Source organism: Sciurus carolinensis, chromosome 9 (genome assembly GCF_902686445.1).
Source record: "Sciurus carolinensis chromosome 9, mSciCar1.2, whole genome shotgun sequence".
Taxonomy (NCBI): domain Eukaryota; kingdom Metazoa; phylum Chordata; class Mammalia; order Rodentia; family Sciuridae; genus Sciurus; species Sciurus carolinensis.
In genome coordinates, this window is record NC_062221.1 from 37,551,842 (window position 1) to 37,623,930 (window position 72,089).

General features: G+C 38.5%; 1 protein-coding gene and 1 pseudogene across 1 annotated transcript; one reads left to right on the forward strand and one right to left on the reverse strand.

Moving 5' to 3' along the window:
* Positions 1 to 19,744: 19,744 nt before the first annotated feature.
* Positions 19,745 to 37,895, reverse strand: LOC124993578 (hsp90 co-chaperone Cdc37-like 1; annotated as a pseudogene).
* Positions 37,896 to 44,423: 6,528 nt separating this feature from the next.
* On the forward strand, positions 44,424 to 53,005 carry LOC124993579 (palmitoyltransferase ZDHHC19-like). The gene is made up of 9 exons (XM_047565453.1): positions 44,424 to 44,536; positions 44,845 to 44,966; positions 45,491 to 45,630; positions 46,286 to 46,458; positions 46,875 to 46,980; positions 47,047 to 47,061; positions 51,731 to 51,801; positions 52,135 to 52,315; positions 52,859 to 53,005. Exons 1-8 carry the CDS (start codon positions 44,424 to 44,426, stop codon positions 52,313 to 52,315), a joined length of 921 nt encoding a protein of 306 aa, XP_047421409.1. The 3' UTR covers positions 52,859 to 53,005.
* Positions 53,006 to 72,089: the final 19,084 nt, after the last annotated feature.

Genomic DNA, 72,089 nt, shown 5'->3' on the forward strand with positions numbered 1-72,089 from the left:
CTGTAAATCAACTCACATGTTTTCCTATTGCATGATGCAAGTTGAATGCTCTTGTAATTATTTTACTTATAATTCTGTGATTAAAAACAGTTGTTTTATGTTTTAACATACTTATGAATTTTTATGATGTACCACATGTTGTTCTGATACATCTATACATATATATTCCATGTCATGGTAAAAATAATCTTTAAAATAATCTGGTTAGTGAAGAACTAAGGTTGATCCCATGAATTTCCACTTCAGAAAACTTACTCTTCCAAATTACCATATAAATGATTGATTATTCATAGAAACTCTATGATAGTTATGCTGGTGATTTTTATATTATTGCCTGACTATATAATTAAATCAAGTTCTTATTCAAAATAAATAAATATGTTAAATAAATGTAAATAAATATTTTAATTAATGTATACCTGAGCTCAATTTTTGTTTACCTTCCTTTCTCACTGTAAAAAAATATTAGGATCTTATATCTTGAAGGATAAAATGTTAAAATTGAATGTTTGAAATGGGTAATATGTCTTTCCCATGTCTCAATTGTGTAATAAATATTTGCTGTTTGTGAGTATTCTATATTTTTATCATTTAATGAAATGAGCATAGATATGAAATATTTTAAATTGTGAGACACTTTCAGATTATATTTCAATTAAAATAAAAAATAATACACTATTTCAAAATTTCATGTAGTTTCATGCTTTCAAATTCTTCATTACAGATTTGTTAAGATGTTGGAGTAGAAGATGTGGTTTTCCAAGTTGCTCCATGGCATGAGACTGGGAAAGGGGATAAGTAGCTCCTCAGTAAGGTTGGTAAAAATATTTAATATTGGACTCTCAGAACAGCTTGGGGACTCAGAATATTGGATATAGAAAAATAAAAGAAAAAACCCACCACAGGTTCCCATTGGATCTGATACAATGTGGGCAAGGTGGAGAGTGGGAAAAAACACATGCATTCAGGTAGCACACTGTATGTCTTGAGTTGAAAGAGAAGATGCTGTGTGTCCCCCATTATCCATGGAAAGAAAAGCAGATGGCATATTCACATCATGCTATAGTGGCCAGTGGCTATGGGAACAAGCTCAGGGACACAGACTTATGTAATCTGAGCTGGGTCCAAAAACTACAGGAGGCAAGGGGCTGTCACATGACAACAAGTGTGGCTAGAAAAGCAAGAGAAATTCAAGCACAGAAAATGTTTTACCCAGGGGAATAAGGGTCACTGAGATCTGAGAGATTTCCAAGTCCCTCTCACACTTTTAAGTGGGGCAGCTTGCAGGACGAGCTGGGGTGGGCCAAGAATTCTATTGGATGGGTGGGAGTGACTATGTGCTCAGGGATTGATCCCAGGAGACCAAGAAGGACATGATCTGTGGGTGGCAGTGGGGGAGAAAAATTGGATCCTTTCTGCCTGACAGGAACCCAGGGGAGATCCTGAGGTCCAGACTCCCAATGTTGATTGTCAGCTGCTGGACTCTAGAGACACACTAACTAAAAATCATTAGAACAATCACCCTTCAACAAAAGACCAGGGCCTAACTAGACCTGAACCCTGCCTTTGGGAGCTCCACCTATGGGAACTCATCTCACAGAACTCTACAGCAAACTCACCCTGAGAATGGAAGAGAAAACTCTCCAAGCATCCCCACCTCATAGCACAGGAAGGGAAGTGGAGAATTTTTGAACTTCAACCAGCAACTTGAGGAGTGACACAAAAAGAGGAAGGTCTTGGCAGCATATGCTACTACTCCAGTGCATAATACAGACCTAAAGAGAAAAAGGAAAGAATGACATTTGGCAAAACATAACAAACATATATTCTCATTCACAATTTTGACAACTGCAATGGAAACAATTTAATTTTTCATCAAGAAACATTCTTTTAAAATTTAAATCAGTTATTCTTTCTTTTGTTCTGTATTTTTTTTTCTTTTTTTTTATATTGTGCTTAATGGTACATGGGTATGACTTCATATACATATTTCACAACTTTTTCATTTCTAGCAATTTTTGAAAGTAGTTATTTTTTATGACTGTGTCTTTCGAGGCCTAGTGTTTTAGATTAGTATATTGTGAATTGTCTATTTTTCTTTATTGCATTTTTCTCTTCTTCTAACATACAAATTACATTTTTCTATTTTTCCCCTCTTCCCTTAAATTTTGCTTTTACTTTCTCTCCTCTTCCCTTATAATCATCATTTTCTACATCTCTTCTGATTCCTCCTACACACCTTTTGAAATAGCAAAACCTTTTACAAACTTATTGTTTTACAATACTCAATTTCTTATCATATAACTTCTCTTTATTGTGTGAATTAACATTATAGATGTCATAATAGAAACTCAGAATTTAGGTGAATGGTATAAATTGTTTGCATTGGATGTTGTGATTATGTGTCTCCCACTAAACTGTGAGGGACTAGAAACCTTCAGGGATGCTATCAGTTCATAGAGGAAAGGCTCTGTCATCTAAACTCCAATATGGAATATATAGACACACAAAACACTATGACAAAATAAGGGTAAAAACTATTCCAAACAAATCAAAATACCTCAATAACAAAATCCATGAACACCATAGTGAAGGAAATGTCAAATAAAAATTTTGGAAAATCCATACTTAAAATGATCTACAGGGTAAAAGATGATGTAAGGAGCTACATCAGAGAGAAAATAAAGAAAGTGAAAGATCACTTCCAAAGGAGATAGATTCTGAAAAAGATTCAAATGGAAATCCTCAAAATGAAGGAATCAATAAACCAAATTAAAACCTTTTTTTTCTTTTTTTTTTTAATTTTGTTTATTTATTTATTTTTAACGTTTACATAGGGTAATGATGTTTATTTTTTTTCCCTTCCCCCCACCCCTCCCACCCCTCTTTTCCCTCTATACAGTCCTTCTTTCCTTCATTCTTACCGCTCTCCTTAGCCTAACTCTAAACCTAACCCTAAACCTAATGCTAACCCCTCCCAACCCCCATTATATGTCCTCATCCGCTTATCAGCGAGATCATTCGTCCTTTAGTTTTTTGAGATTGGCTTATCTCACTTAGCATTCTCCAATTTCATCCATTTGCCTACAAATGCCATAATTTTATCATTCTTCATGGTGGAGTAATATTCCATTGTATATATCTATGCCACAGTTTCTTTATCCATTCATCAACTGAAGGGCATCTAGGTTGGTTCCACAATCTGGCTATGGTGAATTGAGCAGCAATGAACATTGATGTGGCTGTATCTCTGTAGTATGCTGATTTTAAGTCCTTTGGGTATAGGCCAAGGAGTGGGATAGCTGGTTCAAATGGTGGTTCCATTTCAAGCTTTCTGAGGAATCTCCATACTGCTTTCCAGAGTGGCTGCACTAATTTGCAACCCCACCAGCAATGTATGAGTGTACCTTTTTCCCCACATCCTCACCAACACCTATTGTTGCTTGTGTTCTTGATAATCGCCATTCTAATTGGGGTGAGATTTGAAATCTTAGGGTAGTTTTGATTTGCATTTCTCTTATTACTAGAGATGTTGAACATTTTTTCATATATCTGTTGATTGCTTGTACATCTTCTTCTGTGAAGTGTCTGTTCATTTCCTTAGCCCAATTGTTGATTGGATTATTTGTATTCTTCATGTAGAGTTTTTTGAGTTCTTTATAGATTCTGGAAATTAGCGCTCTATCTGAGGTATGGTTGGCAAAAAATATTCTCCCACTCTGTAGGCTCTCTCTTCACATTTCTGATAGTTTCCTTTGCTGAGAGAAAGCTTTTTAGTTTGAATCTATCCCAGTTGTTGATTCTTGCTTTATTTCTTGTGCTATGGGAGTCCTGTTAAGGAAGTCTGATCCTAAGCCAACAAGTTGAAGATTTGGACCTACTTTTTCTTCTATAAGATGCAGGGTCTCTGGTCTGATTCCGAGGTCCTTGATCCATTTTGAGTTGAGTTTTGTGTAGGGTGAGAGATAGGGGTTTAATTTCATTCTATTGCATATGGTTTTCCAGTTTTCCCAGCACCATTTGTTGAAGAGGCTATCTTTTCTCCATTGCATATTTTTGGAACCTTTGTCTAGTATGAGAAAATTGTATTTATTTGGGTTTGTGTCCATGTCCTCTATTCTGTACCATTGATCTACCTGTCTATTTTGGTACCAATACCATGCCGTTTTTGTTACTATTGCTTTGTAGTAGAGTTGAAGATCTAGTATTGCAATACCCCCTGCTTCGCTCTTTCTACTGAGGATTGCTTTAGCTATTCTAGGTTTTTTATTCTTCCAGATGAATTTCATAATTGCTTGCTCTATTTCTGCAAGGTACATCATTGGGATTTTAATTGGAATTGCATTGAATCTGTATAGCACTTTAGTTAGTATAGCCATTTTGACTATATTAATTCTGCCTATCCAGGAACATGGGAGATCTTTCCATCTTCTAAGGTTTTCTTTAATTTCTTTCTTTAGTGTTCTGTAGTTCTCATTGTAGAGGTCTTTCACCTCTTTTGTGAGATTGATTCCCAAGTATTTTATTTTTTTTCGATGCTATTGTGAATGGGGTAGTTTTCCTAATTTCTCTTTCTGAAGATTCATCACTTATGTATAAAAATGCATTGGATTTATGAGCATTGATCTTGTAACCTGCTACTTTACTGAATTCACTTATGAGTTCTAAAAGTTTTCTGGTGGAATTTCCAGGTTCCTCTAAATATATAATCATGTCATCAGTAAACAGGGATAGTTTGAGTTCTTCTTTTCCTATTCGTATCCCTTTAATTTCTTTGGTTTGTCTGATTGCTCTGGCTAGAGTCTCAAGGATGATGTTGAATAGAAGTGGTGAAAGAGGGCATCCCTGCCTTGTTCCAGTTTTTAGGGGGAACGCTTTCAGTTTTTCACCATTTAGAATGATATTAGCCATGGGCTTAGCGTAGATTGCCTTTATAATGTTTAGGAATGTTCCCACTACCCCAATTTTTTCTAGTGTTTTGAGCATGAAGGGATGCTGTATTTTATCAAATGCTTTTTCTGCAAATATTGAAATAATCATGTGATTCTTAACTTTAAGTCTGTTGATATGGTGAATGACATTTATTGATTTCCGAATGTTGAACCAACCTTGCATCCCTGGGATAAAACCCACTTGATCGTGGTGCACTATCTTTTTAATGTAGTTTTATATGCGATTTGCTAAAATTTTGTTGTGAATTTTTGCGTCGATGTTCATTAAGGATATTGGTCTGAAATTTTCTTTCCTCGATGTGTCTCTGTCTGGTTTAGGTATCAGGGTGATATTGGCTTCATAGAACGAGTTTGGGAGGGTTCCCTCCTCTTCTATTTCATGGAATAATTTGAGGAGTATTGGAATGAGCTCTTCTTTAAAGGTTTTGTAGAACTCGGCTGAGAACCCATCTGGTCCTGAACTTTTCTTTGTTGGTAGGCTTTTGATGACCTCTTCTATTTCATTGCTTGAAATTGGTTTATATAAATTGTGTATGTCCTCTTCCTTCAGTTTAGGTAATTCATATGTCTCTAGAAATTTGTTGATGTCTTTGAGGTTTTCTGTTTTGTTGGAGTATAGATTTTGAAAATAGCTTCTAATTATGTTTTGTATTTCACTCGTGTCTGTTGTGATGTTTCCTTGTTCATTCAGAATTTTAGTAATTTGAGTTTTCTCCCTCTTTCTCTTTGTTAGTGTGGCTAAGGGTTTATCAATTTTATTTATTTTTTCAAAGAACCAACTATTTATTTTGTTAATTTTTCTGATTATTTCTTTTGTTTCGATTTCGTTGATTTCGGCTCTGATTTTAACTATTTCCTGTCTTCTACTACTTTTGGTATTGGTCTGCTCTTCTTTTTCTAGCGCTTTGAGCTGTAGTGTTAAGTCGTTTATTTGTTGATTTCTACTTCTTTTTTTGAATGCACCCCATGAAATAAATCTTCCTCTAAGTACTGCTTTCATAGTGTCCCAGAGATTTTGATATGATGTGTCTTTGTTCTCGTTTACTTCTAAGAATTTTTTTATTTCCCTCCTGATGTCTTCTGTTATCCATTCATCATATAATAGTGTATTATTTAGTCTCCAGGTATTGGAGAAGTTTCTGTTTTTTATTCTGTCATTTATTTCTAATTTCAATCCATTATTATCTGATAGAGTACAAGGTAGTATCTCTATCTTCTTGTATTTGCTAACAGTAGCTTTGTGGCATAAAATATGGTCTATTTTAGAGAAGGATCCATGTGCTGCTGAGAAGAAAGTGTATTCGTTCTTTGTTGGATGGTATATTCTATATATGTCTGTTAAGTCTAAATTGCTGTTTGTGTTGTTGAGATCTATAGTTTCTTTATTCAATTTTTGTTTGGACGATCTATCCAGTGGTGAGAGAGGTGTGTTAAAATCGCCTAGTATGATTGTGTTGTGGTCTTTTTGATTTCTGGAATTGAGAAGGATTTGTTTGACGTATGTGGATGAGCCAATGTTCGGGGCATAGATATTTATGATTGTTATGTCTTGCTGATTTATGCTTCCCTTAAGCAGCATGCAATGTCCTTCTTTATCCCTTCTGACTAGTTTTGGTTTGAAGTCCACATTATCTGAGATGAGGATGGATACTCCAGCTTTTTTGCTGTGTCCGTGTGCATGGTATGTTTTTCCCCATCCTTTCACCTTTAGTCTATGGGTGTCTCTTTCTATGAGATGAGTCTCTTGCAGGCAGCATATTGTTGGATTTTTCTTTTTAATCCAATCTGCCAGTCTGTGTCTTTTGATTGATGAATTCAGGCCATTAACATTCAGGGTTATTATTGTGATATGATTTGTATTCCCAGTCAATTGACTCATATTTGTTTTTGACATGATTTGGTTTCTCCTTTATTTGGCTATTCCTTTAGGCTAGCGCCTCCTGTTGCTGATTTGCATCGTTGTTTTTCATCTCTTCCTCATGGAATATTTTGCTGAGAATGTTCTGTAATACTGGCTTTCTTTTGTAAATTCCTTTAGCTTTTGTTTATCATGGAAGGATCTTATTTCATCTTCAAATTTGAAGGTAAGTTTTGCTAGGTATAAGATTCTTGGTTGGCATCCGTTTTCTTTCAGGGCTTGGTATATGTTGTTCCAGGCCCTTCTGGCTTTTAGGTCTGGATTGAAAAATCTGCTGATATTCTTATTGGCTTCCCTCTGAATGTAATTTGATTCTTTTCTCTCGCGGCCTTTAAAATTCTGTCTTTATTTTGTATGTTAGGTATTTTCATTATAATGTGCCTTGGTGTGGGTCTGTTGTAATTTTGTATGTTTGGAGTTCTATAAGTCTCTTGTACTTGGTTTTCCATTTCATTCTTCAGATTTGGGAAATTTTCTGTTATTATTTCATTGAATAGATTGTTCATTCCTTTGGTTTGTTTCTCTAAGCCTTCCTCAATCCCAATAATTCTTAAATTTGGCCTTTTCCTGATATCCCATAATTCTTGTAGATTCTGTTCATGATTTCTTACCATCTTTTCTGTTTGGCCAACTTTGCTTTCAAGATTAAATAATTCATGTCTGAGGTTCTGTCTTCCAGGTGTTCTATCCTATTGGTTATGCTTTCTATGGAGTTTTTAACTTGGTTTATTGTTTCCTTCATTTCAAGTATTTCAGTTTGTTTTTTTTTCAGTATCTCTAACTCTTTATTGAAATGATCTCTTGCGTCCCGTATTTGGTCTTTTAACTGTTGATTGGTGTGATCATGTAATGCCTGCATTTGCTCTTTCATCTCCTCCTTCAATGCCTGCATTTGCTCTTTCATCTCCTCATTAGCTTCCCTGATCATTTTAATTACGTACATTCTGAACTCCCTTTCTGACATTTCTTCTGTTGTGCTGTCATTGGGTTTTATTGATGTAGTATCTAGGTTTGTTTGGGACATTTTCTTCCCTTGTTTTCTCATATTGGTCAGTTGTCAATGGGACCCTGAGATATTGCAGTTTTCCACTATTGGCTTATAGTGTCCTGGTAGATTTCCAGTGTATCACCTCCCAGCCTTCAGTAGCCTGATGTCTTGGAGGAATCTGATAAAGCAGCGCATCCGAAGAAAACTGCCCCTAGCCCCCTACTGGTTCCACGATTTGGAACTGGCTCTGTGCGGAAAGGCTCTCACTGGGGGCCTGTACTCTGCAGCTGGCCGTGTGGGAGGAGCCCACTGCCGGAGTGTGGAAGGCTACCTTGGGAAGACTTAGCTGCCCTGCCCGGCTCCAGTAAGCCACCTCTATCTGGGCCTGCCACCCGGGCCGAGCTTTACCCAGTTGGCAGACTCACCCGTGGCTCTATTTCAGTCTGAGTCTCTCAATGCCTCCCCTTCTTAACTCCTGGGTTCTGGAGCGACTGGGGGTGCAGTCTCCCTCTAGGCTGCCATCTTGGATCGCCCCGTGAATAGAGCCTGCAGCCGGAGTGGGCAGAGCCGCCTGAAGAGGTCTCTGGCTGCCCTGCCCTGATCCCAGAGGCTGCTTGCGGATCGAGGCTCTCCGTTGGTTCGGGGGCTTCTGGCTGGTTCTATGTAGAAAGTCTCTCACTGGGCGGTCAGCTCCGAGAAAGTAGCCTTGAATGGCACTTCCCACCGCTGGGGTCCAGACTACTTGGGGAAGTTCTGGCTGCCCTATCTGGTCCCTGAATCTGCTTGCGTGCCGGAGTACGCTGCAATGCGCTGGCTCCGGGACTCGGAGCTTGTTCTCCCAAATTAAAACTTGATGAAAAGGATCACCAACAGACTAAGACCACCTGGATGGTAGCACTTCTGGCAATGAAAACAAATTATATAATCCTGAAAAAAGGTGACTATGGAGAAAAGTTGTTAAGAGACTCAAGAAATATAAATAACATAAAAAGTCAAATTTAAGATTCATTGTGATAGATGAAGGTTCTGAAACACAGAGTAAAGGAATGCACAATATTGTAACAAAATAAAATGAGAAACTTTTCCAAACATCAAGAATGAAATAGAAAATCATGCACAGGAGGCATATAGGACCCCAAATATACAAATTTACTGACTCATACCAAGGCACATTATTATGAACATGCCCACCATGCAGAACAAAGGATAAAATTCTAAAGACTGATGGAGTAAATGGACAGGTCACATATAAAGATGAACCAATTGAATTTCAGTTACTTTCTTACACAAGACCCTGAAAGCTAGGAGGTGTTGGAATAATATTTCACTAAACAAAATCAATGTCCAGCAAGAATACTATCCTCAGAAAAATTTAAAATTCAGAATGTATGACGATGCAAAACCTTCCACAATAACCAAAAGTTAAAAGAATTCATAGTCTTTCTAGACTGCTGTACAAAACATACTCCATAAAATAATTCATGAAGAAGAAATGAGAAATAAAATTGAAAATCAGCAGGGGGAGGAAATACACTGCAAAATAGTCAAAGGATATACTAATACCAATTAAAAACTAGAAATAAATCAAAATGATATGGAATAAAACTAATCACTCAGTAATAACTTTTAATGTAAATGGACTCAATTCATCAATCAAAAGACACAGACTGACAGACTGGATTAAAAAACAAACCCCAACAATATGCTGTGTCTGAGAGGTTCATCTACTAGGCAAAGACTTACATAGACTGGATCTCATAAACAAGAAGATGAGGTGGAATTCAAGGAACAGTTAATGAGAAGAAACAAAGAAGGTGATTTCATACTGCAAAAGGTAATCATACAACAACAAAAAATAACAATGGCAAATATTTATGAACCAAAAAATGGAGTATCTACATACATCAAACAAACCTCAATTTTAAGAATCAGATGGTCCACCACACAATAATAGTGATGGATATTAACATGTCCCTCTCATCACTGGATGGATTTTTAAAAAAAAAAATTAAACAAAGAAGCTATAGAACTCAAAAATATAGTTAATAATTTAGGAATAACAGACATATATACCATATTTAGACTATCAATGATTTAATATATTTTTTCTCAGCAGCATATGGGTTATTTTGAAATTAGTCCATATCTTAGGCCACAAAACAACTCTGAACAAATACAAAAAAAGTTCAGATAACACCTTGCATTCTTTCAGATTGTAATGGAATGCAATTAGAAATCAATGAAAGGACAAAGCAAAGAAACTACTCTAACATGTGGAGATTAAATAATTCACTATTTAATAATGGATGGAAGCAGAGGGAATCAGGGTGAAATCAAAAACTACTTTCAAGTAAATTAGAATAGTGAAACAATATGTGAAAATCTCTAGGACACTATGAAGGCAGTACTAACATCAAAGTTCATAGCATAGAGTTCTTTCATTAAAAGAATAGAATGGCACTAAGGAAATAATCTGAAAAATGTATATAGGTCCTAGAAAATGAGGAAGAAATTAACACCAAATCAGTGGAAGACAGGAAATAAACAAAATCAGAGCCAGTATCAATGAAATTGATACTAAAATATTTTTAAAAATCATTTAAGAAAAAGCACCTTCTTTGAGAAAGTGAAAAAAATGATAAACACTTAGCCAGGCTAATCAAAAGAAAGAGGGAAAAAACTCAAATTATTAAGGCTCATGATGAAAAAGGAAATATTAGCACAGACACTACTAAACTATAGAGGATAATCAGAAACTGTTTTGTAAGTTCATTCTGAAAAAAAAAAAAAAACCTTGAACACACCAACAAATTTCTAGAAACATGTGAGCTACCCAAACTAAATTAGGAGAACCTAGATGATTAAACAGATCAATTACTAGCAATGAACTTGAAGATGCCATCGAAAACCTAACAACAAAGAAAAGCCAAGCAATCTATAGATTCTCAGCTGAGTTCTACCAGATTTTAATGAGAAACTTACACAAATCCTCCTTAAATTATTCTATGAAATAGAAAAGGATGGAACCCTTCCAAACTCATTCTAAGAAGGTAGTATCACAATGATACTAAAACCAGACAAAGACACATCTAGAAAGAAAATTTCAGCCAATATCCCTGATGAATTTAGATACAAAAATTCTTAATAAAGTACTTTCAACTTGCATACAAAAACACATTAAAAAGGTAGTGCACCTTGATAAAGTGGGGCTCACACCAGGGATGCAAGTTGAGTTCAACACATAGAAATTAATAAACATAAACCATAACATCAATAGATTTAAAGACAAGAGTCACATGATTATTTCAATAGATGCAGAAAAACATTTGACAAAATTCAGCATCCATTTTATTCTCAAAACACTGGAAAAACTAGGGATAGCAGGACTATAACTCATTATTGTAAACGTTCTATACACAAACCCAAGGTCAAGATCATTCTAACTAGGGATAGCAGGAATATAACTCATTAATGTAAACATTCTATACACAAACCCAAGGTCAAGATCATTCTAAATGGAGAAAAACTAACAGAATTCTCTCGAAAATCTAGAACAAGACAGAGATGCCCTCTATCACCACTGCAATTCAACATAGATTTTGAAACTCTAGCCTGAGAAATCAAGCAAAAAAAAAAAAAAAAAAGAAGAAGAAGAAATTAAAGAAATATGAATAGGAAAAAAAAAGGGGGTTTAAACTATCACTATTTGCCAATGACAAGATCCTATATACCTAACCCAAAAAATCCAGAAGAAAACTTTTAGAACTCAAATTAATTCACCAAGGTAGGAGGAAATGAAATTATCACCCATAAATCAATTGCATTCATATACACCAATGATAAATCAGCTGTTGAGAAAAGAGAAAAAAGATTCCATTCACAATAGACTCAGAATTAACAACCAAAAACCTGGGAATCAATCTAAAAAAAGAGGTTAAAGACTGCTACAGTAAAAACTACAGAACACTAAAGAGAGAAACCAAAGATGACCTAAGAAGACGGAAAGATCTCCTATATTCTTGGATAGTCAGAATTAATATTGTCAAAATGTCCATTCTACCAAAAGTGCTAAACACATTGAATGCAATTCCTATTAAAATTTCAAAAATGTTTTCCATAAAATAGAAAAAAGCAGTCATGATATTCATTTGGAAAACAAGACACCTAGTATAGCCAAGAAAATGCTCATTGAGAACAGTGATAAAGCAGACAACACAATACCAGACCTTAAATTATACTATAGAGCTATAGAAAAAATAAAGCATAGTGTTGGCACCAAATCAGTCATAAAGACCAATGGAACTGCATAGAAACTGTGGCAAATCCACATGTAAACAATTACCATGTTCCAGTCCAAGGTGCTAAAACATACATTGGAGAAAAGATAGCCTCTTCAACAAATGGTGCTGGGAAAACTGGAAGTCCATATGTAGCAGAGTGAAATTTAACCCCTATCTCTAACTCAGCACAAAATTCAACTCAAAGTGGATTAAAGACATAGGCAGGGTTACACCAGAAGCCCTGTACCTACTAGAAGAAAATGTAGGTCTACTACGCCAGCATGTTGGCTTGGGAACCAACTCCTCAACAAGCCTCTTAAAGTGCAAGAAGTAAACTCAAGAATCAATAAAAGAGGGCTGGGGATATAACTCAGTTGGTAGAGTGTTTGCCTCGCAAGCACAAGGCCCTGAGTTCAAATGCCCAGCACTGCAAAAAAAAAAAAAAAAAAAAAAATCAATAAAAGAGATGTTATCAAACTAAAAAGCTTCTTCACAGCAAAGGAAACAATCAAGAACATAAATAGGGCTTAGCAAATGGGAGAAAATCTTCCACTGCAGATAAAGCTTTAATTTCCAGAATATACAAAGAACAGAAAAAACTTAACACCAATAATAATAATAACATTAATAATAATAATAATAATAATAATAATAGTGATGATGATGATCCAATCAATAAATTGGCAAAGGAACTGAACTAACATTCTCAATAGAAGAAACATGAACAGTCAACCTATTTAAAAAAGTATAAACATCTCTTGCAATTAGGGAAATGCAAATTAAAATGGCAGGGGCGTTTGAACTCATTCCAACCAGAATGGCAATTATCTAGAATATAAGTAACAGTAGATGTTGGTGAGGATGTGGGGGAAAGGTATGTTGATAAATTGTTATGGGAGTGAAAATTAAAGCAACCACTCTGAAAATCAGTATAAAGATTCCTCAAAAGAACTAGGAATGGAACCTCCATTTGACCCAGTTATCCCAAACCTCAGTATATATCAAAAGGATTTAAAATCAACATACTACAAAGATGCAGTAACCTCACTGTTTATAGCAGCACAATTCAGAATAACTAAGCTTTGAAGTCAATCTACCGCCCTTTGGCAGAGGAATGCATAAAGAAAATGTGATATGTGTGCATAATGGAATATTATTCAGCCATAAATAAGAATAACTTTTTAACATTCACTAGTGAATAGATAAATCTGAAGACTAGCATGCTAAGTGAAATGTGCCAATCCCAAAACCCAACGTTTAAATACTTTCTGATATATGAATGTTAACCCATAACAAGGGGGGTGGAAAAGAATTGAAGTAGTGGAGTAGACAAAGGGGGAAAACAGGAAGGGAGGGATAAGTAAGAATAGGAAAGATAGTGGAATGAATCTGCCATAAATTTCCTATGTATGCATATAAACACACCACAGTGACTCCCACCATCATATATATCCACAAGACTGGGATACTAGTAAGAATATGATACATATCATGTATGTATAAAAATGACAAAACAGACTCTACTGTGATGTATATCTAAAAAGAACAAATTAAAATAAAGATAATATGAATAAAATTCTTCATTTGCTATAACACATATGTTACATCTTTTATTGCATTGAGAGTTAAATTTTCTTGAAAACATTAAAGGATGACATCACTGTAAGCAAAAAAAAGTTCAATGGAGTTTAAAGTTTCTCCCTAGCCATTCTTGTAATTGTGGTTAGAGGTGACAGAGAAGGTAATAGTATGGTTGGTGTCAGGTGCAATGATATGGCACATGGTTGTAATTCCAGTGATTCAAGGAGTCAAAGGCAGAAGATGGAAGTTCACAGTTCAAGGTCAGTCTCAACAACTTAGTGAGTCCCTAAGCAAATTATCAAGACCCTGTTGCAAAAAAAATAAATAAATAAGTAAAAAGGACTGAGGATGTAGCTGAATTGTAAAGTGTATCTGTGTTCAATGCCCAGAATCACAAGCACATACATACACATAATCACACACCACAACTGTATATTTATATTACTAAAACAAATTGACTCTTAACATTAATAGAAAATTCAAAAGTCTTACTATAAGAATAATTGTGTGCAAATTTAGATATCATCTTGGTTTGCACTATACTGTCAAATTAAAACTATGGCATTAATATGATTAATTAAAGCATTATTGATATTTAGCTCCTTTTATTTATTTGCATTTTCAGCAATGCTGGACATTATTACTATATAAAATACATCCTTTTTGAAACAAACAACTTGAACAAAATGTATTATGTTGTTGAAAAAAATTTGCTAATATATTATTAAGGATATATGCATTTGAATTCATCAAGTGTATTTGTCTATAGTTTTCTTTCCTCATTGTGCCCTTGTCTAGTTTTGGTATGAGTGTGATAGTGGTTTATAGAATGAATTTGGAAGTGTTTCTTCTTTTCTATGTCATGAAATAATTTGAGGAGCTTTGGCATTAATTCTTCTTTAATGGCCTGCTAAACTTTAGCTGAGAATTCACCTGTTCTTGGGTTTTTCTTTGTTGGAAGGCTTTTTATCACTGCTTCTATCTCATGGCTAGTTATTGGTCATGTTAGGTCTTCTGTGTCTTCCTAATTTAATTTTTGCCAGTTTTATGTGTCTAGAAACACATACATTTATTCCAGGTTTTCAAATTTATTGCAGCATAATTTTTAAAATATAAACTAATGATCCTTTAGATTTCTGTGATGTCTTTGATGATTCTTTTACATCTCCAATTCTATTAATTTGAGTCTTCTCTTTTTCTCTTGTTTAGTGTGCCTAAAGTTTAATCATTTTTATCTTTTCGGAGAACCCATGTTTTGTGTCATTCTTTGTATTTTTTAAAATTTTCTATTTTGTTGACTTTGGCTGTGATCTTAATTATTTCTTTCTTTCTTAATTATTTCTGGAGAATGGTTGTTTTTGCTCTTGACGTTCCTGAGATGCATCATTAGATGGTTTATTTGGAACTTTTATGATATTCTTATGTAGGCATGTATACCTATAAACTTTTCTCTTAGATTTGTCCTCATAATGTCCCAGCAGTTCTGTTACTTGGTATCATTTTCTCATTTAATTCTAATATATTTTTATTTCTCTCCTGATTTTTTTCTATCATTCATTCATCATTCAAAAGTACATTGTTCATGGTCATGTTTTTATGTAGTTTCTGGGGGGGGTTTGGTGTTGTTTTCTAATTTTATTTTTTTAGGATCGTTTAAATTGCAAAGAATTATATATATATATATTATATATATATATATATAATATATATATATATAATATATATATTTATTTGCTAGGAGCTGCTTGGTGGCCAAAAACATGGTCTATATCAGAAAAGGCTCCTAACCAGCTGAAAAAAAGTGTATTCAGTCGTTGCTTGATAAAATATTCTACAGATGTCAGTTAAGTTTATTTGATTTTTAATATTTTTTAGATATAAAGACACTTTATTGCATTTGTGACTGTATGACCTATATATTGGTGTTGAGATATACTGAAATTACTCAGTAGGATTATATTGGGTCTCCCTGAGTCTTCAATTTAAATATGTCTGTTCTATGTCATGAGGTGCATCAATGATTGTGGCATAAATATTTATTATCATTTTATCTTTTTGTTGAATTGTTTCTTTGCCAGTATGAAGTGACCTTTTTGTTTCTTCTAATTAATTTTGGCTTAAAATCTTCTTTGTCCCCTATTCAGGAACAATTATTCCTCCTTTTGGGGATTCCATTTGAATGACATACCAATATCCATCATTTCATTTTTAAACTGTCTGTCCTCTCCTGTAAGGGTAGTCTCTTCACACAACATATAGTTGGGTTTTATTTCTTAACCCATTCTACCTGTCTCTTTTAGTTGGTGAATTGAGATCATTTATACTAAATGTCTTTATAGACATTTAATTCTGATGTTTAATTTGCTCCTATATCTCATTTGTTTAGCTACTCTTCAATTGAGATTTCTCCATTTTTAACTCTGGACTTTTTATAAATATTTCTTCTACATTAAGTATGTCCTTAAGTATTTCTGTCATGCCAGATTAGTACTCATGAAATTTTATGTTTATGTTTATCTTGGAAGTTTGAAATTTCTTTCTCAATTGTGCAGGTAGCTTTGCTAGGTATATCAATCTTAGATGTCAGTTATATGTATTCAGGATTAGGAACACATCCTTCCATGCCCTCCTGGATTTTAGAGTTTTTAACTGAGAAATTGGAAGTAATTCTGATAGGACTGCCTCTAAATGTGACCTGATTTTTTTCCCTTGAGGATTTTAAAATTTTATCCTTGTTCTGTATTTTAGGCATTTTAATTATAATGTGTCATGGAAAGGTTATTTTTCCTGTCTTTTGTTTAAATTCTTAATCTCTCCTGGATATCTACCTCATTCTCAAAGTTTGGAAAATTCTGTTATTATTCCTCTGAAGAGGTTAACTATGCCATTAATCTTTATGAATCTTTTCAATTCAAATAAATATCAAATTTGGTCTTAGTATTGGCCCAAAGTTCTTGTATATTCTGATCATGGTTACTTTCTCTAATCCTGTCTATGTGTTCATGGCTGAATACTTTGTCTTCTAACTCTGCAATTCTGCCTTCAGCATGGCATAATCTATTTAAAGATTTTTGAGTGAAAATTTTGACTTATTGTGTTTTATTTGCAAGAATTGCTTGGTTCTTTTACAAAATTGCTACATTTTAATTGAGTTTCTCATTCATATCCTATATTGTCTTTCTTAGTTTATTCAGTTTTTAAGTAGTATTTAATTGCTTCCAACAGTTAGTTGTGGTTTAGCTCTTGATGGAGCCTGGAAGTTAATTTTGAGGCTGTCAAATTTTCTTGGTGATAGGTAATGTAGGGATAAACTGCCTGTGGTATAAAATTTGAAATGTGGGATGAGGAGAACACAGGAATTGAGACTCAAGGGAACCGAAGGCTGAACCAAGAAACTTCAGGTCACTTGAGGGTTTGACTTGCAGGCTCTAGACGACTATCCCTGCACCTCTGAGTTCTGTTTAAATTTCATGAAATAGGAAGGAATAGCATAGGTATGGTATTGCAATCCAAACTTCATAAGGAAAAAATATGATCTATTTTGCATGTGTGTATTTAATGACATTGAAACATGATCACAGTGAAACAAAATTCATGATTATTATTTAGTATAACTTCCATTATCTACCCAGCTTTCAATTATCTGATAGTTTTAAAAATCGTAATCCAAATCAAATCCTTCCATTAGTTTCTGTTTTTCTAAAGTATGCTTTGTCTATAATTAGTCCTTTACCCTGTCATCTCCATCTCCTTTCTTTTCTTTTTTAAAATATTTACATGACAGTAGATTTCATTTTGAAATATTTACACAAACATCTTATTATAACAATAATTGCATTCTTGTGAATGTACACAATGGTGAGATTCCCTGTGGTATATTCATATATTACACAGGAAATTTATGTCAGATTAATTCCACTGTATTTCCTATTCCTATCACCCCTCACTTCTCTTTGTTCGCATTTATCTAATACACTGAACTTGCATTCTTCTCCTCCATCCCCCTTTGCCTTGTATTAGTATTTACTTATCAGAGCACTATTGGATCTTTGTTTTGGGGGGGTTCCTTATTTCTCTCAGCATGATTGTCTCAAATATTTCTATTTGCTGGACAATGTCAAAAAGTCATTCCATTGTGTACATATATATATATATATATATATATATATATATATATATACACATATACAGTATATCACATTTTCTTTATCCATTCATCTGGTGAAAGGCATCTAGGTTGATTCCATAGCTTAACTATTGTGAATTGAGTTGCTATAAACAGTGATGTGGCTGCATCACTATAGTATGCTGATTTTAAATCCATTCAACATATACTGAGGAGTGGGATAACTGGGTCAAATGCATTTATTTCTAGTTTTGTTAGGAACCTTCAAATGCTTTCCAGAGTGGTTGCACCAATTTATGTTACTACAAGTGATGTATGTGTGTACCCTTTCCCCCAATCCTCACCAACATCTATTGGTACTTGTATGGTTGATAATTACCTTTCTGGTTGAAGTGAGGTGAAATCTCAATGTATTTTTAATTTGAATTACTCTAATTGCTAGAGATGTTGAATATTTTTTCATGTATTTGTTGATCACTCATATTTCTTCTTTTGAGAAGTGACTTTTTAGTTCTTTTGTCCATATATTGTTTGACTTATTTGTTGTTACTGTTTTTTTTATTTTGTTTTGTTTTGGCAGTTAAGCTTCTTCAGTCTTTGTATATTCTGGAAATTAAATCCTTATCTGAAGTGTGGGTGGCAAAAAAATTCTCCCATTCTGTAAGTTCTCCCTTTAAACTATTGTTTCCTGTGCTGTGAAGAAGCTTTTTAGTCTGATGCTAACCCATGAATTGATTCTTAATTTTACTTCTTGCACTTTAGAGTGCTGCATACTGGAGTGTTGGACTTCATTTTCCTTTAGTAAATGCAGGGTTTCTGGTGTAGTACCTAGGTCTTTAATTCACTTTGAGTTTTGTGAAAGGTGAGAGATAGGGTTTAAATTTCATTCTGCTACTTGTGGATTTCCTGTTTTCCCAGCACCATTTGTTGAAGAGGTTATCTTTTCTCCAATGTTCATGGAGCCTTGGTCTAGCATGAGATAACTGTGCTCATGTGGGTTTGTCACTGTGTCTCATATTCCATTCTGCTGATCTTCATGCCTGTTTTGGTGCCAATACCATGTGTTATTTGTTACCATAGCTCTGTAGTATAATTGAAGATCTGGTATTGTCATGTGTCTTGCTTCACTTTTCTCTCTAAGGATTGCTTTGGCTATCCTGGGCCTCTTATTTCTCCATCTCTTTCTCTTTACACACCTTAAAATGCATTTGTTAAAGGCACCCATTTACCCGTTTAAAGAGTTTTCCATTGTCTAGGTGTTGCTGATTGCATCTCCATGTTATAATTTAACATATCCTCCATAATGTGGGTGAGTCTCATATATCAGTAGAAAGCATATTCTGAATGGAGAAGATAAATGAGATTTTTTTTGTGACTCACTGGCTTTATGCTGAGTACACATCAGCTTCTTCTGGGTCCTGGCCTGTCATTTTGGGACTGAATATACACTATTGACTCTCCTGGTTCCAACTTGCCAACTGCAAATCCTGGCACTTATCGGCCCTCATGATGACATGTAAAAATTCTATACAAATGCGCACACAACCACACATGTGGACATAATGTGTTGATTCTGTTTTCAGAAAATCCCTGATTAATGTAAGTTATTAGGTAAACTATTCTCTGATTTCGGGGCTTAGGAGATGGTCATATTTGGAAGGTCATTTTTTGACCTTTGAAAGGAAGAATAATATTTTTCTTTTGTGAATAAAATAATTTCTTAACATATTTTCAAATTTCACACTATTTCAGCCAACATAATTGAAAAAATATTCAGAAAGACACAAATTTTTGATATTTGAGTTATAAAAATGATAAATTTTAAAAAGCATTTTAAATTTGAAGGATGCAAAACCAATGAAAGCTAATCATAAAAATATACTAAATATACTTCCCTCTTTATTCTGAAAGAAGAGAAAACCCTTTCTGCTCAGCTTCTAGGTGAAAACACCATGAAATATTTAGCAGTTTCTTCACATACAAGGTGTGGACGGTCAGACAAAAAACTCTATCATCCCACTGACTCAAAATAACAAAATGTCTGCTTTTTTGTTCATATTTCTGAATAAATGGATTTGATTTATCTTCATCTTTTGTTTCTTTTATCTCAATTAATAAAACTCTTGTTTAAAGCATCCCTGCAAATGGCATCCACACTCCACAGGCACATCCTCTCCCTGTGTACTAAAGCCTCTTCTCTGTCTCCGTTCATTTTCTCCTTGCCTCAGTGCTGACAGTACATTTTGTTCTTTGGCATGTTCCTGATCTAAGGACTCATAGTTAGGCAGTGTTAAGCTATGGAGTTTGTGCTCAGCTTCTTCAGGATTTCATCTGTATGCCACATAGCTCGTCACTGTCTTGGTGCTTTTGGCAAGCCAACTCCAGCCCATGGCTGCGCAGCTGGGCACCACCGCCAGACAGCAGCTGGCGGTAGACAGTGGGGAGAAGCAGGGGACATGTCCAAGTCACTCTCCTCCTCAACCTAACCCTCTGCAAGAGAGAGGCTACAGGGTCTCGAGGACTGCTACGGTTTATTCTACGTGCAACTGGCCCCCGCCCTACAACCGCCACTGCCAATGGACTTGGCCTAATGGAACCTGCACCCCGAGCCAGCCGCCCAGCCTGCCCGGTCGTTGCCCAGCCGCCCGGGCCGTTACCCAGCGTCCCGCTCTGTTTGGGTCAACTTTGGTAAGTGCAGTTGAATCTCACTGTAGTTCTTAAAAATCAGCTTTTGTTTTCATGATTTTTTCTGTTTCTTTCTGTTTTGCTGCTCTTATCTCTTTTATTGCATCTTTTAAATCAGACGTGGTTTTCAATTTGTATTCCATAATCACTTATCTCCTGAATATACAGGATATTGAAAATACTTAAAATTATATTAATTTTGGAATACTGTGTTCACAATGCTTATGTCCACATATGTACACTTCTCTATCTCATTCTCTCACTGTCTCTGTTTTTCTCACACACAAACCTCCTTAAATAAGGTTTGATTTTTTTTTTCTTATTCAGTGTTAAATTTCCACAGATAATATAGACTTTTCCTCTATTTCTACTTGATTTTTTCAATTAAATCTCTTTTTCAAATGTAAACTTTTAGACTGAATGTGAAAAAATTAGACAAGATAATGGTGTTTGACTAATATGAATACTTGTATTTATCTATGAGAAGGGTGATTCACATTTCATTCCACTAAACTACTATATTATTCTGTAGTCAACAACACTGATTCATAATAAATAGGTGATAATATTATATTCATTATTATAAACTGACATTATAATGTACTTGTCAGGATTTTTATTAATTTATTTGCTTCTTGCGACTTTCCTATGAATTTTCTTTTCATCTTCTCACCTTTCCCATCTCAGGATATACTATTGGGATTGGATTCTCAAAATTAAGAACTGAATTTATAAAAATACATATAAATTTTTTTTTTGAAATAGTATTGATAAGACTACCTGTGAAGCAATTTCTAAGTTTATTTTGGTGCTTTATGCATTTATGTGATAAATTAGAAAAGAATATTTCATAGTTAATAAGAACAAGAAAATGGGAGAAGCAGTGACTAAAAAAAAAAAAAATGCTACTTTATGTGTCATGTTTTTCTGGAGTTTCTGAAGATTTATAGAGACAGAGTACAGATATCTCAGCTCCAGAGAATCAAGCCCAGAAAATGATTATTACTCTTTTTCTTCATCCAGGATGGAGGCGAATGAAATCCCTTCTCCTCTCTCATATCTGTTATTGTTCGCCATTGTATAATATTGTTTTTCCCATAAATGCATTTCAATAATGTCATAACATTCTTTTCTTTATTAGCAAATCTGTTCTATTATTCATTTTAAAAAACTATAACCCAAATTAGGAAGACTTGTTGAAATAGCTAAGGTATGATTTATTATACATTCACGTTATTTTTTAAACCCATTTTGCTTATCCTCTCATTGAGATGACAGAAAAGTGGAATGATTACATAAAATGCAGGAACTCTACCCCTGAAAGTCTTTCAAACTAACCTTCAATCATCATTTAAATTTGAAGATACATTTGGAATGTTTAGGTTTCAATTAGATATAGTCATATAAAATGTTAAATACCAATTTTTTAAAATTTATTTATTTTGTTTCATTGTAAACAAATGGGGTACAATTTGTTTCTCTGGTTGCACATGAAGTAGAGTCAGACCATTGGCATAATCATACATGTACATAGGGTAATGATGTTTGTCTCATTCTGATATTTTTCCTTCCCTCCAACCCTCCTACCCCTCTTTTTCCTCTATACAATCCATCCCTCCTCCATTCTTGCCTCCCTCCCATCCCCTGTTATGTATCATCATCCACTTATCAGAGAAATCATTTGTCCTTTGGTTTTTTTGAGATTTACTTATCTCACTTAGCATGATATTCTCCAACTTCATCCATTTGCCTGCAAATGCCATAATTTTATTCTTCTTTATGGCTGAGTAATGTTCCATTGTGTATATATACCACGGTTTCTTATCCATTCATCTATTGAAGGGCATCTAGGTGGTTCCACAATCTAGCTGTTGTGATTTGAGCAGCTATGAACATTGCAATAGAATGCATTTATATATTTTGATAAATCATATATAAATGGAGTGTGATTTCTAATTTTTCTGATTTTTACATATTATAGAATCACATTGGTCATGCAGTCATATATATATATATACATGAGGTAATAATGTCTACTATCTTTCCTAACCCCATACCACTTCTGTCCCTTCACTCCCCTCTACATTATATAAAGTAACTGTTTTTTTCATATCATACTCCCTTATTATGAATTATCATCCACTTATTGGAGAAAATATTCTGCCTTTGGTTTTTTATAGGTTTGGCTTATTTGGCTTAGAATGATATTCTCCAACTCCATCTATTTATCAGCAATGTCACAATTTCATTCTTCTCTAAAGCTGAGTAATATCCTATCATATATCACATTTTTTCAATCCATTCATCTGTCGAAGAGAACCTAGGTTGGTTCCATATTTTTGCTTTGGCGAGTTGAGGTACTATAAACATTGATGTGAAATTCATTTGGAAAAATAAAAGACTCAGACAAAGCAATCCTTAGCAAGAAGAGTGAAGCAGGAGGTATGAAAATACCAGATTTTATAGTACAGAACTAAAGTAACAAAAATGGCATGGTATTGGCACCAAAATAGACATGTACACAATAGAAGACACAGAGAAAAACTCACATAAATACAGCTATCTAATACTAGACAAAGGTGCCAAAAACATTCACTGGGTAAAAGATAGCCTATTCAACAAATGGTGCTGGGAAAAATGGAAAGCCACATGTAACACAATGAAATTAAACCTTTATCCAACTCAAAGTAGATCAAAGACTTAGGCACTAAAACAGAGACCCTGTGACTAGTAGAAGCAAAAAAGGCCTAAATCTTCACCATGTCAGCCTGGGACCTGCCTTCCTTAACAATATCCCTAAAATGCAAGATTTTAAATCAAGAATCATTATATAGGATGGAGTTCAAATAAATACTAATTTACCTGAGAAAAAATATTTCTGTTATTTGCCTCAAAATTATAGTTTTGAATTATTTGCTAAAAATTTTCATAAGGTATAGTGAGCATCAGCTATGCACTTTGAGACTGTCCTAAATAGAGTCAGTTACTGCCTTTTAATTACTATGTAACCTGTACAATCACAAAATTTATCTTTTAAGATTGAGAACAAATTACTGTTAACCGGAAAGCATGTTCAGGCAATAAAATTTCTGTTCTTCTAGAAAGACTAATATTTTTGAGTTTGTCATTGTTGTGAACTGAATGTTTATATACATCCCAAATCCATGTATTTAAATCTTAACTTCCAAAGTTGGTGGTATTATGCAAAAGGTCTTTAGGAGGTGTTAGGTTATGAGAGTGGAGCCCACATGAACAGTATTACTATACTTATAAGAGTAGGAAGAGCTTTCTTCCTCTCTGTTTGTTTGCAGCCATGAGAGGAAATAAACAAAATGGCAAACATCTGCACATCCACAAGGAATCTATCATCAGACATAGCTCTGCTGGAGCCTGGGGCTTGGACTTTCAGGCTCCAGAATTGTGAGAAATATATTTGTATCTAGTCTACACTGTTCTGTTCTAGCAGTCAAAACTGACGAAAATAGTTTTTACCAACTAATGGCAAATTAATGATCCCTAATTTCTTTTTATTCTTATATTTATTAATTAAAGATCAATATGTATCACGTGTCCATGTTTATAGCAGCCCAATTCACAAGAGCCAGCTTATGGAAACAGTGATGGTGTCTCTCAACAGGTGAACATGATAAAGAAAATTTGGTGTATATACACAATGAAATTTTATTCAGTCACAAAGGAGAAAAAATGATTCACTTGTAGGTAAATGAATGGAACTACATCATGGTAAGCAAGATAAGCTAAAATCAGAAAGCCAAGGTTCTTTTTCCCCCTCATATGGGGAAGCTAGAGAGATAAATTAAGAACAGAGGATTTCATGAAAATAGAAGGGAGACCACAAGGGTAGGAGAAAAGGGGGGTAAGGGAAAGAAACAGGGTAGGGAAAGGACATGTATTAGAGAATGAGATTACTTAAATTATATTAAATGCATGTATGAATATGCCATTACATAATGCACTATTTTATGTAATTATTATGTGGCAATAGTTTTTTTAAAAAGATCAATATATGTTAACTTTCTGTTAAAATTCTCCCCCTTCCTTCCCTCTTTTTTGTCCAACTTCCTGTCTGCTGTGTCTCTTCTTTTATTTCCTAAGGTAAAATATATTCATGAAATACAGGTAGTGTTCTTCCTGATATTTTATTTTATATTTAATGCTATTATTGGACTTTTCCATTCAACCTTCCTCAACATTTAGGAATAAATTTATAAAAGATTAATATATATATTGAATAATTATTTAAATTATTTAGGCATAAAATCAATGCCTTAAAATGCAATTGACTTTATTACCTTTATCTATTTTCTATTAATATACATTATCTGCTTGTCAAAAGTGAAGCATAGTTTGGTTAATTATATCAACAATCTTGAAAGATACATCCAGGAAAATATGAAAGAGTAGGAATGTTGGAATCCATTTAGTGTATGGTAGTATAAAAATTACTAGTAAAATGTTTTGCCTTTTATACTCATTTGCATTAATAATTTTCATTTGTTTCTTCTGTATCTGCTTAATTTACTCTTGTAAGTTCAAGGTACTAAATAACATCATCCACAAAGATCTAAAGTCAATTTGATAGAAATATAAATTTCAGTAGTAAGAATATCTTACTTCTTAATCACACTTAATTCTCGATACCCCATTTTAGCACACATTTTTATGAGATTAATGGTTTATTTCCCAAGTTGAGAAACTATATGCTGTATAATAGGATACCTACCAAAGGAAGAATTGACAACTCTTTAGCCAAAGATTACTCAATCCTGTGACATCTTTGACATGCATATGAGTGGCATGTCCATTCCAATTTTAAAAAGTCCTTCCAACTGGAATGGAAATATTGATTGAAATGGAGTAATACAGGAGCAGAAAACAGTGTTCTAAGAAAAATTGGGATGGTCCAAGTCAGGGTGATGACACTAAGGATATGAAGATGGAGATTTAATATTACAAGTGGTACCTTTGACTGGATTTACTGAAAGTTTTCCATTTGCTGTATGATAGGAATACAAGAATGACCTAAACTAGTCCCTAGATCTCTGGCTTGGCAATCCAACATGTGAATCAATTTGTAAAATAAGTACTTTATGAGGTGAATACATTTTTGGAATACCCACATTTATTTTTCAACCTTACAACGATTAACTCATAATAATTTATTAAGTACTTGCTGGAAGCACATTCAGTTTTCTAAATGGAGAATAAAACAAAATATGTTGCCCTTCTATGCATGATGCTCTCTTTTTAATAGCAGTAATAGAATGAATGTCACAAAAGCATAGAATAGATAATTAATTATAGTAAATGCTAATTTAAAACAGCAGATCAATCTTATGAAAGTTCAGTGCAAAAAAGTGGCTCTTTAGGGTAAAATATTATAAACTTATTATGTTAATGGCCAGATGATAAAAGTTTGAGGTTAAATGGCAGAATCTTTATTGTTAAGTGGGTATTTCTATGTCAGTTGAAAGTAAAAATATTACAAATTTTTATTGTTGAAATTGAAAAGCATAATTGTGTAAGTCATCATGGACTGTGATAACTATCCCCACCTACTGGGTGGTTTAAATAGTGCAAATGTATTTTCCCACAATTCTGGGAGATGGAAGTCTGAGAAGTAGGTACTGGAGGTTAATTTTCTCCTGGCACCTCTCCTTGGCTTACAGATGGCTGCTTTGTTACTGTGTCTTCAAATGACCTTTCCTCTGTCTGCAGATACACTTGGTGTCTCTTTCTGTTCTTATAAGGTCACCCATCCTAGTGAATTAGAACCCCACCCTATGATCTCATTAAGATTACCTCCTTAAGGGCCTCGTCTCCAAATACATTCACATTGGGGTTGTAGGACTTCAATAAATAAATTTGGGAGGAATATAAGTCAGTGCATAACAACACTATCACCCCCCAAGCAACAGGAATTGAATAAATATTTGCAATGCAGTTCTACTGATAAGAACAGAAGTACTTTTGAGAGGATTACAGTTATGCTTAGTTAGGATTCAAAGTTAGTTTTTTCTATATGAAGATCAATTGCAGAAGTTCATCTGTTAATAGTCATCTGTAACGAGATTTTGTGTTTCATCTTTAAAAATATCTTTTCTTACAGAAATGTTGTGCGTGTAACACTCAAAACACTAAATTATTACCATTCAGTGAGAATTGTAAGGCAGGCAGGCAGGCAGGTAGGCACAGGAAAAGAGTAGAGCATGGTGCTTCTCTCAAGCAATTTCCCTCCTGTCTCATTGCAAGCACCATTGAGTCTGCATGGTTAGAAGCATAAGCAGAATAATGAAAAGTGAATACATTATCAAATATAATTACATTCTTACAAGTTAAATTGATGCTCTGACTTCAAATATATCACAAGTATAAGTTAATGTAGGTAATATGCAATAAATTTGATTAGAGTTAGAATGTAAATTAATATAAAATACATTTTCTATTTAGATTCCAATGTGCCTCTATACATTGTTTCCGCTAAGCTATCATCCTAATGAATACACATGGTTTAATGAATTTCTAAGAGACCCTCTCTTCTTTTCTTTTTATACTATTCCCTTTCAATCTCATTCTTATAAAAAAAACTAACTTGATTTTATTCCTATTCCATTTAAAAAAAAAAAATTCATATGAGATAAATCTTTTGTCAGCAGTTATTTTTTTAAATCCTCCACAAACAGAAATTCAAATATATGTAAACCGTTGTCATAAGTACATTTCAGATTGGGATGATGAGGAAATGCAAAAAAAATAATGCAGCTATATAGTCCATGAACTAATCATTTAGCCTGGAGATTTATAAAAAGAAAATCCTTGAAGAAATAAAAGCACAGGAAACTTTCTACTTTAGGAAGAATACCCAATATAGTTAATTTTTGCTTTTAATAAAACATAATTGCATTGTACTACAAAAGTTTTGATGATTAATGACCAAAACATGTCAAATTAAAATAAAATAAACCAAACTCAAAGGACTTAAAATCAGCATATTACAGTTGATGCAGCCACATCAATATTTATAGAAACTCAATTCACAATAGCCAAGCTATAGAATCAACCTAGATATCTTTCAACAGATGAATGGAAGAAAATGGGGTATGTTTATACAATGGAATATTACTCAGCTACAAAGAATGAAATTATGGTATTTGTTAGTAAATGGATGAAGTGGAGAATATCTATATTAAATAAATTATGACATGCTTTAGTCTTCAGGTAAAAACTTCAGTGGCAAATTGGAAGACAGACTCACATCATTTTATGTTTGCTTATACCTTTTGTATCTCACACCTCCCTATTGCCCTTCTGCCCTACATCTGCACAGCTGATTAGAGAAAGCCTGTGTGATCCTTCCTTTAGCACCAGTGGGAAGTGCAAATCACACATGAAAACTCTGACCCAGCTCTGTTGACTTACAAAGAAGAAATAATAAAAATAACTTTTCCTTGCTTTCTCATTCTATCATTCGATATGTCTTTTAAACTGTTGTGCTCTTCCCAGAAAGCCTTATGATGTGAGTAACAAACCTTTTTATACCCTCTTGCTACGTGTGTTCCATCCAATGCAGACAAAAGTCAGAGACACATCCTGCCTCTGCAGGTAAACCTGTTTTTGAACTTTTTTCTGACATTGAGAAAGAGTATTACATCTCAACTGAAACAAGAAAATAATAAAGGTATTTCCAACACTAATAGATGGAACATAAAAATGATGTGAGTCTGTCTTCCAATTTGCCACTGAAGTTTTTGCCTGAAGACTAAAGCATGTCATAATTTATTTAATTGAATTTATAGTTTTTCAAGTAAATTGCTAAGTGGTTGATGAGGCCTGCAGATGAGGTCAAGGTAGGCAAGAGTTCCCTGTGTGCCTTGCTAAGAGCCCACTACTGTGTATTCTGACAATCAAAATGACTGCCTAGTTCACTACCTATGATATTTGGAACTCTGCATGCATGATTACAAAAGTTCTTTAGGACACTTCTGCCCTTTTCATTCCTCCAAATACTATTGATACTGAATTGGGTACACAATTTTTAACAAAAATGGATTTTTTGAGACAAGAGATTCCTAGAAATTTTTTAGGGCAAACAGGGCAACCTTGGTAGAAGTAGATGCTTTTTGCAAATGACTGACTAAATGGACAGAATAAAGAGAGAGGTAAAATTCTAAAACCATCAGCAGTGAACATTAGTCAATCACAGGCTGCCAACTAGTCCACTATGTCCATGGAAGGCAAGCACTGAGCTGTAACCAGCTGAACCCTTTCTGACCACACTTCACTTATTTCCTGTCTATAAATTCTCTCTGCCCACCCAGAAAATGATGGTCTCTAAACCTGTCCAAAGTTTTCTTTTATAAGAGATCATCTGCAGGAAAAAAAATATTTCTAGAAGAGGCACTATTTACAAAAAAAAAAAAAAGCTTGATTTTTGAGGATATACACATGGTTAACCTGATTTAAACATTACACAGTATACACATGTACTGATACCTCTCATTATCCTATTAATATATATAATTACTATGATTTTGGTCATTTGGATATATACTTACAAGTGGGATAACTGGGTCAAATGGAGATTCCATTTCTAGTTTTTTGAGAAATCTCAAAAATGCGTTGCAGAGTGATTGCTCCAATTTACATTCCTACCAGGATTGTATGTGTGTACACTTTTCCCTAATCCTCACCAACATCGATTATTAGTTGTATTCTGATTATTGCCATTGTGGTTGAAGTGAGGTGAAATATCAGTGTAGTTTTAATTTGCATTACTCTGATTTCTAGAGATGTTGAACATTTTTCATATATTTGTTGTCCATATTTCTTCTATTGAGAAGTGACTGTTTAGTTTTTTTGACCATTTGTTGATTGGTTTATTTGATTTTTTACAGTAAACTTTTCAGTTCTTTGTATATTCTGGAAATTAAAGCCTTAACTGAGCTGTGGGTGGCAAAGATTTTCTCACATTGTATAATTTCTCTCTTCACTGTCGTTTCCTTTGCTGTGGAGAGGTTTTTTAGTTTGAAATCATCCCACTAATTACTTCTTGATTATATCTTGCATTTTAGGAGTCTTGATGAGGAAGTTGGGTCCTAAGCAGGCATGTCGGCATTTTCTTTTAGTAGATGCTGGGTTTCTGGTCTAATACCTAGGTCTTTCATCCACTTTGAGATTGTGCAATGTGAGAGAGAGGGTTTAAATTTCATTCTGCTACATATAGGTTTCCAGTTTTCCCAGCACCATTTGTTGAAGAGGTTATCTTTTCTCTAATGTATGTTCGTGGAGCCTTGGTCTAGCATGAGATAACTGTGCTCATGTGGGTTTGTCACTGTGTCTCATATTCCATTCCACTGGTCTTCATGCTTGTTTTGGTGCCAATACCATGTGTTATTTGTTACCATAGCTCTGAGTATAATTGAAGATCTGGTATTGTCATGTGTCTTGCTTCACTTTTCTCACTAAGGATTGCTTTGGCTATCCTGGACCTCTTATTTCTCCATCTCTTTCTCTTTACACACCTTAAAATGCACTTGTTAAAGGTACCCATTTACCCATTTAAAGAGTTTTCCATTGTCTAGGTGTTGCTGATTGCATCTCCATGTTATAATTTAACATGTCCTCCATAATGTGTGTGAGTCTTCATTCTTCTCCTTGCCTCAGTGCTGACACTGCCTTTTGTGCTTTGGCATGTTTCTGATCTAAGGACTGGGATTCAGGCAGTGCTAGGCTGCCCAGTTTATGAACTTCCACAAGATTCCATTTGCACTCCACAGAGCTCCTCACTGTCTTTGTGCTTTTGGCAAGCCAACTCCATCTCATGGCTATGCAGCTGGGCACCACTGCCAGACAGCAGCAGGTGGTGGGCAGCGAGTAGAACCAGGGGACATGTACAAGTCACTCTCTTCTTCAGCCTCACCTTCTGCCCTAGGGAGGCTACAGGGTTCGATGGCACTCACAGTTTTTCCATGTGCAACTGGTCCCAGCCCTACAACTGCCACTACCAATGGACTTGGCGTAATGGAACCTGCACTCCAAACCAGTCATACAGCCTGCAGGGGACTTACCCAGTGTCCAACTCTGTTTGGTCATTTTCAGTAGGTGGAGTTGAATCTCACTGTAGTTGTTACAAATCAGCTTTTGTTTTCATGGTTTTCTCTCTCTCTCTCTTTTTTTTCCCCGTTTTCCTGTTCTTATCTCTTTTATTGCATTGTTTAAATCAGACTTGGTTTTCAACTTATATTTCATATTCATTTACCTCCTGAATATAGAGAAAATGAAAAATGCCTGAAATTATGTTAATTATGAAATAATGTGTTCACATTGCTTATGTCCACATATGTACACTTCTCTCTCTCATTCTCTCACTGTCTCTGTTTTTCTCTCACACACAAACCTCCTTAAATAAGGGTTAATGTTTTCTTATTCAGTATTTTACTTTCCACAGATAATATAGATTTTTATCTTCCTCTATTTCTATTTGACTTTTAAAATTGAAGCTTTTTCAAATGTAAGCATTTAGACTGACTGAGAAAAACTTTATACAAAATAATGGCATTCGACTAATATTATGAATATTTGTATTTACCTATGAGAAGTATGATTCACTCTTTCATTTCATTAAAATGCCTTTTATTCTTTAGTCCACAACACTGGTTCATGATAAATAGGTGATAATGTCATTTTCATTATTATAAACTGATATTATTATAATGCACTAGTCAGGATTTTTATTAATTTACTTCTTATGACTTTCCTATGAATTTAATTTTTATCTTCTCACCTTTCTAATCTCAGGATATACCCCTGAGAATTTTTTTCTCAATTAGATACTGAATTTTTAAAAATATATATAAAATATTTTTGAAATCATATTGGTAAGACTACCTGTGAAATAATTTCTAAGTATATTTTGGTGCTTTATGCATTTATGTGATAAATAATTTAGAAAAGAATACTTCATAGATAATATCAAGAAAGAAAATGGGAGAAGCAATGACTAAAAAAATCCATGCTGCTTTCTGTGTCATGTTTTTCTGGAGTTTCTGAAGATTTATAGAAACACTATACAGACATCTCAGCTCCAGAGAATCAAGCCCACAAAATAATTATTACTCTTTTTCTTCATCCAGGATGGAGAATGAAAACCCTTCTCTCTCATATCTGTTATTGTTCACCATTCTATAATATTGTTTTCCCCATAAATGCATTTCAATAATGTCATAATATTGTTTATTGGCAAATCTATTCTACTATCCATTAAAAAAATACAAATCTATAACCCAAGTTAGGAAGACTAGTTGAAATAACTAAGGTGTGTTTTAATATATATTCACATTATTTTTTAAACTCATTTTGCTTATCTTCTCATTTGAGATAACAGAAAAGTGGAATGATTATATAAAGTGCAGGGACCATACCTCTCAAAGTGTTTGAAACTGACTTTCAACAATCATTTAAATTTGAAGGTTCATCTGGAATGTTAAGGTTTGAATTAGATATATTCATGTAAAATATTAAATACCTACTTTTAAAAATTTTAAATATTTTCTAATTACTTGTACATGACAGTAGAAAACATTTATACATAATGATAAATTATACATAAATGTAGTGTGATTTTTCATTTTTCTGATTGTATATATTATAGAATTACATTGGTCATACAGTCATATTTTTACATGAGGTAATAATGTCTACTATCTTTCCTATCCCATACCACTTCCCCTCCCTTCACTCCCCTCTACCAAATATAAAGTTAACTCTATTTTTTCTATTTTTTCCTGTATACCCCCTTATTGTGAATTAGTACCTGCATATCAGGTAAAACATTCGACCTTTGGTTTTTTGGGTTTGGTTTATTTTGCTCAACATGACATCATCCAACTTCATCCATTTACCAGCAAATGCCACAATTTCATTATTCTTTAAAGCTGAGTAATAATCCATGGTGTATATGTATATTTGTGTGTGTGTGTGTGTGTGTGTGTATGCATATATATATGTACACATATATATAACATTTTCTCTATCAGTTCATCTATAGAAGATCACCTAGTTTGGTTCCATAGTTTAGCTATTGTGAGATGAGCTACTATAAACATTGATGTGAAGTCATGAATATAGTATGCTGATTTTAAGTTCTTTGCATATAAACTGAGCAATGGGATAATAGGGTCAAATGGTGGATCCATTCCAAGTTTTCTGAGAAATCACCATAATGCTTTCCACAATGGTTGCACCATTTTGCATTCCCACCAGCAATGTATGAGTGTTGGGAATCAAACTATCAAAAGAGGCGAAAGATCTCTAAAATGAAAACTACAGAATACTAAACAAATAAATGAAGAAATCTTAGAAGATGGAAATGATGATCCTGGATAGGCAGAATTAATATTGTCAAAATGACCACACTACCAAAAGCATTACACAAATTTAATGCAATTCCTATTAAAATCCCAATGACATTCTTCATAGAACTAGGAAAGACAATCATGAAATTCATCTGAAAAAAAAATAAGAGATACTGAATAGCCAAAGTAATCCTTAGAAAGAAAAGTGAAGCAGAAAGCATCACAATACCAGACCTCAAACTATACTCAACTATAGCAATAAAAGCAGCATGGTATTGGTACTAAAATAGACATGTAGACCAATTGGTAAGACTACCTGTAAGACACAGAGACAAACCCACATAAATACAGTTATCTTATACTAGACAAAGATGCCAAAATCATTCACTGGAGAAAAGAGAGCCTATTCAACAAATAGTGCTAGGAAAAATGAAAAGTCACATGTAACACAATGAAATCAAACCTTTGTCTCTCACCCTGCATGAAACTCAACTCAAAGTGGATCAAAGACCTTGCCACGACTAGAAGAAAAAGTAGGCCCAATCCTTACCTTCACTTATCAGCATAGAATCTGACTTCCTTAACAAGATGCTAAAGTGCAAGAAATTGATCAAGAATCAATAGACAGTATGGATTCTAAATAAATACCAATTTATCTCATAAAAAATATTGCATTTTTTAATCAAGAGTATAGTTTTGGATTATTTGCTAAAAACTTGAATAAGCTTTAGTGAGTATCAGCTATGCATTCTGTGCCTGTCCTAAATAGAGAGTAAGTTACAATTTCATTTACTGCTTTTCAGTACTATGCAACCTGCATGACCACAAAATTTATCATTCGTACCTCATATTTTTTGAGAACAAATTAATGTTAACCAGAAAGCATGTTCAGGTAATAAAATTAAAATTTCAATTCCTGCTTAACATGGATGAAACTAGAGAACATCCTGTTAAGCAAGATAAACTAGAATCAGAAAGTCAAGGTCCTTCTTTCCCTCCTATGGGGAAGGTAGAATGAAATTATAAAAATGGAGGATCTCATGAAAAGAGAAGGGAAACCACTAGGGTAGAGGAAGGAGAGTAAGGAGAGGAAACAGGGTAGGAAAAGGAGATGTATTAGAGAATGAAATTTCATCAATTGTATCACATGCATGTATGGATATGCCACTATATAATCCACTATTCTATATAATTATGCAGCAATAATTTTTTAAAAGATCAATATGTGTTATCTTTCTGTTAAAATTCTCTCCCTTCTCCCCCTCTTCTTTTTTCAACTTCCTGTCTGCTGTATCTATTCTTCAATCATAAGGTAAAATATATAATAAGAAATACTGAAGCAAGAGCAAAATGTTGAACCCATTCTGGAAACGAGGGAAACAGGGAAGTTGTTTAGTCTTCTACCTCCTTCCCAAACCTGGATCTTTCTCACAAGAAAAAGGGAGAAGTGCATACAGCCTAAGCAATGAGCACTCTCTGCTTCATTTAGAACTGGCCCTGGAAGAGTGATAAGAATCACCAAACTTCTCCCCATGCCAACTCCCCAGAGACTGTTGTCTTAGCTGCTTTAACTTATTTGGTTCTCACAAAATAGCCAAGAATGGTTGCTTTGTAAAGAGATGATGTTTTATTAGTTCAGAGTTCATGATATGGCAGCCCCTGCAACTGACATTTGATAAGGGTCATCACAACATGGTGAGTGGCATCATAGTGGGAGGACACACATGGGTTAGAAATGGAATGAACAGAAACATGGGGAGGGACAGATCTTGCTCTTTTTTATTACAACTCACATTCACAGGAACAAATGGGGACCCATGAGTACATTTTTCCCTTCTGAAGGCATTGTCCCCAGTGACCCTATTACCTCACCCTGGCCCCACCTCTTATGGTTTCTATCACCTGAGAACTGCCGCACTGAGGACTGAGCCTCCAGGCTACGAACCTATGGAGGATAAACCACATCCACATCACCACATGCTCCAGCAATGCTACCTTGAAAGAGCAGGATGTCCCAGTGTGCAACAAGAGTGCACGTGGGGGTGGAGGAGGGTGCTCTCAGAGGTCCCTGGAAGTAGCCAGAGTTCCCATGCCAGACCTCTGTGATGTTACAGTTCATACTTCTTTCCTTCCCTATTATTGTCATTGCACTCTGGGTGGCAACCTAACAAAACTAACAGTAGGTTCTCATTTCCATGAGAAACAGGCAGAGCCATGCCGCTCTCTCGGGATGCGATGCCCCCTGTCCGAACTCAAGTTGAAAATACTTGGATTAGACCAAGTCTTTTTGGGCCTCCATCATGGTGCTGCTCATGAATATCAGCGGAGCTTTCTTCCCTTACCCGTGAGTCTCCCATGGAAGTTCTCAGGCTTCTTACAAAGAGATAGAAGATAAAATAGACAATGATAGTGAAGAGGCAGGGAAGTAAGGACAGAGGGTCAGGAGGGAAAGAAGGATATATAGTTAGCAGCTCAGAGGTCTAGAGTGCCTGAGGTATCTAGGGAACTGCGGGTGGCTGGGAGTGCTGGTGACATTAGCTGGAGTCTCCATGGTGCGTCTCTAGCCTGGATATTTACCCCGGTCCTTAAGGTCTGTGAGTCTGACCTCAGGTGAGCCAGGCCTCGTGGGGAGCTCTGGGTTGGCCCAGACTAGAAGTGAGTCTGGCTCTGGTTTCAGATGCAGATGGCTGGTAGGCAATGGAGAGTGGGCCTTTGCCCTGGTCACCGGCCCACTCTTCCTCATGACCCTCTGGAGCCTGGTATCCCTGAACATCTCGGACCCGGGCATTATACATCGAGGTAAGTCCTCAGAAACCTGGGAGAAGGAGTGGTACCCCAAGGGCTGATGCCCGCAGGGGTGATTTCTAAAGTGTGAAGCCCACCTATGGGCTCAGGATCCCTGCCTCCATGTCATCATGACTGAGGCCCTGGCACTTCATTTCCCAAGCCACTGAGGTGTGGAAAAATTAAAATAAAAAACATCCTGGAGGACTTCGGTGGTTTTCGAAGGAAAGACTTGGCATGCTGGCAAACTACACAGTTCATTCTGCCTTCTTCACATTTCACACATAACATCAAGCACTGATCATTATTCCAAAGGGTGGAGCTCTGTAGAGGGCTCTGCTGGCAGGGACCCGTCTTCTCTTTGACTGCCAGCCCATCTAAGTTGGGAACTCTTCTGGAGGGAAACCCTCCTCTCTGTGACTGCCAGTCCATCTGAATGGTGAACTTGCTTTTCAGGGACTGGGATTTCCCACCTCTTCCCCACGCTTCTAGTTACTCATTGATGCTATGGGGATGCCCTGAGCAGCCCCATGATGGTCAGGCCTCCTGCCACTGCCCCAAATTCTTCTCATTCCAGGCTCCATTGAGCAGAATCCCAGGACAGCATACACAGCATGGATGTATGGGAGGCCATTTTCCATACCCTGGTGCCCCACATGCAGTTTTCACCACTCACCCCGGACCTTCCACTGTCCCTCTTGTAGTATCTGTGGGAGGTGAGTACTCCTCCCTGGTCACTCACAATCCTATCAAGGGGCACCTGGCCAGGACTGGGAACTTCACAGCATAAGTGGACCAGGGGTGGGTATGAGACTATCTTTCCAGACTGCTCAAAGTGATTCTTAGCCACTCTTGGTCACTTATGTGAGTTATTGCCTCTGTGTCTGCACCTGTCCTGAGAAGCTGGCTTTGTTTGCACAGGTGCTGCCATGAAAAGGGCATCACATCTTGTGAGTCTAATAGAGTCAGGGGGAGGAAAGGCAGCCCCTGTCCCATCCCGTGGATCACTGTTGTTAGATACCCAGACCCTAGGCCAGCTTCTGCCCTGTTCAAGAAATCTTTACCTATCTTCCTCTGGGTGTCCAAGTTGAAGGATTTCCTGGGATATGAGTGCATGTGTTTCCAAGTGCAGAAGTTTGGCTGGGCAAGGGAGTTCTTTACATCCTTAGCAGTATCTGAGAATATAAAGGCTCAGAGTTATTCTATATCCTGTTCAAAGCGACACCAGGCTGGTCTTTTCTCTAAGGAGAAGTGATATATTGAGCCATGGAGTCCTAACTATGCTCTAACCATGGAATTGCCAGGTAGGACCAAGAGCAGGCCACCTAGGAGGCCAGGTTGTGAGAGACCTGAGTCTTTGCAGGTGATGGAGGTCAGACCAGATAAACCTTCTGCTTCCCTAGGACTTTGACCACCACTGCATGTGGGTCAACAACTGTGTGGGTCCCTGTAACATCAGAATCTTCATGCTGCTGCTGGGGTCCCTTTGTTTATATCTTGCTGCCCTTCTGGTAACCTGTGTGGCCTTCCTTGTGTGCACCAGAGATCTGCCATTCTCCTGGGACTAAGTCATGGCTTATCCACACAGTGCCAAGGACCCACATTGGGAGAGCATGCTTGTGGGGAGGCAAGGGTGGACAGTCCAGGGGGAGGGTCAATGAGGACTGAGCTGATGTGGGTGGTGTCAGAGGGAAAAGCCCCATTGGGAGGACATGTCAAGGACACGATGAAGGGTTGTAGGGTCAGGGAGATAGGTGGGTAGGGTGGATTGTGGGTCTAAGAATCTAGCAGGGCCAGGCAAAGGGGTAATGGAAATAGAAAAGGGCCTGGCAGGAAGAAAGCATGGCTGAGTGAGTTTTCCCTTGCGTGTACTGAACTAAGAGTCCAGTCCATGGAGGAAGTGTAGGTGGGTGGGGCTCTATGAGTGTGGGGCCAGGGAGGTCAAAGTGGGCTAGAGGGGTGGGGCCATGGAGGAACTGTGGGTCTGCTTGGTTTCTTAACCCTTTCAAGGCTTCCTAGTGGCTCTACCCACCATCCGCGCCCTCTTTCCACTCATCCTGGGGCTGCTGTTGCAGGCCATGATGGTGAGCACTGCCAGGGGTCCCTGTGGGTTGCAGATAAGTGGTGCCCAGTATTTGTGCCACACAACCTGGCTGTGTGGAGGCATCTTGCATGTCCCAGATTTGGCACTTCTTTGAGTTCTCCATGGCCCTTGGCCTTCATGGTGCCTCATTAGTCCATCCAGACCCACCTCTTTAAATGCAGCTCAGTATGTCCTCCCCTTAAAGCTCCATGGTCTTTCTCCCTCCTGGGTGCATTATTTGGAGAACCTACCTTGTGCTAGGCAGTGTGCTATTTGACAGATGGTTTTAGTAAGTGCATCCCACATTGTGTGGATAAGCAACCTGCAATCAGAATAACATAGGGAGACACCCAGAACACTCCTAGAAGGGGTCAGTCTGAGTGGTGCAGCAGACTGGAAGAAACAGTTTGGTGAGGTCTTCACTGTAGAGTAGGACAGGGCCCTCTACATGTCCTAGATGTGATTTGGAGAAGCAGAGGACAGGAGGGCATTGGCTATGAGAGGAACCCCCGTGTAAAAGTGCAAAAGGGTAAGACATGAAATCCAGAAAGTAGGATGTGAATGGATGGATGAGGATAAGGATCTAATTCAAGCACAAAGAGGCAAGGGCTATGAAATTGATACCAAGTGTCGGGGGTCAATATTTAAAAGGCTCAGGATTTCAAACATGGAATTTAGTTTGGATGAAGTTAAACCTGGGAGCATGGTAGGATTTTTTTTTTTTTTTCAAAGTCGTTTGCTGAAAATTTACACACAGTAAAATTCACCATTTAATCTACAGTTAGGGATTTTGACAAATGGATAAATCCTGTACTTGCCACCATGATTCGAGTTGGACCAATTGCATTGCCCCAGAAAATTATTTCTTTATCTTTTGTTGTCAATTTCTTTTCCTGCATTCATCTAATTTTTCTTTGCCTTTTCAGTCTGGCTTCATTCATTTAGCACAATGCATTTGAGATTTACCCATATTTTGCTCATATTTGTAGTTTCTTTCTTTGTTTTTTTTTTTGTTGCTCTGTAGTACTATATGGATAACCTACAGATTATTTTTATATTCTCCAATTAAAGGATTTCTACATTGTATCTATTTTTCTGCTATTATTTGTTTTACTTTGTTTTGCATTGTTGGTACCAAGGAATGATCCCAGGGTCCTTAAACACCTAGTTACATGCCAGACATTTCTATTTTTTTAATTTTGAAACAAGGTGGAGCTAAGTTGCTAAGGTTTACCTAGAACTTGCCATCCTTCTGCCTCAGTCCTCCTAGTCTCTGGGATTTCAGGCAGGCACCACCATGCCCAGCTTGACTGAGGTATGTTTGATGCCCTGAAATATTTCTGACTGGGGGTGTAGTTGAGTGGCAGAGCATGTGATTAGCATGTGCAAGGCCCTGGGTTATTTAACCCCTTGCACACAAAGAAAAGCAATCGGAATAAATGGGTGAACCATCAAACAAAAGAATCAACATTTGAAGGGATAGAAGAAAAGAGAGAAAGGAAGACAGGCAAGCCTGATGCTTTGATCCTTACTGAAAGAAGGAGAAAGAGAAGCAGCAGGATGTTGAGCAGAAGACGGGGCAAGAAGAAGATGCCACTTGATTTTGGTCCTGTGTGCGTGTTTGAGGCAGAGATTTGGAGCAGGAGCCCCAGGAGTGGAGGCAGTGAGAAAAGCTGGTCTGTGTGCTTCAGAGCTGTTGGATTATTTGTGTTTGATAGAGTTCCATGTAGGGAGAGCAAGGTATTCATGTTTAGTTGAGTTTTAAAAATTTATTATCATTCCTTTAAGGACATTTCTTTACCTTTTATACACTCAACATTTACTTTATAAACTAATGAAAATTTCTCTAAATTTAACAATTTTGTAAATCTTTTATAATTATCTGTCACTAATTAATTAATTTGTTCTGGTACTAGGGATCAACCCAGGGGTGCTTTAGCAATAAATCTATATCTTCAATCCTTTTTATATTTTATTTTGAGATAGTATCTCACTAAGTTGCTGTGGGCCTTGGTAAGGTGCTGAGGCTGAGGCCGGCTTTGTACTTGGAATCCTCCTGCCTCAGGCTCCCAATCCACTGAGATTACAGACCTTGGCCAATGCACCTGGCAGGATACTGGTTTCTTCAAGGGTTTGAACACCTTTAAGGAGGCAGAACCTCATAAAGCACTGTGGTTTGTGTTGTTTTTTGAACATGGTGGGATATTCCAGAGCTCTCTTGATGTGGAATCCAAGTTCCTTCTAGTGAAGAATAGTTTTAAAGAGCAGAGTCTTCATGCTTGGATCATGGGAGAGTTCGGTGTAGATGGAGGTGCTGCTGGGCCATGTCTCATTGTGACAGAATATTTGTGAGCCAAAGTTCTTGAAACTGGAGTGATGGTCATCCTGGTCTAATGGAGAGAGGGGGAGAGACTGATAGATGGAGTGGGTTGGGAAGAGATAGTGGACTAATGGAGGGGAGAAGGAAGTCAGTGTCCAGGGGAGGACTTGACCTTTGAACTTGACCTTTTCTACTTTTCCTACTGAAGGCCTTCAACCATGTTCTAGGCCATGTGATTTTTGACTGATTGCCCATCCCCACTGCCACCGTTTTCCCAGATAGCGAAATTCAGTGAAGTCACATTTTTTAGGAAAGCATGAGGAGTGGGACAGTGAAGTGGGAGTGGGTGGTGACACTGTCTCCGGAGCAATTGAGCAGCACAAGGAAGATCTTATAAGGTATCTGGAAGGACACTGTAGGAGGACATGGGTGGCCAATGGAGACAGAGCAAGGATGCTTCAAAGGAAGGTCAAGGTGCTGAGGGAGCCCTGAGAAGGCAGGAGAGGTGACTGTAGTGTCAGGACTCCTCTGGGGAGAGCTGCTCACACCTGGGTTGAGGGAGGTCCCTCTTCCACGAAGCCAGGGAAAGCAGGAGGCCCCAGGTCACTCTTGAGCTTCTCTTCCTGTGAGTCTTATTACAGGCTTGGTTTGAGCTCTGGCTTTGGCTGACCAACTTAAGGAGGGTCACTGGAGGATGGCCTTGCCCAGTGCAGCTGGGCCTGACCTCCTCCTCCCTTCCCCAACTCTCCAGGGCCAATTCCTTCAGGGGGACAACCCCTATGACAAGGGTTGTGGCAGAAATTGTTGCATCACCACTGGACCCAAGTGAGTTGGTCAACCAGAGGCTCAAGTGGTGGACCCTGGGGCTGGTGGGGTGGGTGAGGCTGGGTCTTCTTTCCAGGTCCCTTACCCCAGCTCCCAGGTCCTGACCCTCACTGTTCCTTTCCTTTGGGGTTTTCTCCAGGGCACTCTGGGAACTTCTGGGAAATTCCCTCTTTTGCCTTTCTAGATTCTTGCCCCAAGAAATGGGGTAGAGGGGAACGGTAGCCTGGAAGTGGCTCTTGGATGAGAGTCCTGGGCTCTATGCTTTCTAAGTTGAGGGTGAAGGTGGTCAGGGAGACCAGGAAAGTTGGGTAGGGACCCATTGCATTTGACCTGTCACTACCCAGGTACATGTCATATGTTGTGTGGCTCCAGAGGGAGGAGGGAACAGAATGGGAGCCAATGGAGGCCCTGAGCTCTCCCAGGTACAATCCAGCACACCATCGCACAGACCTCCCTGCACCCAACTCTCAAACTATCGTTTTCAACACAGGTGGACAAGGTACCCCAGGGAGTGGTGAGGCTGTAGCCATCTAGCAGGTGAGGAGTAGTGGGTGTGCACAGGGAAGGGGTGTCATACGTTGGGTAAGCCCGTGACGTGAGGCTGGCCCTGAAGCTGACGCACTTGGAGCTTAAGAAGTGGGATTATGGACTGAAGGCTGCAGGGTCCAGGTCACAGGGCTTCAGAGCAAATCCAGGTGTTACTGGAGAGACAAAGAGAAAAGACTGCGTGGCTAACTAGCTGGTTGGGCTTGGGCTAGTTCCTTGCTTTTCTGGGCCTCAGTTTCCTCAGCTATTAATGAGGACTGAGACTAGTCCACTAATTTAAAATGTTTTACAGGAGATTCTTTTTTAATGGAAATTTTTATTTTAAATCCTATGTGTAAGTATGGAATAGAGCATGAGCCATGCAGTGGGTCGTGTAACCCATGGTGCACCCCAAGAATCCTTTTAGTGACTTGTGATTCCAGTTCTCTTTTATGTCTTGCCTCCAGGGACCCAGGGACTTGACTGTTTGCTTTGGGGTGGAATTAACAGAGTCCCCATGTACTGACTCTGTATTTATCTTCCCATCAGCCCAATGCTGCAGTGGAAGGCCCCCAGCAGAGGCTTGGTCCCCCATCCACCCCTCCCAGTAATGTGTGACCTACACTTGATGCCAGGATGTGAGTCCCACTTGGAGCCCTCTCGGGCCCGAGCACCCCCACTCACCTTTTCAGAGTCCATGACCCCCATGACTTCCTATCCACATAAATGTGCTTTTTCTTGCTGCTTCCTGACTGCTCAGCCTGTCTGTTCTATGTTCAAAGAAGTGTGTTTCTTGAGGGTGTATGGTGGGCTCTGAGGGACTGGGTAAATGCCACCTGTATGGGAAAAGCATTGCTCTCTGGACACCCAAGCTCAGGAACTGACACTCTGCCTCTTTGATCTTGGGCAATACACTTAGCATTTCTCTCTTCTTCAAAATGTGGCAACTGTAAAAATTACAGCAACTGACCTGGCTGGTTCCCCAGCAAGGGCTGGAGATAAAAGGTGAGGAAACCCACCATCCAAAATAATACCAAGTGTACGTCAAACTATTGTACAAAATAGAAAGGGAATTTACTTATTATTAGTTCTAGTTGTGTGTGCATGTGTGTATTCATTAGGATGGTATATGTGTAAGAGAGAGAGAGAGATTATTTGTAGTACTGGGGATGGAATAAAACCCAGGGCCTTATGCATGGTAGGAAAGCACTCTACCACTGAGCTATATCCCCAGTCCTTTTTATTTTGAGGCATGTCTCACTCAATTGACCAGGTTGGCTCCAACTTGTGATCCTCCTGTCTCAGCCTCCCACGTAGCCTCCCAAGATATTATAGTAGTTCACTGCCATACTGGCTTAGAGATTTCTATATGCAAGAGCTTACAAACTGCAAATAAATAGTGCTTCCTTTTTCTCAAGTGGACATTTAATGTTTTTTCTTTCCTAACCTTGGTGTCTGTAACTCTTAATAAATATATTAGATTTTTTATAAATGCCCTTCATGAGGTGTTGAGCAAGTTTCATTTTATCTTTGTTTTCTTTGAGTGTATATTTCTTTTTGGTCATAGAAAGATCTTAGATTTGTCAAATGGCTTTTCTGCATCAATGATTGTGTTTTTACTTTCGTATTAATGTGGTTTAAAACATAATTGTCATTATTCCAAATTTTAGTGTTTAAAAATTATCACATGACTGACTAGTTCCAAGACACGAAGATACTGTGTTCAAGAAACTGTGGGGAAAAATCACTTTATAAACTAACTACATAGTATGTGATAAGAAGGGGCATTATGATATAAAACCTTTCTACACATAGTAGTTAGCTGCAAGAAACCATTCTCAGCTTAGGAAAATGGTATTATAGATTTCAGTGTAAACTACTAGCAAACATCCAACTTTTTTGTGTGGCAATACCTTAGGTCTGTTTTCACACTCTTCCACCCCAGCCTGAGTTATGAGGTCTGGAGGGCCTCTCTGTAATCACAGGTGTGATTACCAATTTTGTCAATTCTTGCAATCATATGAGGAGATTGTCTGAAATATATCTAGCATTCACTGCAGGACCATGTGCCCAGCGAGGTGAGGGCCTGCCTGATACTGGAATCAGTGTTAGCCTTCTCTCCAGTTCCCAGTTTGTGATAATGTAGTTTTCTACCTCCTTCACAAACCTGGAGCTCTGTCACAAGAGGAAGGGAGAAGTGCATTTAGCCTAAGCAATGAGCTGTCTGCATCATTTAGAATTGGACTTGAAAGAGTGATAAGAATCACCGACTTCTCCCAATGCCAACTCCCCAGAGACTGTTGTCTTAGCTGCTTTCTCTTATTTGGTTCTCACAAAAGAACCAAGAATGGTTGCTTTTTTAAGAGATGATGTTTTACTAGTTCAGAGTTCATGATATGGCAGCCCCTGCAACTGACATTTGATAAGGGTCATCACAACACTGGGACTGGCATCATGGTGGGAGAACATGCAAGGGTTAGAGATTGCCTGACAAGAAACCTAGGGAAGAGCCAGTCTTCCTCTATTTAGAAAAACCCACTCTCACAGGAACTTCTTGAGGACCATGACAAGTACTTTACTCCCTTCCCGGGGCATCATCCCCAGGGACCCTATTAGCTCACAGTAGGTCCCACTTTTACAGGTTCTACCACCTCAACACTGCCACACTGAGGTTCATGCTTCCAGCCTAAGACCCTTTGGAGGACAAACCACATACACATTGTCACACACTCCAACAGAGCCAACATGGACAGAGCAGGATGTCCAGTGTGCAACAGGTGTGTTTGTGGGGCTGGGGGAAGGGTGCTCTCAGAAGGCACTGGAAGAAGCCAGAGCACCCATGCCACCACCTCTGTGATGTCACACTTGATACTTCTTTCCATCCCTACTGTTGTCATGACACAATGGGTGGAACCTAACACACATAACTCTTGGCTCTCATTTCCAAAGAGAATTGTCATACCCATGCCACACTCTCAGGAAATGGCGCCCGGTGGTCGACCTCGAGTTGACTGTTCTTGGTTCCGACCAAGTCTCTTTGCCTCCTTTGTCATCATCCTGCTCGTGATCATGAGCAGCGCTTTCTTCGCCTACCCGTGAGTCTCCCATGGAAGCTCTGAGGTTTAGGCAATGATAGGGAAGAGGCAGGGGAGTGGGGACAGAGGGTCAGGAGGGAAAGAAGGATATATAGTCAGCAGCTCAGAGGCCTAGAGTGCCTGAGGCATCTAGGGAACTGCGGGTGGCTGGGAGTGCTGGTGACATTAGCTGGAGTCTCCATGGTGCGTCTCTAGCCGGGATATTTACCCCTGTCCTTAAGGTCTGTGAGTCCAACCTCAGGTGAGCCAGGCCTCGTGGGGAGCTCTGGGTTGGCCCAGACTAGAAGTGAGTCTGGCTCTGGTTTCAGATGCAGATGGCTGGTGGGCAATGGAGAGTGGGCCTTTGCCCTGGTCACCGGCCCACTCTTCCTAATGAGCCTCTGGAGCCTGGTATCCTTGAACATCTCGGACCCGGGCATCATACATCGAGGTAAGTCTTCAGAAACCTGGGAGAAGGAGTGGTACCCCAAGGGCTGATGCCCACAGGGGTGATTTCTAAAGTGTGAAACCCACCTGTGGGCTCAGGATCCCTGCCTCCATGTCATCATGACTGAGGCCCTGGCACTTCATTTCCCAAGCCACTGAGGTGTGAAGAAACAGAATCCTGGAGGTTTCCCAGTTACTTTAGAAGGGAGGACTGGGCAGGCTGGCAAGAGAGGCCAGCAGGCTCTTCCAAAGCACAGTTCACTCTTGCTCCTTCCCATTTCACACACGACATCCAGCACTGATCTCTCTTCCCAAGGGTGGAGCTCTGCAGAGAGCTCTTCTGGCTGGAAAGCCCTTCTCTTTGACTGCCAGCCCATCTGAGTGGTCAGCTTGCTCAACAGGGACCGGGATTCCCCTGGACACCTCCTCCCCACCCTTCTTCTTGCCCAGTGATGATGCTATGGGGCTGCTCCAAGCAGCAGTGAGAGAAGGGCCTCCTGACACTGGCCCAACCTCTTCCCATGCCAGGCTCCATGGAGCAGGACCCGGAAGCAGGACACACGGCCTGGATGCACAGCCACGCATACCAGATGCCTTGGTGTCACCAGTGCAATTTCCATCGCCCACCTCGCACCCTCCACTGCGAGACTTGCAACATCTGCGTGGAGGTGAGTACTCCTCCTCCCTATCCAACTCACCAACCCAGCCTGGGGCACCTGGCCAGGACTGGGAACCTCACAGCATAAGTTGGCCAGGGGTGGGAATGAGACTGTCTTCTCGGACTGCTAAGGGTGGATCTTTGCCATACTTGGTCATTCATCTCTGTTATCACCTCTGTGTCTGCACCTGTCCTGAGAGGCAGTCCTTTGCACAGGTGGTGACATGTGAAGGGCATCACAAGTATGCTGAGTCTGGTGGAGTCAGGGCAGGAAAAGTTGTCCCTGTCCCATCCCCTGCCTTCTGACACTAGATACCCAGACTGGAGGCCAGGTGTTTCCCTGTTCTGGGGACCTTTGCTTGTATTCCTCTGGGTGTCCATGTTGGAGGGATTCCTGGGTGCTGAGTGCTCTTCTCTCACGTGCACCCTGCAAGGCCTTCCAAGTGCAGAAGGCTGGCTGGGTAAGGGAATTCTTTACATCCTTATCCAGAATCTGAGAAAAGAGAAGTACAGAGTTATCAATGGAATTTCCAGGTTCTGCCTGGAATTGGGAGCCCGTGTGTAGGGCCAAGGGCATGTGGCCCAGAATTTGGGGGGACCTGAGCATTTGGGGGCGATGGAGACCAGGCCAGATAGACCCTGGACACCTGCCTCCTCATTCCTAGGAGTTTGACCATCACTCGAGGTGGGTCAACAACTGCATTGGGCATCGGAACTTCTGGCTGTTCCTGCTCCTCCTGGTGTCCCTGTGTCTCTACCTGGTTGCCCTGGTAGTGACCTGCGTCATCTTCGTGGTGCGCACCACTGACATGGCACTGTCCTTGGACAAAATCTTGGCGTATCCACACAGTCCCAAGGGCCCACACTGGAAACTCCACATGCTGTGGAGAGGGAGGGGTGGACAGCCAAGAGGCGGGTTGCAGAGAGCAGGGCTCATGTAGGCAGGGCTAGAGGGAAAAGCCCCTTGGGAGGACCTCTCAAGGCCGTGTTGAAGGTGAGTGGGGTCAGGGAGGCAGGTGGGTGGGATGGACGGTGGAGTTAAGACTCTGGCAGGACCTGGCAGATGGGTAATGCAGGTAGAAACGGGATAGGCAGGAGGACGGGCCGGTGGGGTGAGGTTCCGGTTGGGCATACTGGATGAAATGTCCAGTCCAGGAAGGAAGAATCAGTGGGCGGGGCCGATGGGGGCGGAGCCACGGGGGGAGCCTGGCCCAAGGTTTTGTCCCAGGGCTTGGCTTCTTAACCTGTGCACAGCATCATCATGGCTGTATTGGCCACTGGCGCCCTGCTGCCTGTCATCTTCGAGCTACTGGTCCAGGCTGTAGCCGTGAGCACCGCCAGGCGCCTCTACGAGGTCCAGGTAAGCAGGGCTGAGTCCCTGTGCCGGGATACCCCACTGGGCTGAGAGGCTCATGATTGGAAAAAGGCAAGGAACCTGAAGGTGTTCTGTTGAGGGAATGATGAGGATAAGGCTCCAATTCAAGCCCCAGGTGGTACCGGCAATGAATTGACCCTGTGGGGGGTCAAGTTAAAAAGGCCCAGAAACTTCAAGTGTGGCATTATTTTGGATGAAGTAGGGTTTTTGTAAAAAGTCTTTTATTGAGGAATAAAGTACACACAGTAAAATTCACCCTATTTGTTCTATGGTCGGGGATTTCGACAAATAGATACCATCCTGCACTGTCCACCGTGATTAAGGTTAGACCAGTTTCACTGCCCAGAATCTCCTCTCGTCATCTTCGGTTGCCAAATTCTCTCCCAAGTCCTTCTGGTTTTCCTTTTCCAGAATCACCATATAAATGGAGTCTTTTCCTTCTCAGTATGGATATTGTACGGGTGGCCTACAGATTATGTACACATTACCAGTGGACGGATTCTAATTTTGCAACTAGTTTTTCCATACTTTCTTTGTTTTATTTTGTTTGGTTTGGTCTGTATTGAAGCCAGCAGTGCTTAACCAATGAGCTACATCCCCAGCCCCACGGCCCTGTTTTTTATTTATTTATTTATTTTTTTTGTTTTCCTTTTGGAGTCAGGGTTTCACTAAGGTGTTTAGGGTCTGGCTAAGTTGCTAAAGCTGGCTTTGAATTTGCATTACTCCTCCTCAGCCTCACATACTTCTCGGATTTACCATGTGGGCCATTGTGCCCAGCAAGTTTCTCACACAAAGAAGCTGCTAAAACCATTGATGTACAGGCATCTTAGTGTAAGTTTCCATTTATCTTGGGAAAATTCGTAGGAGTGCCATTGCTGAGGCATAAGGTAACTAACTATGTGTGGAACTTTATAGGAAATTCCCAAATCTTTCTTCCAAAAACACTGCACAATTCCTAATTTCTACCAGCAATATTTGAGAATTTGCTCCACAGCCTCACGAGCACTTGACGCTGTCATTTGTTGTCATTTTGTTTTGCACTTCATTGTGGCCTAATAAATGACCAGTGGTATGTCATTGGTGCCCCAGTGTGTACTGTCCTAATGAGTGATGATGCTGAGCATATTTTCATGTCATATTGGCCTTTGGTATATCTTGGTAAAGTGTTTGCTCCAATCTTTGGCCAATCAAAACAAAGAAACAAAACCATGGTTTTCTTACTGAGTTTCAAGAGTTCTCTATGCTGGAATCATATCTATATTTTGCAGATCTTTTCTTGCAGTCTGTGCCTTGTCATTTCATTTTCTTCATAGCATCTTCCAAAGAGCAGGGGTTCTTAGTGTTGGAGGTTTTCCAGGACCAGGGATGGAATCGGGGTGCTCTACAGCTAAGATTCTCCCCTGGCATTTTTTGTTGTTGTGCATTCCACGTGGAAAATCATGTCACTGTGAAGCCCAGTTTCATTACTTTTGTTCCCATTTGTGTGTCTTCATTTCTTTTTTCTTTTCAGCATGGACTAGGAATGACAGCAGTGGGCATCTTTGCCACTGGATTCCTCTAGTATGATAATTACTTGAGTAAAGGCTCCCTCAGGAAGGCTGATGGGCAGCATCAGTGGGGGAGGTGGGAGCTGCAGATCCAAAGACAGCTGGAAAGGCAGAGGAGACTCTTGGCTCATCACCTCCCAGCCTTTTGGTCACCCCCCCACCACAGCCATAATTGGCTCCCTTCCAATCTGTGCCTCCTGTGCTGAGCTCTTACTCATCACCCTGTGGTCTGCCTGTATTCTTCTCTCTCCAGCTTCAGACCAAAATTAAGTTTGCCCAGCAGCCTTTTCCCTTCCTCCAACCTGTGGTTCTTCCAGTCCCAGATCAGGCCATAGGCCTCCTCTGCTCAGAAGAGGCCCTCCAAGTGCAGGATCCCAGTCTCAAGGGAAATGTGGTCTGCACTCTGGATTCACCAGACAGGGCTTCCCCCCATTGCTGGCAGCACCGTGCAGGCATCATTACATGCAGCCACTTCCATGCACCTCCTCCTGGAGTCAATTGCTTGGTGGTTGGTAGCAAGGACTCTGGAGCCAGATCGCAGAATTCCATGTCTCACCTCTACAGCATACCATCAGGGAGATTATGGGCATATTAACTAGACATTTGGTCACTCAGTTTCTTTTCTGTTACCAGGGAAGCGTGGTCTAATATGTCAAAGAAACAGAACAGTGGCTGGTACCAGAAAGTGCCCTATAAGGAGTTGTTACAGTGACTACCATGCCTCCCCGTGGTCACTTACACATGTTTGTGCCTCATCTTAAAAGCCACGCAAGCTCCACCGTTAATGTCCCACCCCTGGAATCCACCTGGTGTATTCTGTGTGCCTTATTCCCTGGAAGACTTGACCTCTCTCGCTAACTTCACCCTTCACTTTCTGGTCCATGTCGGCTCAGCCCCTGCCCTTGCTGTCAGGCTGATTCTACCATCAATGGCCAAAGCAGCAGACATTCTTCATGCTGGTCTTGGTGGGTTAGAAAAGGTCTCTGAAATCAGAAGTAGCCAAGCAAGAACCCTATTATGTGTCTAATTGCTTAACTCTCTGGGCTTCTCCTCTGCATGTAGCTGGGTCCTGTGGGCTGGGTTGCCTATACTTTGCCCATGATACCCTCTCTGAGCTACCCTGGCCACTCCTCATGGTGCTCAAGGCCTCATGTTCCTGCTGGACTCTCCAACCTGAAGTAGGCTGGCCATGCTCTTTGCAGTGCGTTTTCAACCCCCAGTGCAGTGAGTGGACTTTATTTGTTGGCTACTGTGTTTTGAACCCGAGGCACTTTAGCACTGATCTTCATCCCCAGTCCCTTCTGTTTCCACTATGAAACAGAGCATCACTCAGTTGCTAAGGTTGGTCCCAAACTTGTAATTCACCTACCTCATTAGCCACAGTGCTGGAATTACAGGTCTATACCACCGTGCCTGGCTTGACTGAGGCATCTTTGATGCCCTGAAATGTATCTTGCTGGGTGAGTATCTGAGTGGCAGAGCATGTGCTTAGCATGTGCAAGGCCCTGGTGTTTCCATCCCCAGCCCACAAAGAATAGGAATCTGAAAAATGTGTGAACCAACAAACAAAAGAATCAACCTTTGGGGATAGAAGAAAAGAAAGAAAGGAACAGAGACAGGCCTGATTCCCTGATGTCCCCAGGATAAGTGGAAGAAGGAGAGGCAGCAGGAAGTTGGGAAGAAGATGAGGCAAGAAGAAGATGCCCTTTGATTTTGGTCCTGTGGAGAGGGGGGATGTTTGAGAAACAGGATTGGAAAAAGAGCCCCAGGAGTGGAGCCAGTGATTGTAACTGGTCTGGGTGCTTCAGAGGTGTTGGATTCTATTCCTGTCTGATAGGGTCCCATGTGGGAAGAGGAAGGGATTCAGGTTTACTGCACTTTTCACAAAATGTAGTAATTATCATTCCTTTAAGGATTTTTCTGTACCTCATATACAACTAACATTTTCTCTACTTTATACATTTCTAATCAAGTATTATTACTCTAAATATAAAATTTTCATAAATGTTTTTAGACTCTGTAATTAATTATTCTCTTTTTTTCTGGTCTTGGTGTTTCAACCCAGGACTCCTTTATTACACAAGCTACATCCCCAATCCTTGTTAAAATTTGTTTTGAGGGAGGGTCTCACTAGGTTCCTGAGGACCTTTCTAAGTTTATGAGGCTGGCCTTGAGCTTGTGATGCTCCTGCCTCAGCCTCACCAGTCACTGGGCTTACAGGTGTGCTCCACTGCAGGATAATAGTTTCTTAAGTGCTGTGAACTCCGTAAAGCAGTCAGAACCTCATAGAGAACAATGGTTCATGTTTTTTTTGGACCTGGTGGGATATTCCAGAGCTGTCCTGATGATGTGGAATCCTTGTTCCTTCTAGTGAAGAATAGGGTTGAAAATGAGTATCTTCATGTGTGAGCCATGGGAGAGTTGGGGGGCAGAGAGTGGTGCTGCTGGATCCCTTCCCATTGTGACTGAACATTTAAAATTTAAATTCTCGAAGTTGGGATAAGACTCATCCCAATCTGGGAGGAGGACAGGGCCAGGCTGATGGATAGAGTGGAGGGAGAGGAAGAAGGGAGAGGAGAAGCCAGTCAGTGAGGAGCTTACCTTTGAGCTTGACCTTTACTCCTTTGTGGACTGAAGGCCTTCAGCCCAGACTCTCCTGGACTATGTGGTTTCTGACTAGGAAAATACAACTGGGCATCCCTGCTGCCACTGTCCTCCCAGATTGTGAAATTCACCGAAGGCACATGGTTAGGAAGAGTGAGGAGTGGGAGAGGGAAGTGGGAGCAGGGGTGACACTGACTGTGGAGCAGTTGAGCAGCAGAGGGAAGATCTTATAAGGGATCTGGAAAGACGTGGTGGGAGGACGAGTGGGCCCCATGGAGACAGAGCAAGGATGCTGCTGGGGGGGAACAAGGTGAGCAGGGAGCCCTGAGAAGGCAGGAGAGGTGGTGCAGGGTCAGCACTGTCAGGGAGAGCTGCTCACAAGTGGGAGGAGGCAGGTGGCTCTTCCCAGGAGCCCTGGGAGGCAGGATCCCTGGGTCACTCTGGGCTTCCCTGTCCTTGGATTCCCGCTCCAGGCCTGAGTCCAGTCCTGGCTCAGCTGACCAACTTAGGGAGGGTCACTGGGAGACATCTGTGCTGAGTCCTGCCATTTCTGAGCTCCTCTTCCCATCCCCGTCTCCCTTCAGGACAACAACCCATTCGACCAGGGTTGTATCAGAAACTGGCATGTCACCCTGTGCGCACCACTGGGGCCCAAGTAAGTTGGTAAACCAGAGGCTCAAGTGGTGGACCCTGGGGCTGGTGGGGTGGGAGAGGCTGGGTCTTCTTCCCTGGTCCCTTACCCCAGCTCCCTGGCCCTGACCCTCACTGCTCCCTTCCTTGGGGATTTTCTCCAGGGCACAATGGGAGTCTCTGGGAATTTCCCTCTTCTTTGTTTTGTAGGTTCCAGCCCCAAGAAATGGGGTTGAGTGGAACCCCAGCCTGGATGGGAGCCCTGGGCTCTGTGGTGTCCAAGCTGAGGGGTGATGGTGGTCAGGGAGAGCAGGATAGTTGGGTGGTGACCCTTTGCTTTGGGCCTGTCATTGCCCAGGTACATGTCAGAAGTTGTGTTGCTCCAGCAAGACTCGGGATCCAAGTGGGAGCCGATGGCGGCCCTGCAGCCACCAACATTCTCCCCAGAACACCATCGCCCACACCTCCCTGGGCCCAACTCTCAACCTGTGTCTTTTGACACATCTTATGAAGGAGCACCAGGGAGTGCAGTCATCTAGGTGAGGAGTAGTGGGTGTGCAGTGGACAGGGGTGTCTGAGGGCTGCACATGTGTTGTTGGAGCCCCTGAGGTGGGGCTGGCCCTGCAGCTGAAGCACCTGGAGCTGAGGAGTGGGAGTATGGATGTGAGGGTGCAGGTCCAGGTCACAGGGCTTCAGAGTACACCCAGGTGTCCCCGGATATTCAACGAGAAAAGACTGCTAGTCTAACTAGCTGGGTGGCCCTGGACCAGGTCCTTACCTTTCTTTGCCTCAGTTTCCTCAGCTATTATTAAGGACTGACACTAGTCCAGGAGTTCATAATGTTTTAAAGAAGATTCTTTGTTATTGGAAATTTTTACTTGAAGCCCCATGTGAAACACACGCAGTGGGGTATTAGTAGTAAAGTGGGATGGTAACACACAGTGCCCCCAAGTGCTCTTTTAGTCACTTGTGGTGCCAGCCCTCTTTCTGTCCTGCCTCAGGGGCTCAGGGACTTGACCGTGAGCTGTGGGTGGAGTTCAGGGAGAGTCCCATGTACTGACTCTTGTTTCTCTTCCCATCAGCCCAGTGCTGCAGTGGAAGGCCCACAGGGAGACTTGGTCTCCAATTCACCCCCTCCCTGTGATGCCTGGATATGGACATGCTGCCAGGATGTGAGCCCCACATCAGGCCTCTGAGGCCTGAGCCCCGACTCCCCTGTTGGGAGCACCCTGACCCCATGACTCTCTAACTCCTATAAATTTGTTTTTTGCTGATTCTATGGTTGCTCTGCCTGTCTGTTCTAGATTCAGAGATACATGTTTCCTGGGGAGGCTTTGAGGGGCTGGGACAAGTACATTCTGGAAGGGAAGAGAGATGCTCTCTGGACACCCAAGCTTATGAATCCCTACTCTCTGGCTCTTTGCCCTTGGGCAAGACACTTAGCATTTCTCTCATCCTTAAAATGTGGCATCAGTAATAATCACAGCAACTGACCTTGTGGCCTTCCTGGCAAGGGCTGAGGATGAGAGGAGAGAAAACCCACCAACCTGGATACTACCTAGTGTACCTCAAACTATTCCACAAAATAGAATGGAACTTATATATTACTAATTCTAGTTGTGTGTGTGGACATATGTATAGTACTTATGATTGTGTGTGTGTGTGTGTGTGAGAGAGAGAGAGAAAGAGAGAGAGAGAGAGAGAGAGAGAGACCGGGTGAGAGAGAGAAAGAGGAGAGAGGGAGAGAGTTTGTGTGTGGTACTTGGGATCAAAATCAAATCCAGGGCCTTATGCTTGGTAGGCAAGCACTCTATCACTGAACTACATCCCCTGCCCTATTTATTTTGAGGCATAGAATCACTAAATTGACCAGGCTGGACTCCAACTTGTGATCCTACTCTGTCTCAGACTCCCATGTAGCTTCCCAAGGTGTTATAGGGGAAGTTCAATGTTTCACTGGCCTAGGGAGTTCTATATGGAAGTTCTCAGCATCTACAAACAGATAGTTTTTCCTGTTTTTTTTTTTTTTTCTTCTCCAGTGGATATTTAAAATTTTTTCTTGCCTAATATCACTGCCTTTAACTTTTAATAAACTTATTAGATATTTCATAAATGCCATACATCAGATTGTGGAAGTTTCTTGTGTCTTTTTTTGTGTGTGTATATGTTCCCATGTTAGTCATGGAAAGGATTAGATTTTGTCAAAAACTTTTTCTGAATCAAATGATTGTGTTGATTTTTTTTTACTTCACTATTAATGTGGTTTACAACATAATTATCATTATTCCCAATTTTAGTGTTTAATAACTGACTGGTTCCAAGACAAGAAGACACTATGTTCAAGAAACTGTGGGGAAAATCACACTATAAACTAACTACATATTGTGTGATAAGAATGTGTATTATAATATAAAACCTTTCTACACATAGTAGGTAGTTGCAAGAAACCATTTTCGGCTTAGGAAAATGGTGTTTCAGGTTTCAGTGTAAAGTACTAGCAAACTCCAACCCTCTTGTGTGGATATCTTATATCTGTTTTCACTCTCTTCCAGCCCAGTGTCAGTTATGAGGTGTGGAGTGCCTTTCTCCAATCACAGGTGTGATTACCAATTTTGTCACTTCTTGCAATCATCTGATGAGACGTGGTCTGAAATATATCTTGCATTCACTGCAGGACCACGTGCCCAGTGAGGAGAGATCCTGCCTGATTTTGGAATCAGTGTTGGCCGTCTCTCCAGTCCCCAGTTTGTGATAATGTCTCAGACTATCACCTATACAACATTTTTTCGTGGTGTGCACTGGGGATTTAACCCAGGGATGTTTTATCACTGAGTTTCATCCACAGTCCTTTCTATTTTGTATTGAGTCAAATTCTCTTTAAGTGGCTGAGGACCTGACTGTGTTGCTGAGGGTTGCCTGGAACTTTGGTCCTCCTGTCTCAGCCTCAAGAGTTGCTGGAATCACAGGAGTGCACCACCATGCCCAGCTACACTCCATTTTTACATGTTGATTCATTCTTGCATTCCTGGGATAAATCCCAGTTGCAATGGGTCTCTGCTCATTTTTTTTCTTTTGTTTAGTTGTGCTTTTTGGGTGGAGGCAGAGTCTTACCAATTTGCTGCTTCTGGCTTTGAACTTGTGATTCCCCTGCCTCAGCCTCTCAAACTGCTGGGATTGCTGGTGTGTACCACTGACCCCATCACAAACAGCAATCTTTGAGAGACAGGAAACAAATGTGTCCTTTTGGATAAGTACTCAACTTACTGCCATCCTTTCTAGGCTATGGTACAGGTTAGTGGACATAGCCAAATAGAGCCTAGCAACTTCCTTGAGTTAAGGAGGAGGAAATGAGAGTTGGGAAAGACCAGGTTTGTTAGCAATTGCAGGACAGAGAGAGAAGACACTTGCTCAGGAATAGAACTCCAGTGGTCTTCAGGGTCCTCTAGTGGTCTGCAGGGCACTTTGAGTCCTCACTAGAATACTGATTGAAGCTTATGGTGAAGAAAATCCCAGGACTGGAAGATAACACAAAATATTCCAAAGAAACATTGCTTAATGCTTACACAGATTAGGAGCAGTGTGTACTTCTTAGCCAAATTTGAAAACTACATAATTCTCCACATTGGCCTGAATATGGAGAGGAAGGATTGCTTCAGTAATGGCAATTAATAAGCATTAGAATAAAGATTTCTCTGATCCATTCCAACAAACCATGAAGGTAAGACCAAAAAAGATTCAACAATTCTGAACTTAAGAGCTTTGTAGAAAACTCTGAGGAAAAACAAATATCTCACAATGCCTGAAAGTCAATAAAAGACTGCCAGGTATCTTCAAAAGTAGGCAGGCAGAGAGTTTTCTTTTACATAAGTTTTATTTAATTGGTTGGGTAAAGCAGGAAATCAAATGTAAACCACATTTTCTCTATCAATTGAGAATACTGTAATGATCAGAGGAAAGGTTAAAATATGTTTGAATATTTTACCATTTTAAATCACTCTCTTCCTCTTTGAAAAACCTAGATTATTAGTATGACCATAGAGGTGTAACATGATGTATTAATGTATTCTTTTACTGGAAAAACAAGTTTAAAAGCTGAATGTCTTGCATTAGTTTCACCCACTCACATGGTTGAATAAAAATCTTGTATATTTTTATCTATCTACATTTATACTTTAAATTTTACTTAATAACTAACATAGGCCTCATTCAGCATCAGAGAAAAATAGTGTAGTAAGGTTAATAAATGTCCCATGGTTCACTTCACAGAAGAAGAAATACATGGCTAAAAAATTATGAAAACCTGTTCAAAATCTCTAGCAAATTGAGAAATGCAAATTAAGACTGATATTCCTTCTCACTCCAGTGAGAATGGCAATTATCAAAATACAAGTAACAATCAATATTGGTGAGGATGTGGGTGAAAACACAAAGTCATACATTGCTTGTGGGACTGTAAATTGGTGCAACCAGTACGGAAAGCAGTATGGAGATTCCTTAGAAAACTTGGAATGGAACCTGAGTTTGACAAAGCTATCCCACTCCTTGGTCTATACACAATGGACTCAAAATGAGCATACTATACTGATGCAGCCATATCAGTGTTTATAGCACCTCAATTCACAAAATCCAAGGTATGGAACCAATCTAGTTGCCCTTCAACAGATGAATGGGTTAAGAAAGGTGGTACATGTATACAATGGTGTATTACTCAGGCATAAATGAGAATGAAATCATGGTATTTGCCAGTAAATGAATGAAACTGGAGAATATCATGCTAAGTGAAATAAGCCAGTACCCCAAAATCAAAGTTTGAATATTCTCCCTGATAGGTGGATGATAACCCATAAGAAGGTTAGAAAATGGAAGTATAGAATTTCATTGGGTTAAACAAAGGGGAATGATAGGAAGGGAGGAGGCACTGGAATAGGAAAGACAGTAGAGTGAATCAGACCTAGCTTTCCTTATCTCATATATGAATACATGACCAGTGTCACTCCACAACATGTTCAATCACAAGATTAGGATCATGTAATGGGTTCCACCCCATGTATGTATAATATGTCAAACTACACCCTACTGTCATGAATGTCTAAAATCAACAAATGAAAAAAAAAATTGAAATAAAACTAATCCATGCAATTGAAATTTTTTGAGGCATTAATTTTTTTTTTAGTAGTATATAGCCAGGTTTCCAAGAACCAACTATATTTTATTGAAATTTGTAACGGTTCTTCATCAAAAGCACTAAAACTCCTGCCAATTTATTGTAAACTATATTATAGCAATGAAAAAACCTCTTATTTATTTAATCAGTATTATATTATTTGGATTTTACTTAGGTGCTATTTTGAATGAATCATATTTTAGAGTTTACAACATTGTTTCAACTGTCCCCAATTTAAATATATGCGATTTAAAATGAGGAATACAAAAAAATAATATTTAAACAAAGCAATTCTCATAAAGGTAAATGATGATATATTCCACAATTCAGTGCAGCACATGGATTTCCTAAAAGATTTATCTTATGGATTATAATAAAATTATAAAACTATTCAGAGGGAGAGCTTGAAGAAACAACTGTGTGTCACACTATTTCATTTCATCATGGCGCACATAAAAGTTTCCAATCGTTGTCTACATTTAACATTTACTGATGTTTCATGGAGAACCTCTTATCAGAGATGAAAATAGACTATCATTTAAAATTGAATTATTGAAAGTTTTTAGTATAGCCATTAGTTGCCATTTGAAAAAGTGATGCAAGTTATTGAACAAAGCATAATACTCTGAAATTTGAAACATAGGAATTTCCAATTTCACAAAGAAAAAAATTACTGTAGGAGAATAAAAAAGAGTTTCCAGGGTTCAACCCTAGCAGAGGTCTCAGGTCCTAGATAGATGGGAGGGGTTGGTGGGGTGGAGAAACAGCACACAGAGACACCAAGTTTTCTGAGGCTGAATCTGTCTCTTTATTTTTCTGTCAGACTTTTTATAGATATTTTTCTTTAGTAATGATTATATCATCTTATGGTTAGTTTAAAATAAGAAAAACCTTCAAAAGTACAATCTATGCTTCTTCTCAAAACACACATTCTCTCTGTATGACAGCCCAGACCAAAACAACCTTATTTCCCAGCCAGATTAAAACAAACTTGTCTCCCATCTAAACTGAGGGCACCATGATCTTCCAGCCTTCAACCTCCAGAATAAACATGTCACTAGATTTTCTGAGAAACTACCCCCACCATGAACTCCAGTGTTTAACAGTGAAAAGCTTTTACTATTATTAACAAAGGGCAAAGAAATCAACTTATAGTTACATGTTAAAAACATGTTAAAAAGTTGTCATTTGAAAAAAAATCACTTTGAATGTCACTCAGTCAACAGAATTGACACTACCTGCAGGAGACTTATGAGACTCTGGCTTCGGACATACGTGGAAAGTTCCAAGAACCTTAGCATTCTCCAACCACAAGCTTGGGGTTATTCTTGGAGATCACTTGACAGCTGCAGATCTGGTTCCAATTTTTAATGGATTTTTAAAAGACCTCGATGAGTCGGGCTAGGTGTCCTTAAGCACTTGCATGATTTTCTGAAGCTTCTTCCTGTGGACAAGAGGAGACAGTACCTGTAACAGCTGCCGAGGTTCCTGGTGACCAACAACAGCAGAAACTGGCACTTCTGAGCAGAGCTGACTGAACAGCTGGTTTTGCTTCTGGAAGTGTACAGTTGCAGATTGTTTAAGACTATTTATGTCCCATTGCTCTGAATCTGTGTGCAGACAAAGTGTCCTTCGTTCCTTGTTGGATCTCCAACAAACTGGTCAGCAATATGATTAAGAAGCTGCACATGGCAACACCCCGACCCTCAGAGCAGACCTCGTCAATGAACTGGTGGAGAATTTTGGCAGGTGATCTGGTCGGCAAGCCTTTGTCTTCCTCTGCCAGACTGTCATCAAGGAGGACTGCCTCCCCATAACCAGTTTGCTGTGCCTCTGATGTCACACTTGATGACCTTGGCAAATGACATGCTTCCCAATGTCAGAGTGCTGCTTGTGAAAACATGAAGACAAACTGCTGGAAAGAGTATTCCTTGGCCTCTGCCAGTGGCTATCAGGAAGCAGTGGAGCAGACCATCATGACCCTGCAGCTGGACCAGGACAGTGATGTCAAGTTCTTTGCCAGCACCCACCCTGCCAATAACAAAACCTCCCAAGATGCCAGGAGCACAGCCATCTCGACCTGCTGTGGGGATGCCCATGTCCTCCAGCCTCCCTGAGGTCGTGCCCTGGGTGAAGCAGACAGGAAGGAGGACAGACCCCCACCTTGGAGATTCCATCACAGGTACGAGTCACCCACACCTCAGGGCAGGCTGAGTCAAGAGCAAGACAGACACTACTATCTTAACTTTAAGGGAAATAACTTCTCAAAGGATTATAATTGTCACCAAAACCTCACCTCCTTCCATCTTCCTGACTGAGGAAACTTGAATGAGCAGAGCGTTTACCTGTGGCAGGGACGGGGTCCCACAGAGCCTAGCTACTTTCTCACTGGTCACTGAGATCCTTAGAGCCAGAGGCGATGAGCACCCAGGTGGTGCTGAAGACCGTCATGAAGACCCCCAGTACTAGCCGGAGTCGGTGGAGCGGTGGCCGCCACCCAACCCGGGCAGAGTCCAGCTGAGAGCAGAAGAGGAGGCTTATTGGCAGTTCTCCCGAGAACTTGTTGGATTGTTTTCCAGATGTCTACAAATAAATGCAATCTGTAATCTATAAAAATAAGAAATTAAGAAAATTGGTAGTTTTCTAACCATACCAGCTACAATTTCAAATTGCGTTCCTTATTTTATGTTCCTCTGTCTTCCTTAATAGTTAACTAAGGATTTTTTAAAATGAACATGAGACTCTATATTACACTGTCTTATAGTCCATATTATACTATCTTAGCATATTTATTAATGACCAAATAATGTCTGTATTTCTATGTAGAGCTGTAAACCTTTGTCAAATTATTTAAACTTTTAGACAAATGGTGTTAGTATTTTGTACTATAATTAAATATTTCTACCTTTCAAATTTTAGCACAGTAGTTAATCATATTTTCTTTCACATGCTGAAATTGTATGTTATATACATTAAATGTGGTGTAAATATTCATTCAACAGATAAATGATAAGCTTACATAGTTTCAAATGTTTTACTCAAATCCCAATCCTATCATTAATTTTAAACTAAATTTAAAAGCTTAATAGTACTTTAAGCTTTAAGTACTTAAATTTGATCAATATCTAAAATATTTTGGTTATAGAAGAAATACACATTATTTTAGAAAATTATAAGAAAATGCTGAGTTATAATTCTTCACATAAATGCAATTATAATAACTTTTAACTTTGAATTTTATGTTAAACTATGTGGACTTTGGACACTTTTTCATATGAATTTATCATACATCCTTTTTATAATAGTAAGCTAGAAGAAAGACTATGTCAATATCCAATTTTCTCCACATGGAGCTCCTTAGTAAATGCTTCAAATGCACTGAATTTCCCATTACATCTGAGTCTTTATTTTCAATTTTATTCCCCAGTATTCTTTTCCTGTATGTAGTACTCCATGTAAATTATAAATTGTTCTTCAGGATGCTTCAATTATTCCTTAACAGAGATTTTGTACCCTGGGTACACTGCTGTTTCTTAGATACATAATTTGTAATCTCAAATATTTCCACAATGTAAAATATAAGGCAATCATTCACTCAAAAGATTATATAGGTTGTGCACTGTATTGTAATCATTACCAATAATAAAAGGCCCACACTGTAAATGTTGTATTACCTAAATAAATAGGACATCTAATAAATGCATTTATTCCATCCTTACTCAACACCAGGGAATATCCAAACATTTTGTAGACAAGATATCATGTAATCATTATAAATACCTCAATAAAGCTAGATTAGTATTCATATATCCCAGAAAAGAAAGCAGTCTGAAGCTTAAAGGAGTTTAATAAATTTTAGCAGTTATAGAACTTTGAAAAATCAGATCAAGAATTTGAACAAAATTCCAATTGAAGGGCACAGTCCTTCAATGACTATTCTGTAAAATTTGAGTTTTCCAATGAAATATATTGAATCATATATTAGTCTACATCTTTCATAGTGTTATAAAATATTTCTCTTCTTTAAAACTTCATAAGATGTATGTATACAATGGGAATGAATTTATCAATGAGCAGCTACCACAATCAATAGGTCAGGTGGTAGTTGCAATAAATAAGGGAAAAGAAGAACAATAGTCAAGAGTATATGAGAACTAAAAGTTCTAAAAATTGGGTTGACAGACTCAAGTTGATTGATTTCCATTATTATGCTTATGGGGTTTGATTTCCATAAGAATTCTTATATGCACATCTCCATATTCAAGGGGAACTGAGATCTATTTGTTAATATTTAGTGAAAGGGATATTAAAATTAGATAGTTATAATAGTTTAAGATTCATAGTGAAATCAATGATGGTTACTTTGTTGTCTGATTAGTTGGAAAAAAATGAGGAAAAGATTGAAAAATGCATGTGATGTACACAATAATGACCCCCTCTAAGATATCCACATTCCTTACTTGTCAGATTTATGGACACCCTAAAATAAAGTTTAAAAGGAAACTAAGCTCACAGATGAAGCTAAGATTTCTAATCAGCTGACTGTAGAATGGGTAGCTATCCTGAATTGCCCATGGGAGCACAATATAATTACAAGAGTATTTAAAAGTACAAGAGGGAGTCAGAAAAGAAGACTGGCAATGAGATAGGTGACTCTTCTGTTGTTGACTTTAAATATGAAGGAATCAGACCAGGAACCAAGCAGTATAAAAATCCCTTAAAGACATGGCTCCTTCTTATAACCTCCAAGAGAACATAGACCTTCAATCATCTTGGGTTTAGCTTTGTAGGATTTTATTGTACTTTTGACTTCAAGACTGTAACTTACTAAATTTGTGTATTTTAAGCCACTAAGACTGAAGCAACATAAAACTAATATAAAAATGTGAGAAAATAATATGATCTATTGCAATGAAGTAACTTTTAGCATTTTCCTCTTATAAATAATATTTTCATTCCAAACTATTTTTGAAAACATTTTTGAAAATGCTATTTTTAATCCAAATTTTACCAATTATTCCACAGGAATTAAACCAAGTCAATTATATGAGACACTTCATTTAAAATTGACAAACTTTCTTCATTCTTCTAGTTCCACAAAGATACACATGCCAGTTAAAAAAAATTATATTACACAATGATTGAGGAAATGGAATGCATTTGAATTCAGATTACACACTACTAGGTGTTTCAGTAAAATAGAAATGTAGTTGTCTCCAATCTGTTTCATAGTTTTAAATACTATTTCTTAATATGTAGTAATAGAAAACAATAATGATGGAAAATTAATTTCTCCTTTATAGAAATGAGGAAACTGAGCTATGTTACATAACTTAGGTTTACAAGAGTACCAGAATCAGTCTTGAATACCTGATTTCCCATTCCAAAGATCTCATCATTTTATTTCTTGCAAAATCATACTCAATATCTTCAACTATGAAGATGATATATGAATAGTTTTGAATTCCAAAGAATAGAAAAAATATTCTGTGCATATGCATTCTCAATGATTTCTTATATAAACATTGCAAATATGTTAAGCACACACAGACACAAAAATAAATAGATGTATATGTATTTTTATCAAAAAAGAGAATATTCTATACATATAGTTGTGTGTCTTGCTTTTGTCACTTAACATATTTTTTATATGATTAAATTGGCTGAATGCGAACTCATGACTGAAGAGTTTTGATTTCCATACAGTGCACAACTTTTTGGAAATTCAGTATACTAAATATTAGTTAAATAACTATCAAAAATAAAGATTCAGCTATTGTGATTGTCAGCTCAAGACTCCCTGAAAAGATGATAAAATCAAAATGATCATAGTAAGCTAAGTTTATGCTCACTGTACTCCATTAAATTTATAGAGACTTTGTAACACATTGGAAGGCAGAAATCAAAGGCAAGTAATTTACAAATTTTAGATTTTAATGCAGATGACTCAATGTGATGTCTATTGGGACAGGGCAACATTTGCAGTATATTTGTTTAGAATTGACAAACGCATCAGGTCAAGGGTTGAATGATAGCCATCATTTTGTAAAGTATCCATTTACCCATATGACAGCTGTTGAGTAGCATATTTTTGGTATAAAGAAATGTATTTGAATTTGAAATAATTGCAATTTATTGCAAATTTATTTCATGTAAGACTTTTATGAAATAAAGAAGTCATCTTAATGCAAAGTGTATAATAGAAAAAAACGTTCATATTGATTGTAAATTAGTAAATTCATGCTAAGGTGAACACCTTTATTTGATTATAGAAGGATTTGATTTTTATAATGTAGTGGTTTAGGTATTAGATCACATCAGTATCAAAAATTCAGTGGAATATGGAAGTCCTCAGCCTTGCTCTAGTTCTACTTTAGTTCTTTGTTAATGACTTCTCTAGGGTAGTAGTGGATGTACAAATGTTGGACCTGTTTTACTCGGTCAGTGTTGTCCATCATCTATCAACCAAACCTTAAAAATATTTTAGTAGGCCATCAAACTTTACAAAACACACCATAATGACTATACCCTCAACTCTCTTCCTTTGTTCCTGGGGACTGAGCCTGAGTAGGCTCCTGTGATGAAGCCTGCTAGGAGTTGAACTGTAGATTGCTACCCCACTAGATTTACCAGGTATCTTTGGTAGAATCAGTCAATATATTAGTGAGGTTCTTTGAGGATATGTCACTGGTAATTGTTAAGCCTTTTCCTCATTATCTCATCATTTAGAATTCTCTCATCATGTTTTGTTCTTGTCACAGAACAGGTTGTGCATTGTGAGAGGAAACTAGACATTCTATGAATCTAGATACCCAGGCTTCCAATCAATCATACCCTAATTTTTAACAGCTTCTCTTATAAACCTTTTCCTTAATTGAACTTCCTGGGAAATGGAGAAAAACAACTTTATGCTTTCTCATCTGGAATACAGGTGTGAAGTCTCCAAGGTGAACACAAAATACTTCAAAAAACTCGGAGTTACCTTCTTTCTCTTTGCATTTTCTGGAATTCTTCTAGCAATGGTGTGGTTTTATCTGAAACATTCTTTTTGTTGTTGTTGAATATGATTAATTCTTCCCTTTTATAGTTTGGAGTCTTCGCATCTGGATTCAATTGTTTTTTTTCTCTTTAAATCATCGTGTTGTATTGCATTTTAGCATTCAACTTCACTGGTTGACAATTCTAGGAACAGGAAAAGTTTTATTTCTTGTTATTTAGTATAAAGACCTTAAAAATGATATATAGGCAAGGAATGTATGGGAGGGTTCTGTAATTGCAAGTCAATGATTTAGTTTTCAATGATATTTTTATTTTGTAGAGTGCTATTAAGAGTATGTTTTTGTAATCTTTTTAATGTATAGAGTATAGAATATATAGAACCATCCTTCATAAAGATGTAGCATGCTTGAGATTGAGTTTAGAAATTAGAACGAGTTATCAGTGGTAACAGTAAAATACTATGCATTCTTTCTTAAGGATTCTGTGGATGTTCTTATTCACTCTTCTCCTATTTGTTTACAATCACTTATATCACTAGTTCCCTGATTTGTAACTAAGAAAATTCAATTTTTTTGTTGTTCTCTACTCCACAGTCATTTTCAGAGATCACAGCTGACAAGTAAATCAACACAGCAACTCCCCACATATGGATAGCAGCAATTTAAACCAGAGGGAACACCCTGCAGTGGCTTCTCTTAAGAATCTGTATAAAAAACATTGTAGCAGGATTGCTACTGGCCCAATGTGGCTGAAACCCCTTCCTCTTACCACAAACCAGGGGACCAGGGTGTATCAACCTGCCTAGAAAGTGCCGCCCTAGCTGCTATGGAAGCTCAGACAGAGAAGGAGTGGACACCTGTAATTCCCAGCAGAAGAACTGTGAGAAGTGAGATCTTAGTAGCAACCCTCAGATATGCCTCAACCCTGACTCAGCCACAGTTAGCAGAGGGAATCAGCACTGGCCAATCCAAACAGGGGCAGTAGAAATTAGAACACAGGAGAACCAGCTGAGATCATGTGCTCAGCAGTGAGAACAGTAACTCAGTGAGCTGGACAGGCCAGGGGAAATGTTTCTGCCTCACGTATCACTCATGGAGAATACACAAGCACAGGACCTGTGCTTGTAGACAGCCACCAGGCTGTAGACCACCATTAAAAGCATCCTGTAGAGGGAAGTGAGTACACAGTGTGAAACCAGCAATCACATTTACAGTTTTAATCTGCCATCTTTAATTCCTTCACGTAACAGGAACAACCAATAGACACAACACCATATCCCCCAAGCTGTGAGCCACAGGCCCCTGAGCTGACAAACCAGAACCAGCCAGTGGGAGGTTCAGAGCAACTAGGAGAGTGATCTTGTGCCCCACGACCTCTGGAGGAATCCAAAGCCAAGAATGACATCTTCTACATGTTCCAAATCCTAATGAAATCCAAACTAAGATGGAACAAAGTTTTTTTTCACCTTGGCATGGTTTAAGATAAATAACTCTTAACATCAATTATGATCGTCTTTATTATTCCTTCTCTTTTTTTTTTAGTTATAGATGGACACGTCCTTTTATTTTGTTTATTTTTTTGTGGTGTTGAAGATCGAACCCAGTGCTTCACACACGCTAAGCAAACCCTCTACCACTACCCTAGCCCCTACTCTTTATCTTGATTGTTAGTTGCTACCTTAATAGCCAACACTGTACTTTCAACTCATTTGAATGTATTCTTTCTAATGGCTTCAAGCTTTCATTAGAATTATTCTATCTTTGTTTTTTGAACCTAGTTTATGCTTTGTCCTCTTATCCACTATTTTCCCTCTTACATTATCTGCTAATTCCTCAAATATACCTTCTCATTTTTTTTTTCCTGTTTATCTTGGCATGTACTATTTTTTGCTGACCTTTCTTTCTATTTTCTTTTTCTTTCTCTTTGCCCAATCTGTATTTATTTCCCTTTCAGCACTCATAAAATTATACCAATTTTACTACATTTAGTAACTGATTTTTCATCCTGTTCCAGAATGTTACTACATGTTTATAACTGGATTAGAAGAAAAGTAGAGAAAAATATTAACAAGTTTTTCATTTTTCATAAGGTTGACTAGTAGGTGACTTGGCTTTGAAGTGCTTGTAGTAGTTTTCAGTTGTTTCTTTCAAAGTGCTGTTGATACCAGGATCAGCAGATTCTATACACTGAGTTAAAATATCAATACCTAGACATTTTCAAATAATCTAAATATGGATATTTGAGCCATATCTATCCCAATAGATGGGTAGACATGCATGCAATATGAAAACCATTGAAAAAACCTTCCCAAATAGCCCAAAACACTTAAATTATGGACTCTATGAACTCCAAAATGAAGAAATATAGTAGAAACAATCTAAAAGTTCATAGTTGTGATGTTCAATGAGTTAAAACAAGATGTAAGAAATGAAATGAGATAGAGAAAAATATACAAAGTGAAAAATCAATTCAATAGAGATTCTGAAAAGTACCAAATGGAAGTACTGGAAATGAAAGACTCAATAAACCAAATTAAAAATACAACAGAAATCATCACCAATATATTAGATCACTTCAAGGTTAGATTTTTTCAGACCTTGAAGACAATGTAATCTTGAAAATAAAGTTGAGGATAAAGAACAGATTTTACAAAGCCAGAATGATCAATGACTCTGGGATAACCTCAAGAGACCAAATTTAAAAGCATTGGGGTAAATGAAAGGTCTGAAATACAAACTAAAGAAATGCACAATGCTTTCAATGAAATAACATTACAACATTTCCAAATCTTAGTAATGATATGGAAATTAAAATACAAGAGGTATACAGAACTCCAATAAAAAAACAGTAAATTTACTCCAAGACACATTATAATGAAAGCATCTAATATAAAACATAAAGGAATAATTTTAAAGTCTCCAAGAAAAAAAAGTGACTGGTTCATTTAGAGGTTAAACCAACGCAGATTTCAAGTGATTTCTCATCCCAGGTCCTAAAAATGAGTAGGACTTGGAATAATATACCCAAAACTCCAAAAGAAAGTGGGCAACAACCAAGACCACTTACTATATCCAACAAAATTATCCTTCAGAATTGAAGTAGAAATAAAAAAAACTTCCACAGTGAACAAATCTACAAGAATTCATAACACAATGTTTCCATTACAAAACATACTCAATGAAATGTTTCATGAAGTAAAAAAATAAAAATGAAAACCAGCATAGGGACAAATTACACTTGATGAATACTTTAAAGGAGAACCAAGTCTGAAGACACACTAGGTATAAAAGACACATTAGGAAGTAAAAATCATGACTTTATAATAAAATTGAATGTAAATGGTCTAAATTCTTCAATCAAAAGAAAAAATTGACAAGAGTGCATCAAAAACAAGAGCCAACACTATATTCTTGGCCTACAACACACCTTACAAAGACATTCACAGACTGAATAATGAAAAGATGGGAACTGATATACCATGCAAATTGTACCCATTAGCATGCAGCAGTAGCTATCATCATATTATACATAATGAGCTTCAAACAAAATCATTTAGAAGAAAAACATACTAACTTCATAATAGTTAAGGGAACCATCCAACAACAAGATAAATGAGTATAAATTTTTATGCCCCAAACAGTGGTGCATCTATGTACATGAAATGAACTCTTGTCAGCGTTAAGTATCAAATACACTTTAGTACACTAATACTGGGCAGCTTCAAAACACCCCACTTAAAACCAGGTAGATCATCCAGATATAAACTAAGCAAAGATTCTTTAGAATTAAAAAAATATTATTAATCAAATGGACCTAACAGATATCTGTAGAATATTTCATCCATGAATAAATGACTTCACTTTGTTCTCAGAGTGCATGGAATATTTTCTAAAATAGATCACATTTTAGGTAATAAAGGAAATCTTAGCAAATACAAATAATAGGAGATAACTTTTTTATATACTGAAAATGGAACCCAGGGATGCTTTACCACAGAACCACATCCCTAGCCATTTTTAATATATGTTTTAGGGACAGGGTCTTACTAAGTTCCTTAGGGCCTCCCTTAATTGCTGAGACTGACTTTGAACACTTGTCTTAGCCTCCAGAGCTGCTGAGATTACAGGCATACGCCACCATGCCCTGCTGCATTCTATTACTTTTTTTTTCGAGAGCTGAAGATTGAATCCAGGGCCTCATGCTTGCAAGGCAAGCACTCTACCAACTGAGCTACATCCCCAGCCTACATTCTATTACTTTTGAAAGATGAATGGATAGCAGGAGAATGTGTGGGAGACATAAAATTCTTATAAACAAATTGATACAGTGTATCAAAAATCTCTTAGACACTATGAAGGCAGTTCAAAGAGGAAAGTTTTTAGCACTGGGTCTATGCATTAAAAACAGATAATACATATTCTCACTTTGCACCTCAAGTTTGTACAACAAGAAGACCAAACCAACACTGTAATCAGTACATAGGAAATAATTAAAATGAAAGCTGAAATCAATTATATTGAGAATAAAATAAATACACGGGGTCAATTAAAACATTGAGTTGATTTTTGAAAGTCTAAACAACATTAATAAACTATTGGCAAAGCTAAACAACATAAAGTGAGATAAGATTCAAAATAACAAAATTGGGGTTAAAAAAAAGAAATATCACTATATAGTCTATTGAAATTCAGAGAAGCATCAGAAACTATTTTGAAAAATTATACTCCAATTAAAATTAAAAAATATTCTTGGCTCCAAGTCCCGGAGCCAGCGGTGAGCTCTGGCCAGCATACAGCTTCAGGGACCAGGACATGGCAGCCAGGGACTTCCCCAAGCAGCCTTGCTCCCTCCAGCGGCAGGTGCCTTTCACGGCTAGCTTCTCTGAGCAGGCTGCCCAGTGAGAGCCTTTTTACACAGAGCCAGCCACAAGTTGCGGAGCCAGCGGAGAGCTCCGGCCCACAGGCAGCCTCTGGGACAAGGGCAGGGCAGCCAGAGACTACTCCAAGCAGCCCTGCTCCATCCGACATCAGGCTCTTTCCACGGGGTGATCCAAGATGGCAGACTAGAGGGTAACTGCATCTCCTGTCACTCCAGAACCCAGGATTCAAGAAGGGGAGGCATTGAGAGACTCGAACTAAAATAGAGCCACAGAGTGAGTCTACCCGACCAGATGAAGCTCAGCCCAGGCGGCAGGCCCGGATAGGGGCGGTTTATCAGAGCAGGGCAGGGCAGCTAGAGTCTTCCCCAGGTAGCCCTGTTCCTTCCGGCAGCAGGTTCCTTCCACACAGCCAGCATCTCTGAGCAGACCCCCCAGTGAGAGCCTTTCTGCACCAAGTCCCGGAGCCAGCGGCGAGCTCCGGTCCGCAGGCTGCTTCAGGGACCAGGACAGGCCAGTCAGGGACTTCCCCAAGGAGCCTTGCTCCCTCTGGTGGCATGCGCCCTTCACAGCTAGCTTCTCGGAGCAGACTACAAAGTGAGAGCCTTTCCGCACAGAGCCAGCTCCAAGCTCTGGAACCAGTAGCGGGCTAGGGGCAGCTTTCTTCGGAAGCACTGCATTATCAAGTTCCTCAAAGACTTCAGGCTAATGAAGGCTGGGAGGTGATATACTGGAAATCTACAGGGACACTATAAGCCAATAGAGGAAATCTGCAATATCTCAGAGTCCCACTGATATCTGACCAATATGAGAAAACAAGGGAAGAAAATGTCCCAAACAAAACTAAATACTATATCAATAAAACCCAATGACAGCACAGCAGAAGAAATGCCAGAATGGAAGTTCAGAATGTACATAATTAAAACAATCAGGGAAGCAAATGAGGAGATGAAAGAGCAAATGCAGGCATTGAAGGAGGAGATGAAAGAGCAAAGGCAGGCATTAAATGATTGCAAGAAACAACAGTTAAAAGACCAAATACAGGAATCAAGAGATCATTTCAATAAAGAGTTAGAGATATTGAAAAAAAAAACAAAACAGAAATCCCTGAAATGAAGGAAACAATAAACAAAGTTAAAAACTCCATAGAAAGCATAATCAATAGGATAGAACACCTGGAAGGCAGAACCTCAGACATTGAAGAAAAACAAAGTTGAAAACAAAAGTTGACCAAACAGAGAAGATGGTAAGAAATCATGAACAGAATCTACAAGAATTATGGGATATCATGAAAAGACCAAAATTAAGAATTATTGGGATTGAGGAAGGCTTAGAGAAACAAACCAAAGGAATGAACAATCTATTCAATAAAATAATATCAGAAAATTTCCCAAATCTGAAGAACAAAAAGGAAAACCAAGTACAAGAGGCTTATAGGACTCCAATATACAAAATTACAACAGATCCACACCAAGGCAAATTATTATGAAAATACTTAACATACAAAATAAAGACAGAATTTTAAAGGCCACGAGTGAAAAGAATCAAATTACATTTAGGGGAAAACCAATAAGAATATCAGCAGATTTTTCAATCCAGACCCTAAAAGCGAGAAGGGCCTGGAACAACATTTACCATGCCCTGAAAGAAAACAGATGCCAAACAAGAATCTTATACCCAGCAAAACTTACTTTCAGATTTGATGACGAAATAAGATCCTTCCATGATGAACAAAAGCTAAAGGAATTTACAAAAAGAAAGCTGGCATTACAAAACATTCTCAGCAAAATATTTCATGAGGAACAGATGAAAAACAATGATGCAAATCAGCAATGGGAGGAACTAGCCTAAAGGAATAGCCAAATAAAGGAGAGACCAAATCATGTCAAAAAACAAAAATGAGTCAAAACACTGGGAATACAAATCATATCACAATAATAACCATGAATGTTAATGGCCTGAACTCATCAATCAAAAGACATAGACTGGCAGATTGGATTAAAAAGAAAACTCCAACAATATGCTGCCTGTAAGAGCCTCATCTCATAGAAAGAGATACCCACAGACTAAAGGTGAAAGGATGGGAAAAAATATACCATGCACATGGACACAGCAAAAAAGCTGGAGTATCCATACTCATTTCAAATAATGTGGACATCAAGCCAAAACTAGTCAGAAGGGATAAAGGAGGACATTTCATGCTGCTTAAGGGAAGCATAAATCAGCAAGACATAACAATCATAAATATCTATGCCCCAAACATTGGCTCATCCATGTACGTCAAACAAATCCTTCTCAATGCCAGAAATCAAATAGAACACAACACAATAATACTACTTGATTTTAATACACCTCTCTCACCACTGAACAGATCTTCCAAACAAAAACTGAATAAAGAAACCATAGATCTCAATAACACAATCAACAATTTAGACTTAACCAACATATATATAATATACTATCCAACAAAGAACGAATACACTTTCTTCTCAGCAGCACATGGATCCTTCTCTAAAATAGACCATATTTTATGACAAAAAGCTAATGTTAGCAAATACAAGAAGATAAAGATTCTACCTTGTATTCTATCACATCATAATGGATTGAAATTAGAAATAAATGACAGAATAAAAAACAGAGTCTTCTCCAATACTTTGAGATTAAATAATACGCTATTATATGATGAATGGATAACAGACGACATCAGGAGGGAAATAAAAAAAATTGTTGGAAGTAAATGAAAACAAAGACACATCATATCAAAATCTCTGGGACACTATGAAAGCAGTACTTAGAGGAAGATTTATTTCATGGGGTGCATTCAAAAAAAGAAGTAGAAATCAACAAATAAACGACTTAACACTACAGCTCAAAGCCCTAGAAAAAGAAGAGCAGACCAACACCAGAAGTAGTAGAAAACAGGAAATAGTTAAAATCAGAGCCAAAATCAACGAAATTGAAACAAAAGAAACAATCAAAAAAATTAACAAAATGAATAGCTAGTTCTTTGAAAAAATAAACAAAATTGATAAACCCTTAGTCACACTAACAAAGAGAAAGAGGGAGAAAACTCAAATTACTAAAATTCGGAATGAACAAGGAAACATCACAAAAGACACGAGTGAAATACAAAACATAATTAGAAATTATTTTGAAAACATATACTCCAACAAAACAAAAAACCTCAAAGACATCAACAAGTTTCTAGAGACATATGAATTACCTAAACTGAACAAGGAGGACATACAGAACTTAAATAAAATAATTTCAAGCA

What these genes read in the sequence shown, in the direction of transcription:
- LOC124993579 (XM_047565453.1), top strand. Translation starts at nt 44,424, where the DNA reads ATGGCGCCCGGTGGTCGACCTCGAGTTGACTGTTCTTGGTTCCGACCA. An exon ending in AGCGCTTTCTTCGCCTACCC is followed by an intron (nt 44,537 to 44,844) that starts GTGAGTCTCCCA and finishes CTCTGGTTTCAG; the next exon opens with ATGCAGATGGCTGGTGGGCA. An exon ending in TCCTTGGACAAAATCTTGGC is followed by an intron (nt 46,459 to 46,874) that starts GTATCCACACAG and finishes ACCTGTGCACAG; the next exon opens with CATCATCATGGCTGTATTGG.